Genomic DNA, 72089 nt, shown 5'->3' on the forward strand with positions numbered 1-72089 from the left:
GCAGTGAGCAGTTTCTAATCATGCAGCGCAGTGACTGATCTGTGTGTTTCTCCGGCTCTGCCCCTGACCTCATAGTGTTGTGATTGGTCCCGTATTTCCGTGAAACCCTTTATAAAGCATAAAATACGTCTTTACACGCTGTGACTGAGATGAGGCGGAGTTTATCAGAGTTATCACGCCGCGCGGGGAGGAGACAGACGTTAGGAGAGGAGCAGATATGACGCAGACCTGTGTGTGTTTGATGCTCATACCTGAATCAATAACGTTGCGTTACGTCCGTATTTCTGCGCACAGTTATATAGTAGAAGTAGAAGTATAAACTCCGTCTCCACAGGCTGTCACATGCCCATATGCTGTGTAGTTCATATATTTCACTGATAAACACAGAGCTTCAGAGGGGCATCAGGCTTCTTGGTCAAAGTTTCATGGGATGGGAAGCCGGGGTTGCCAGGTCCGCGTTTTTTCCAGCTGAATTGCGCAACTTTTGAAATGTCTTTAGAGGTTCGAGGCCCTGTGTGGTTGCACACTTCACACAGCCCATTCGACGGTTCAGTCTCCGCGAATGTTTGGAATGTCACAGACACCTATTGGGTTTCGCGGCCCGGTGCTGAACAACCTACGGCCCGCATGGGGGTTGGGAACCCCTGCACTAGGGTACAAACGAACTGGCAACAAGACAGGGGAAGACGGGGTAAAATACCTGAGGTAATGAGGGTGATGAGACACAGCTGGGGAGAGCACAATCAGGAGCAGGTGAGCACACGACGGGGGAGGGGCAGGACACAGACCTGAAACAGAGACAGGGGTGAGTGATTTCAAAATAAAACAGGAAGTACTAGATAAGACACATCAGGAAAAAATAGAAGAAAACTTAACCTAACGGGCAGGCATGACACTTCCTGGCTAACATAACCTTTAGCTAGGAATTTATTGTATCATATAACACTATCAAAGTGCAATGTTAGCATTTAGCCACTTTCCAGATCTAGGGAGGTGCTGAAAGCTAATGTAAGGTACTGTCTGAAAATAGCTAATGTGTTATGGAATAAATTGTTTAATTTTAAAATTTGCAGATTTGCAGATTTTCACTGTTGTCTTTTCGATTGCTGATCCTTAAGGAGGAAGTGAAAAATAAAGATTTGTCAGATTATTTACATTTATAAGACTTACGAAGTTACTCCACAGTACAACATGATGATGATTGTGTAGATGAAAGTCAGATGATCACTAAAGTGATTAATCAAATCCTATTCAAATCAGATCTCAAATCACAAGTCTCACTGTAAACCCGAATAAGTTAGCAGAACTCAAAAAATTTAAGGCAATCAATTGCCTTAATTTTTTTAAGTTTATCAACTTAAAAGTCATGTGTTTTCAGAGCTTAAATATTTGGATTACATGCTACACATACCTTTTGATTACAGTTAAATTAAAGTGCTTATTAAGCCAACTCAAATATTTTTAGTTCATGTGACTTAAAGTTTTTATTCACCTATCCCAAGGGATTAAGTTAACAGAACTTAAACAAAATGAGTACACAAACAAACTCTTTTTTGTTAACAAAACTCAATATTTATTAGTCTCTTTTGTCATTATTCTTAATTAATCTCAACACAAACACATTGGTTGTGAAACTTAAAACCATGTGACTCAAAACTTAAAAACTTTGTGGCAAGTGATTGCCTCAATTACATCGAGTAAAACCAACTTTAACAGTTTGAGTAAATGTCTTCTATTGAACAGTATTTTCTTGCCCACTCCCTTTTTACACACTGTTACGCCACAGTTAATAGGGATAAGACACAGAAAGACATTTTAGTAGAAAATGTGAGTACATTTTAGAGTAGATCTAGTCCTTGATCTTGGATAGGTGCGGTATAGTGCACAAATGAGTCCAAACATTACCAGGAGCAAGTCTGGTGAGGCTGACCACAATGTCTCTTTGTGACGACACAGATGACGACAGAGATTTTCACCACTTAGCAGTGAACTGGACTTGTTTCATTATCACTGATGACGGTATGGATGGCCACAGAAACATCTCCAAGCTCTGGCTCATCAGACTCGTCCTGAATGAAGGAAAGAGAGATTCTAATTACAAACTAGTCCAGCGAGTATGAAGGTAGTTTAAAAAGAAAAAAACAAAATATGCACACTTTACGACGCAGTACTTTTGGGGTGTTTCACATCAACAGATTTACTTTCACATTCAGACAGTTAGATTCTAAAAATTCATCAGTCAGTGTCCCAAAAAAAGTAGACCACAGTTTCCTTATTTGAGACTCATTAAGTTGTTAAAAAGGAGGTGTCCATTGAAGCCACTTGATTCCTTAAGGTGGGTCGTAGTGTAGAAAAAAAAAATCAAAAATGTTCATTCAAAAATGTTTGCTAAGCAAAAACAAAGCTCTACCCAACAACATCTTCCTATGTTGCTTTATTTTTTGACTCCAACTTTTGGAGTTATGTTTGTAAGTTATATTTTAGTTAAAAATGTTTTTGAGAGTTGTGTTGTGAGATGGACCGATGCTAAGCTCAGCATATATTTGGAAATGTTTTACCAGACCTCCGTATTGCTGTGAACAAAACAACACTTATCTCATTCATTAGTAATGGGAAGACCAAATATATGGACAGACAGACTGAACAAGGGTAAGTGAGAAAATGTGCATTTTGATGAACTGTTCACTTAATATAGAGTGGTATTGGTAATCATTCAAGGAGACTCACTGTGCAGGTTCTGAAAGACTTTCTCACACAGATACAGAGGCAGGGCATGGAGAAGGGTGGTACACCTTGTGTGGATGTCATGAAGTCCCTAAAACAATAGGGAGAATAGAATAGAAGTGAAGTTTACTGAATAAACCTCATTTTAAACAGTCCAATCAGAATATACATACACTAAAAACCTACTCACATATTTATCAGTCGGGGAAGATGGGGGTCAAGCTCAGCGTAGAATGTGCTGGGCAGGCTCTGGCTTGTGATGTTTAAATTCTGCATTCACCTAAATTTAAAAACAGAGCGGAAGGACAATACAGCAATATCAATAAGTCAGTTCAAGAGTAATATAACTAGGTTAATGTGATAGTTGTGGTTCTTCCCCAAACAGTGGTACTTGTTCCTCCATACAAGTGTAATAAATACTCCAAGTTTGACCTGTCAACTCTTTCCCTGTGGCGAGAACGAGAGCATCACCTGTACTGTCAAACTAACATGCAGCGCTTCTTAGTGATTCAGAGACAAAGCGGTTCCACCACTTTGAAAGCAAGAGGGCTGGAAAAGAGCATTGATAATGAATCCCAGACAAATGTGTATTATTGTGTATCCTCAAAAACATTTTTCAGCTCAAACTTGTGGTGGAGTCAAACATGGAGGATCTATCACACTCCTATAAAGTAGTAACTAGCCACTAAGTGAGTAAGAACCACAACTATCACTTTATCCTCCACAGAATGTGACATATGTTATCAACAAAGAAAAACAGGTAAAAGAGCTAATCCGTATTACCTCAGACTCCATTTTGAGAGCAGCCAAGAGGTCCATGAGCTCTGCGATGATTTTTTAAAATGCTTTCTGAAATGACAGAAGAGAACAGATTCAGAAAAATGTTGCTGAAATGTGCATTTAAAGGGCATATAAATGACAGGGCTGACCATGCTCTGCATCACTGATAAGAACAAATGATACTTACAACTCTGCCTGGGTAGTATCTTCTCTTTTTTTTGCATGTCACCGTAGTATATGGTACATGACGGGATTTGTGTAAAAACAACAACAACAACCACAACAACAAAAGGCTGAGCTGCTGCTGTCATTAAAATGAGAATAGCTGTTCCACCTTAAAGGTCAGTCCACCTTAAGTGAGACTGGCCTGAAGTTGTCGCTATCTTCGGAGCTAACCCCCTTCACTTTAAACGGAGTTATAGCATTTACTCACCGACAAATAGCCTAGACTGTACACACACTGACACTGCACCGCTGTTTACAGCTAACGTTACTGCTAACTTTATACTTAACGTCACCCGCGCTGTCTCTCTCTCGCTGACGTTACCCAGTGCGCATTTTTCCGTTGAAAATATGTCTAAAAATAGACGTTTAATTATCTTCAAATAGTCGATGAAAAACGTACGCTTTTCAACCAGTTTTGAAAGTCTTGAACGGAAAAATGCGCACTGGACAGGTTCATTACTGTCTGGTTTCAAAGCATCACCAACTGTGGCCCCGGTTTCCCTGAAGTTAGGAATACAATGCTACTTTATACGATCTTCTGCAAGCAGTCATAATTCCTTCCTCTAATGTTTCATTACTCTCAAACGAACATTTGAACGTATATTACAAGTTTACATTATACAGTACCTTTGTGCAAATAATTCAAGCATTAATGTGAATCTCCTGACTCAACTGCTGGCTAATGTTAGCTAGCAATTATCAACACTAGCTCAACATTATCGATCCCAAAATATCAACAAATGCTTTAAAATATAAAGACACTATTATTAGACAGATATTTAACACTTACGGTGAGACAAATGCTGATTACTGCCGAAGATAAGAGCGTAGTTCCACCTTACCTCAGGCATTTGTGGAGCTTTCTTGACTTCCGAGCCCCGCGTTCGCACAGCCTACCGTTACTGACGTTGATGACGTCAGAGGCACGCATTTAAATTGAAACAATAGAAATAAGTACAGTGAAATTATACTTTTAGAGTGGTGCTTCATTGATCCGCAAGATAATTAAAGTAAATCAAAAATGATGAGTTTAGCTAACTCAAAAAGGAAGAAAAAGTCACAGGAACTGAACATATTTAAGTTAGTAGAACTTTTTCCAATAATTAAGTTTACACTACTTAATGTATTTAATTAATTTGAACGTTTGGGTTTACAGTGCTGAATAAAAGCTGTAATGTTTATAAAAGCTGTCAAGTTTATAATGAGTCTGAATAAAAGCTGTAATGTTTATAATGAGTGTCAATTAAAGCTGTAATGTTTATAATGAGTCTGAATAAAAGCTGTAAAGTTTATAATGAGTCTCAATAAAAGCTCTAATGTTTATAATGAGTCTGACTAAAAGCTGTAAAGTTTATAATGAGTCTCAATAAAAGCTCTAATGTTTATAATGAGTCTGACTAAAAGCTGTAAAGTTTATAATGAGGCTCAATAAAAGCTGTAATGTTTATAATGAGTCTGAATAAAAGCTGTAAAGTTTATAATGAGGCTCAATAAAAGCTCTAATGTTTATAATGAGTGTCAATAAAAGCTCTAATGTTTATAATGAGTCTCAATAAAAGCTCTAATGTTTATAATGAGTCTGAATAAAAGCTGTAAAGTTTATAATGAGTGTCAATAAAAGCTGTAATGTTTATAATGAGTCTGAATTATAGCTGTAAAGTTTATAATGAGTCTCAATAAAAGCTGTAAAGTTTATAATGAGTGTCAATAAAAGCTCTAATGTTTATAATGAGTCTGAATTATAGCTGTAAAGTTTATAATGAGTGTCAATAAAAGCTGTAATGTTTATAATGAGTCTCAATAAAAGCTCTAATGTTTATAATGAGTCTCAATAAAAGCTGTAAAGTTTATAATGAGTGTCAATAAAAGCTGTAAAGTTTATAATGAGTCTGAATAAAAGCTGTAATGTTTATAATGAGTCTGAATTATAGCTGTAAAGTTTATAATGAGTGTCAATAAAAGCTGTAAAGTTTACACGGAGTCTGAAGGGGCGCTGGTTTGGCTCGGTGGGTGGAGCGGGCCCCCCATGTACAGAGGCTGCAGTCCTCGACACACTGATCGCAGGTTTGACTCGCGGTCTGCAGATCATTTGGTGCATGTCATCCCTTTCTCTCTACCCCCCACATTTCCTGTCTCTCTTCAGCTGTCCTATAAAACAAAAGCAAAAAGTAAAAAAAGTTAATTCAGCTCTGAGTGAGAATAAAAAACTGAGTTTGTAGTTAAAAAAAATCAGAAACAGAAAGACAAACATGTATAAAGTTGTTTGTTTCTTCAGCAGCACGTTTACAGACACTCCCTAAGTTTACCTCCCCAGACTTCATGTGATCATCATGTAACATCACCCGTGAACACCTGTAGACCTCACTCTGAAATCTGATGTAAACTGAAGGAGTCTCAATGTGAACCCCTGTGTTTTTGAGTATCATGAGAAGTTAGACTTCCTGTTCACACTGTTACCATGGAAACAGACAACAATCAAATGAATTACTGTTATACTGAAGAAAATGTCTGTGACTGTGAAGATTGTCTGTCATTCAGGAGTTTAATCCAAAAGAAACTCCAGCACTGAGTGCACATTAAGATAACCCACAGAGGCTTATGTTTCTGCTTATATTTATCTAATAATGCTAATAATGCTAACATTGTTAGCATACTAATGACCTACAGACACTTGTATTTCTAGCTTTGCCTACCAATCAGTTTAGAACTGACGAAGTCAAACATCTTCATGTTAACTTTAAGATTAAACGTCTGAATGATTTCAGTGTCTGTTCAGAGATTTATCATCTGTGATAAAAAACAGGATTTGGCATTGTCTCTTTTGCATTAATCCACACACTTTAAATATTACGTATTTTCACTTAAATTTGAGTTGTTTTTGTATTTCTCTATTTTGGACTGTATTTTTGAAGACACGATAATTTCCTTCAGAAATAATAAAGTTCCATCTTATCTTAAAAAGAGAAATAAAACAGATTAAACAGTAAATAAAAAAAAGTGTAAATATAGAATAAATGATTTCACATTTATTTGATGATAAAAGTCAAACAGAAAAGTTTCATGTTGTGAAACTTTTTGTTCAATTTAAAAAAACGTTTTTCAGTTTTATCAGAAAACATTTAAATAAGTTTTGAATGAATGAATGAATTAAATGAGTGTTAAACTTTTCCCCAAAATATAGACTTCATTAATCCTGAACCAGAAATCACTCTATTTAAAAACCACGTGACGGACTGGCTGCACTAATGACATCACCAGAAATAGCAGATGAGGTCACGTGGTTACAGGCAGACTGACAGAACTCCTCACAGAAGCTGCGGAAGAGCTGCAGCGTCACTATAATTAGCCGTGAGTTCAAACAGAGCGACGGTTCATCCGTTCATTCACTCACTTATATTAATTGAACCATGCATTCATTCAGTGTGTGTCTGTGGCTGCTCACGCGGAGCTGCAGCTTCCTTCTGGTACCGAACAATGTATTGATGAGTACAGACTCGAGCACGTGCATCTCCGTGGGAACAGGTACCGTGCGTGGTTCAGATCAACCCGCATGGGAGCCTTGCATGAATACGCTTTTAAGTCGAAAAAACTTTCTGGACGTTTTGCCAGAGACTCGCAGATTTAAACCCGCAGCTGTTCACTCGCACGTGCTCCTAAATCAGCTGAGCCATCAAATAACGAACTGACTGACAGATTTATAGACTCAACATGTGTCACTCTGCAGGGACACATCATGTGACCTCATTTAGTTAGTGTAATTGTATCTACTGAAAGCGTAAATGATCTCCTCGGGCTGCTGTGATCTTAATGATAAAACATTTTAAATAAAATGAAGACAAAAACAATCTGATATTTTCACTTTTCTTTAGAATAGATCTTCTTGATCTTTTTGATTTAATTTTAAAACAAAATGTTTGCTAATTTCTCTAATTATTGGGACCAAATAAATAATTTTATATTCTATTTGGTTTTTAAAAAGTCTTTTTATTAAACTCTGAACATTCCAGTGTGAGGTGGGAGTCGGAGCAGAGATCGATGGGGGAGTCTCGGCTCATCGTGGAGGAACTGCTCGCTCTTTGTCTCCAGAGGATCAACATGGAGGAGAACACCATCAACACTGAGCAGGGTAAGACCAAACACTGACCCAGGATCAGTTATCAGAGCGTCTGAACTCTACAGTCACACACAACCATTGGTGGACAAACTCAATGACTTGAGTCAAAGTACAGATCCTCCTGTTCAAATTTTACTCCATTACAAGTTACTCAGTCAAGTCATTACTTGAGTTAAAGCACTGAAGTACTTTTAAAAATACTTCAGTATTTAAAGCACTTTTTAAAAAGCTTAAAGCGTTTCACAATACATGTGTGCAGTCACGAATACATGGGTGTACATTCTGCTTCCTTATATTTACGTAGAAAACATAATTTCCAGATTTCCAGATCTGCAGCTCCAAAATAAAAGGAACAACATTAATAGGACGGCAAATTGTTGTAGGCCGTGATGAAGTTTGTGCGCGGTAAACAGAGCGAACATTTAAAACGATATAAATCATTCTTCATGTCAAACCTCAAACACGGTTTAAGTTATGGAGTTATGGCCATGGGTGCTCAGGTGGAGAACCGTCATCCCTCTCTGTCGTAGCCATCATTAGCACCACTACATGAACCGCCTGATCTGAGTGACGTTTGCGCTGCGTTGAAACATGGAGACGCGCGAGGTACAGGTACGGCCACACGCACGAACGCAGAACTACACGAACACAGTTTATTGTCTTTGGATTGAAGAAAAGAAACTTCATCAGCTGACTTCAGAGCAGAAGGAGCGAGTAACGAGAACATTCATAGACACGTAGTGGAGTACAAGTAAAATGTACTACAGTACAGTACTCAAGTAAATTTACTTTGTTACTGTCCACCCGTGAACACAACACGCATCATAACACTGACCCCGACACAGGTCACTTGTCAGTTTCACATGTTTATTTTCTGCAATTGTTCTGCTCATGCTCATTTCTAACAACGCAGAGTGAACAGATACTTCTTTTAATCATATTTAAATCAACGTTAAATCAGCTAACCCTAACCCAGCCTGGCGTCCTCGCTCAGGGGGGAGAATGAGGTGAGTGAGGCGCTATTGGCTGGTGGCTGCAGGCTGAGTTGGTCGGGCTCAGAGAACTGATTTCTGATGGAAACCTTCTTGGTAAAGAATGTGGCGAGCGTGTCTGGAGTGAGCAGCGTGGAGGCTGGGGAGGAGGACAGAGGATAGAGGAGCGAGTTAAAAGCATAAAACATTTTCTGTGCATCATTATCTCGTTTCGATAAGAAGTAGTCTTGGGAAAATGATGCTGTCGATGATGGTAGTCACTGAGGTCAGTGGGCTCTCTGGATTTACGCCACTTTCTCTCTGCTGCCCTGAGCCCTGCCCTTTGCTCTCTGATGACATGACCTCAGTGAGCCATGGACTGGGAGGATGTAACGAGCTGGTTTGGACACTAGAGGGCAGAGTTTGCTTGGAGAGGAGGCTAGTGAGGAGCCGAGTGTGTCTGTAGCCTGATGAGGAGGCATGGTAGCCAAGACCACATTAGAAAACTGGGTTGGTGTAAAGGATCGGATATTTCGTCAGTGTGAGACCATTTGTGGAGGAGTTCGGAGGAGTTACGGGGGAGAGACGGTGAATGGAGTGAAGAAGTGATCTGACAGATGTAGGGAGGCGACAGGAGAGGCTTTTCTGAGTGAGAAGAGGTTGTTGGGTTTGCATTGTCTGTGACACATGCGTTTGTTTCTATACCACTGAATGACAGGAATTTGTTTGTAGCACATGTTGCATCAGGCTGCTGTCTTTGCTCGGTGGACTCATGCAGGTAGACTCGCTGATCTTAGGGCTGGGCGGTATGACCTAAAATTCATCACGGTAACGGTATATATCGCGGTATAAATTTAAGGTTGAAAATTATAATAAAAAGCAAAGATATAATGTAATTTTTAGAGCATTTATTGTGCAGAAAGCAGAACTCAAAATTACCACAGAGCATCAGACATCTCTTCCAACAAAACATACGGTTATCTGATAACAGATTAAATAAATGAATCAGAATAATTTTACACCATGGAGGTGTGAAACTTAAAATGATCTTTATCAGTGTTTATTATCAGGCTATATGTAATTCCATTTCTTTAAACATCACTAAAAGCAGGTACAAAAAATAGTCCTGTAATAAAGTAATGTGAATCACCCTAGGAGGCGCACACACACGTTTTGGAAATGCAAATTATAGTTTATAATGTTACACCTTTAACCTACCAATGCAAGCACTGCAGTCTTCTCCAGTCGTTCAGCGTCACTGCCTTCACCACATTTGCGCCGTTGTCGGTGGTAATACACACTTGGGATTCTTCCCTGAGGCCTCATGACTCCAGCGCATCCTTTAATCCTTCTGCTATTGCCTCACCCGTATGGCCATCAGGGTACGAAGTCTGCAAGCACCTGCTGGCCAGTTTCCACTCATCAGTAATGTAATGAAGGTTGATATAAGGCTCCATGGTGCGACTTGACCACAAGTCCGTAGTAGTTGCGTAGTATTTTAATTCACGGAGGTCTTTCTCAACTTTCTCTCGGAGCTGGCCATACAGTTTGGGCATTTCTGTGTCGTTAAAATACCTGCGGCTCGGAGGTTCGTAACGTGGATGAAGGGTTTTAATCATCTCTTTAAACCCGCTGCGCTCCACTGTGTAGAAAGGGACCATGTCTTTGCACTTGCTCTTTCTCTCATAAGCCGAACTCTTTGAAAAAGCTTGAGCAGTGGAGGTCTGCTGTTGGGTAGCGGGGGAAACTTTTGCTTCCTCCCGTGTTGGTTGACGGAGCAGGTGTTTGAGCCGAGCGCAGCCTCTGGCTCTCTGCATACTCGAGCACATGCTTCGTCTTCAGATGGTAAAATAAATTGCTCGTATTACCTTTGTTTGCCGTCACAGTCACTCGGCACATCTTGCAAAGTATTGTTTTCTGTTCAACATCCGATCTTTTAAATCCGAACCAAGTCCAAATCACGGACGTAGCACCGATTTTTTTTGACCAACTCCTCCTGCTCAGCTGTCTCTGTGCTTGCAGCCATGTTGAGGCAGGTGCGATGACGTCATCGACGATAGGACGGTAGAGCGCAAATCTCTACCGTAGGCCAAATTTATATCATATCTACTGTCTACCGCATATACCGCGCAGCCCTAGCTGATCTTTACCCAATTTGGAATTAACAAAATGAGGACTGACGCTCAAGGGCTGGCGCTGATGCTACAGCTTAGCTTGTGTGTTTAGATACCAGGAAGAGCCACAGCTGAACCCACTGACGCTCAGAGAGTGGAACTCATGTGCTCAGCCCTAACAAAGCCTGACAAGGCCCCAAACCAGTCTCTACTTAAAGCAGGTTTGACTTACCAAAGCTGACGGTAACCTTCCTATCTCCCTCAGAGGTGGTGGAGGTGGTCTGAAGATGTATCTGATGTATGTTCTTCTCCCTGTTGTCCTCCCATAGAGGTGGTGAAGGTGGTGAAGAACTTAGAGGCAGTGAGGAAGCGCTGGCTGCACGCTGAGCTCGAGCTAAAGAAGTACAAAGAGCTGCTGGTGAAGTCAGACGTGGCCAAAGCTGCTCTGGAAGTGAAACTGAAACACGCCCGAAACCAGCTTGATGTCGAGATGAAGAAGCGTTACAAGATCGAAGGAGACTACCAGTACCTGGTTAGTACATGTAATACAAACTAGGGATGTGCGCTTTAACCGGTTAACCGGGGAGGCTGTGGCTCAGTGGTAGAGTTGGTCGTCTTTCGGAAGGTCGGAGGTTCGATCCCCAGCTCCCTCAGGCTACAAGATGAAGTGTCCTTGGGCAAGACACTGAACCCCAAATTGCCCCCGGTGGCATAGCCAACGGGTATGAATGTGATAACTGATTGACTGTTGGGCACTTTATGTAGCAGCCTCTGCCATCAGTGTGTGAATGTGAGAAAACTTTAACCAGTTAAACGGTTTAAGAAAACATGTTTGGTTGTGGTTAGCTGAGCTGAGCCTGACAGGAGAGCACAATGAAACTGAATGAAGCTTTCCCGCTACAGAGGGTCACTGCCCTACTGCCAACAGTACACAACCAGCACCTGGTTAGTACATGTAATACTGTACACACAGTGCAGCCTGCAGGGGGTGCTGACAGCTCCTTCTTCATCAGCTCTTCTCTGTTCTGACAGCAGAGGCAGATGCAGCTCATGTGCGACATCCTCGTCCATGACAGTAAATCGAGCGCCGCGCTGAACGACGAGCAGAAATCTCTGCTTGCCACGTTTGAGCACAAAGGAGGAAGCATGACGCTACACCGCAGCAGCAAACGGTAAGAAAACATTCAGCAAACAGGCACTGAAGGGTTAAAAATGATTAAAGTTACACATGAATCAGAATCAAGTTTGTTTTGGTTCACACATACAAGGACTTTGACTGGATGGTGCAGAACAAGTAGAATAACAATGAGTAAAAAGCTGTTTAACAGCAGTACTCCCACTGACAGGGACCTTCCGTAGACTTGGATACAAATAAACAAAAACAATACAATGGTGTTTATGTTGTCTCTAAAGCAGGTGTCACTAAACAGCTGTACAGACTTGCAGGTTTGTGCAGGATGATGGCCATGTAAATGTTTAACAGTATAAAATTAAAGGTGCAATGTAAACCTACATTATGTAGTCCATTGTGCGTTAATGTAGCGCATAAATCTGAATTAGAGACTTAACATTTATGTGACGTTAGAGAGTCTGTGTCGGCTGAGGATGAGGGTGAGGATGAGGATGAGGCTGAGGCTGAGGCTGAGGATGAGGATGAGGCTGGCAGCAGAGGGGAAGAACCTGTTCCTGTGTCGGGAGGTTCTGGTCCTGATGGAGCGCAGCCTCCTGCTGGAGGGGAAGGTCTCAAAGAGTCTCTGTCTGAGGTGAGAGAGGTCGGCCACAATCTTACCTGCACGCCTCAGGGTCCTGGAGGTAAATGTTACGGATTAAATGTTACAGATTTATGGCCGGTTTCACAGACGAGGCTTAAGCCTAGTCCCAGACTAAAATGCCTGTTTGAGCTGTCTTAACTTGACGCGACTTGCACAGGCTTCTCTTAGAGTAGTCATAGACTCAGCCTGTTCTGGATTAAACTAAGCTGATGGCAAGAGGAAAGCTTAGAGCTACTCTCTAAACTGAAGCTTAAATGAATCCTTCAAAGAGGCAGCTTTAACTTCTGCTTCGAACAGTTTGTGAAGAAGCATGGACTCTTCTGAATATCTGAAGGAAGACAGACATGCACCGGACATGCATCAGGATCAAGCAGGTGTGCCCATGGCTGAGGCCAGCGATGACCAACAAGGACTTCCGTACAGAGATGCTTTTACACTGAAGCACAACCAGAAGAGATTTAAATATGGAGCGTCTTCATTCTGGATTAGTTTACTTTTTAAAGTTGTGATAGTGTGCAGCAATATGAAACGAGTGAGGAAATGAAGGCCGTCTGAAGATGTAGTTTGTGTTGATTAAAATCCTCCATCAGAAGCAATAAACTCATTTGGTCCTCAGGATGAAAGAAGAATAACGACCGACACAGACAGCGAAATATATTTAACAAAAACAGTTCACTTTCTGTGGAGTATTTATCATGTGTGCTCAGGTCTGAGCTGAGCTGTCCGAACGTGTCATTGCGTGGTGTCTCGCTCTCTTCTGATCGCTGCATTCTCTGTTTGTTTAAGTTTAAGGTTCTTCAGAGTCTATGAAGAGAGATATCATTTAAGATGTACGTCACACAAATAGAAATCAAAGTCAAATACTGAAAACTCATAAGTTGAACTTTTCTTGTCATATTTTCATTTGTGTTGAATTTACTGCAAACTGCAGGCCCACCACTCTCCTCCCCTCGCTCAGTGAACGCTGTCTGGCTTTCACTCACTGGATGGTTTCACACAGTTGTGTTTTAGTTTGGTCAGACTCACTCCTGGCTCGGTCCAAGCCTCGTCTGTGAAACATTTACCTGATCCACGTATGGCCTTTTAGGGATTACCAAATCCAGATCGACCAGTGCTCTAAATTGGACTCGTCACTACATACTTTGACCACAGGGGGTGCCAGAATCCACACAATATAAAAGATCCTGACCGATGCTTTTATATGAATATTTTGTTTAATATTAAAAGCTATTTGGTGAAATATTTTAAGGGGATGGAATTCTTTATTAATCCACAACCCTAAAGTCTACCTCAACAACTGTCACTGAAGCGATCAAGCAATTAAAGAGCAAAATATCAGAAACGTGTATAAAGTCGCCAGCATTCGACACCATTGATGTCGGTCAAAGAATGAGACAAACAAAGTTTTATCACATGTAGTTAAAGTTAAAGTAGTGGAGCTTCTATTTGAATATAAGCCGTGATGTTGTCTTTGTTGTGTAGGACAGCTGAAGAGAGACAGGAAATGTGGGGAGTAGAGAGTTGGGGATAACATGCACCAAATGTCCAACCTGCGACTGGTGCATCGAGCGCTGTGGCCTCTGTATATGGGTGCCTGTTCTACCAACCGAGCTACGTGCTGACGATTACCTGATCTTACCTGATTGCGTAATCCTTTTTTTTTTCTGCTAGCTTTAATCCGGTAAGATTACCTTTGAACAACCGGGCCCAGAGTTCAGACGTCCTCTGAGCGATGACCGAAAGAGATCAGCAGCAGCCACATCTCATATATTGTTAATTTGATTATAATTATTGTTCTTATTTAATAAATAGAATTAAAACACTTTGGATGAATTAAACCCTCTCTCTGCTCACTCAGGTTGTCTGTGATCGATGAGTCGTCCTTCTTGTCTCACTCTGACATCAGCTACGACCGCACAGACGACGACGTGGTGCGTTCACATGATCATGTTGTTTGTGAACCAGAGGTCTTCACGGGTCCAAAGTTTTGCGCCCAAACCCAAAGAGACCCGGAAATGTGCGACCCGGAACCGAACGGGATCCATCTATTATTTGAAAGCTGGGACCCAGACCCGTGCAAAACCGAGAAATGTTGGACCCGACCCCGGCCGGGCGAAACAGACCAGATCAGCACCGACTGCAGTTACCGTTCGTCAGTTGTCAAAACAGAAGTTTTTGTCCTTCCTAACGTGACGCAGCCTTCTCCCCTGAGCCTGTCCGTGCACATCATCCGTCCTCCACCAGCAAAGCTCATGAAACACATCCAGGTTTTCTGCTATCCACGTCGTGTTGATAAAAACAGCTAATCCACGAGTTCCTTCACATTAACAGTCCATTTGCTGTCACGCGGACGGATGACAAATGCGTGGCTTGTTCAGAAGCTGCTGGTTTGACCTCTTTTTATTGATTTTCTTTGAGCTTATTTCACAGTGATGAAGGTATCCACGTTTACCGGCTCGGGCTTTACGCCTGCCGTCACATTACACGTCACTCAACTCGTTGTTGCTCTTTTTTTTCCCACTTTATTTCCCGCACGTTCTCATCCGAATGACACATTGTTGCACAAGTTTAAACACGCACGCACGCACACACACACGCACGCGCACGCACGCATGCACACACACACACACACACAGCACTTTCATCATGACGAGCGCTTTCTAATCACGGCCGGGTCTCCCCAGATCCACTTGTGTATTACACATAATGTTGAACAGACCCGAAACCCGGGGTTATAGAACAAGTCCCGACCCGGACCCGTTTGCCCACATAAACAGTTCCGGTGGACCCATGAGGACCTCTAGTGTGAACACCTGTTTGTTCCTCGTGTTCCGTGTGAACATGCGCGTGTTCCTCGCGTTCCGTGTGGACACGCGCGTGTTCCTCGCATTCCGTGTGGACACCTGTGTGTTATGTTCTTTGTTCTATGTTACATAAAAAAAGCAGTCTGATGTGTCCGGGTTCCCTTTTGTCAGGATCTGGACACGACGGTGATCAAACCTCTGAGATCTCGAGCCAGAGAGAAAAGAGTGAGTCACGCCTCCACCTTTACCTGTTTGTTTGTTTGACTGTCACTCTGTGATGCTGTGACGTACAGATGTTTTGATGGTGTGACTTTATGATTGATGTTCTGGTTCTCTGCAGCGCTCGTCGATGGGGCCGGCTCTCAGTGTTCCGGTTGGGAAGCGAGGGAGAAGTGGGAACGTTTCTGCAGAGCTGCTGGAGAGAAAAACTGTGGAGAAGGTGAACAGATCGTCTTCATCATTTCAACCTGTGTGTGTGTAGCAGCCGCACAGAGAACACGTTAATGATGTACGGTAATATGTGTTCAGGTGATTGATAGATACTTGTTACCTTTTTTTTATTGGCACACTTTACGATTAGATTTTTGCCTCTTTGTTATATTTGGATCATCGCTCATTGGTGGAGGTTGTTTGTGCTGCAGCAAATGAAACCTGCAGACACTGCTCAGGGCTAAAAAAACTGAAAAATCTGATTTTATTTGTTTATAAATGTGTTTATTTATTAATTTTGTAAAGATATTTTTTGGGGCATTTTGCCCTTATTATACAAAACAGCTGAAGAGAGACGGGAAATGTGGGCAGTAGAGAGCGGGGGAAGACGAGCACCAAATGATCGGCAGACCGGGAGTCGAGCCTGCGATCAGTGCGTCGAGGACTGTGGGCTCTATACACGGGGCGCCCGCTCTACCCACTGAGCTAAACCAGCGCCCCTATTTATATTTATTTATATAAGATTCTAGCATCAAACATAAAAAGAACTTTATCAAGGGCTGAGAATGTTTATAAAACATCAAACTCCCACTGATTGGACACGTGGAGAGAAAAATGCTGCTCGTATCCCTCCGCTGCTCGTATCCCCCCGCTGCTCGTATCGTATCCCCCCGCTGCTTGTATCGTATCCCTCCGCTGCTCGTATCGTATCCCTCCGCTGCTCGTATCCCCCCGCTGCTCGTATCGTATCCCTCCGCTGCTCGTATCCCTCCGCTGCTCGTATCCCCCCGCTGCTCGTATCCCTCCGCTGCTCGTATCGTATCCCTCCGCTGCTCGTATCCCCCCGCTGCTCGTATCCCTCCGCTGGCTCCCAGTCGCCGCTCACATCAAATTCAAACCCTGTCGCTCGCTTACAAACGGCAACAGAAACGTCTCCTGCCTACCTGAATGCCCTCGTCCAGGTGTACACTCCGTCCCGCCCACTACGCTCTGCCAATGAAAGGCGCCTGGTGCTCCCATCGCAACAGGGCCCTAAGTCTTTAACTAGACCCTTCTCCTCTGTCGCCCCCCGGTGGTGGAACGAGCTACCAAACTCCATTCGGTCCGCAGAGTCCCTTTCACCTTTTAAGAATAAGCTAAAGACCCAGCTCTTTATGACCTTTGACCTTAATGATGTTGATGATGATGACATCGAGGATATGGTTTATGCTGACTAGGATCTTGATGATGATGATGATGAATACACTGATCTTGATGTAGCTGATGATGATTATTATCAAACATAAATAAATAAAAAACACCCTACACACTGCCTGTCAGCACCTGTGTCCGATCACACCTGAAGCTGTGTGTTGGCTCTTCCTGACTCCGCCCCCTCCTACATGAAATCGTAACATTGTAACCTTTGAGTCATGTCGGGGATCTGATTCAGAAGGAGGTGGAGACGATAGTGAAAGCGTCCGTGACAACACCTGAGACTGGAGGTCAGATCCACATGGTGTTGGGAATCACGCAGGAGACCCCTGAGAAGCCGAGCCGGACCGTCACCCAGGAGTGTGCCGTTTCACTCGGAGGAGCAGGTGAGATGAAATCTACTTATCCTGCTCTTTGAACAATCCTGGATGTTTGTTTCATCATCAACAGCAGACACTCTTCGAACACGAGAAACTGTTTAAAAATCTTGTTTTGATCATTTGCTGCTCTTTTCTTGAGTTTAGGCTCCGCCCCCTGCTGTCTGCTCATCTCCCTAATTGTTCACTTCTACGTTTGACTCTTTAGCTTCCTCGTCTGTCTCACCCACTTGTTCCTCTCCCTCTGTGACTCTGAGAGAAATCATTTTTTTGAACGTTTCCTTTCATTCAGGAACAGTCTGTGTGAGTTAAACATGAACATGTTAAAGCTGATAGGGCTGCGTTTTCACATCACACTGTGACTCAGGTCTCCTGGTGGTATTTAAGGAGTAATGTGTTGGCTGCATTATCAAATAATTATTTGTTGACATACAAGAGCCAATGAAAGTTCTCCAAGTGATAAACACTGAAACAGAACATGCAGCTCAAAGCCCCGTTTTGTTCCTCAGACCAAACGTCCGTGTGGTTTCCTGCTGATGAGACGGCTGAGCCTGAAACCGAAGCCCGGCCAGAGGACAGATCAGCTGGATCGTCGTACATCTACAGAGCTGAGAAAACCCCCAAACACGTGTTTCTGTCTAAAACGGTAAAAACACTGAGCGAGGAACATTCAGTATCAGACAATAGAGATGAAACCACACAAAGACGGAAAGGAATCAATAAAACGATCAAATAAAAGATGATTACTGTCAGTAAAAAGGTAAAGTCTTTTAAACAGAAGTTATTCAATCAATCAATCAAATTGTATTTGTATAGCGCCAAATCATAACCAAAGTTATCTCAGACACTTCACAGACAGAGCAGGTCTCGACCGACTCTTTATTTAAAGAGAGGCTCAACATGAATCACCATGAGCAGCACTTAGCAACATTCGGCACATTGGCAGAAAAACTTCCTTTAACAGGCAGAAACCTCGAGCAGAACCAGACTCATGCTGAACATCTGAAGAGACTGGACGGGTCGAAAAGTGGGATAGAAGGAGATGCAGGATAGAGACAGGCAAAGAGAGCAACAACAACATATATTCTGGTTACAACAACAACAGGTAATACATACTTATGGTTACAATGCCAATAATAGTGGTATTGATGAAGAGTAATCACTGTGATAAAAAGAGCTGCTGCAGTGATGAACATATATCGCAACCAGTTTGACTGTAGAGACGACGTTTTATTCTACAAAGAGTTTAGTTTGATTTTAAAGGGATAGTTTGGGATTAATTTCAAGTGGGGTTGTATGAATGACCTAGATCAACATCAGAGACGAGCGCAGTCAGGGAAGAAGATTATATAAACCATAAAAGCAAACACTGAGGTTGTGATAAGAAAGTTATTCATGTATAATTAAGATAGGAATGGACCGAGAATAGAACCCTGTGGAACCCCATCACTGAGGTTTAGCTGAGCTGACTCACATTAGGCAAGACAAGTTTATTTATAAAGCTGTTCTTTACATGTTTAAAAACAGAGCATTCAGAACATTAAAGGTGCTATCTGTAACTTTCAGAAAATCCTGATCCCTCGCGACACGGTCAGCCGTTGAAGGAACTGCAGTCAACCTCCTTGTTTGGCTCGCACGGACACTCGCACACATGAACGAGCATCCGAAGCATTCGAAACTGAGCATGCTCAGTCTGGGAACTCACCAAGTCGAGTTCATTGAGCGGCATCATGTTGTCCAAAATCTACACTGTTTGTCATCATACCTCAGTTAGCATCATGTTGGGTAAAGTTATTTGTCAAGCTAGATAACTGACACACACTCGGATAGTTTATTTGTAGTCATAATGTTAGCGACTCCGGCATTGAGCTTCGTAACCAAACGCCAAATTACGCCGGCGAACCAGCAAATAATCACGAGCGTTGGCGAACATCAGCCAGGTGGGGCGGCTGCAGAGAGCTGGGATGAAGCTCTTGTGCTGTGAGAGAAAAAATGCTGCACGCGGTGAGAGAACGCTGCACGCGGGTTTTGTTTCTATGACAACAATAGGTTTTACTTCCTACAGAGGTGACAACAAGCTTACAACACGTAGCAAGAAAGCCAGTCGTGGGTCTGTTTTGATCCCCAAAGCAGTCGAAGGTCTCCATGATTCACATGCCCTGCCGATGTTGACTCCAGTTTCCCCCTGACGTCGGTCACTTCCTGTTTGTCAGACAGGCTTCACTAGATAAAACTTATTTTTGTTGTTTATTCTTGTGTGTAGTTTGTGTTGGTGTTGTTGTTTGTTAGCATTATCCGTCTCCATTTCACAGCCTGCGTTGTCTCGTGTTGCTCACTGTCGACTGTAGTGGTGTAGAATGAGCTCTCGGCAGAGGTTCTCGCGAACGTGCAGATACGTCACATCCTCACAGTTTGTTCGGGCCGATGGAGGAAGTTGGGGAAGGTCTCAATTTATCAGTTCCTCTACTGTCCCTTCACACATTGGCAATAAAAAATGATATTTGAATGCTTTTAAAGACCGTCTCTGTGTTTTTCACTTCCTCCCGGCAGGTGATCCGGCCTGAGACCTGCTCTCCGTGTGGTAAGAGGATCCGCTTCGGGAAGATGGCAGTTAAGTGCAGAAACTGCCGCGCAGTTGCTCATCCAGAGTGCAAACAGAAATTCATCCATGGGTGTTTGGTCTCCACTACGACAGGAAGTTCAGCTCAACAGGTACCTGAGTGACTGAACGCTTTCAGACGAGATGTTCCAGAAATAGTCAGAATATTAAGAGTTACATCTTCACTGTGCAAACAATAAGTAAAAAAACTCCAAGTTCTGAACAATATTTTAACTACAACGTGCGCTCCGCAAATCATGAACACCCAGCTGGAGAAAGACAGCGCCTCACATTCGGCTATGTGCTGCCCCCCTGTGGACACTTGTGGCAAAGATACTGAAGGAGGTGAATTATGCCAAATCCCACCATGGTTGTCCCTCGTGTGGAGGGACCTGGACTGGGAATTGTCCCTTCACAACAGAGATACAGGTGTAGGGGTTGGAACCTTAAATTAAAATAAACATGGAGAAATGCTCTCCGAAAATCATCATGTTTGTAGTTTTATCCATAATCAAAGAAATCCACCAATACTTGTATGTACGTCAATGTCACATGGCTAAAAAGAGCTGCTCACAGGAGCGGCCAACAGGTCATGAGCACACTGTTCATAGAGACAGTCTGAATGAAAGGAAGACGCACTGACCTGTGTCAGACTTTACAACACGTCATCTGTAAAAAGAGCAGCTCGCTGTGGCTGTAGTTCTCACTGAGGGTTAACACTCGGGATTAATGTCACTGAGCAGGTCATGTTAAAATCAGCCTTTAATTTAAATCAATCTTTTCCTCTGCAGAACTCGTTGGAGGGTTTTGCTCCGGTGAACCATCCCAGAGTTCCTCAGCTGGTGGTGGAGTGCGTGGCTGAGATTGAGAGGAGGGGGCTGGAGGAGGTGAGTTTAACACCTGTGTGGTTTAAACTCTTTGAATCAGACTCCTGACGGTTTTTTCCTCTCTGGACAATTTGATTGATCTGAACACCACATTTGTGAAAAAACTCCCCACTGAGACTGGTTGGGATCAGCCACATGACGTCTGGGGTTTGTTAGTATTTGTAGCAGCAGAGTTGGAGGAGTTATTAAAGTCGCCTCTGGCTTCAGACGTACATCTGCATTCATAGGCAGTAATATGCTAACTGTATGCTAGTGGGAGCTGTTCAGGAGAGGATACGTAACGGGTACAACTCACCGCTGACTGCAGATTTTAAAACACACATTGTTCAGAAAATGCTGAGCGTTCACGTCCGTCCGTGCTGCTGGAGTGAGAGGAAGTGACCTCCTGTAACCCACATATTTGAGCTTTGTCAGCTTGACTGACAGAGTTATACTTTCATATTATTTATTCATTATTTGCATTTATAATCGTATATATTATTGTCATATATGATTGTGAATTCAGAATTTTATAAACTCAAACACTCACACACAGTTTTTTTTTCACGAACACTAGAAGTTATTTTTTAGGCTCAAAGTTTCAGGGAAAATCGAAATCACTGATCGAACCCGACGCTCGTTAATGTAATGATGATCAGCCTCTCGTGTGAAGGAATGAAATAATCAATGTAAAAGAGTTACCTGCTGAGAGAGATCCTCTTTGGATTTAATTTCATTCATTCAAAAAGTTAACAGGTAAAATAATCATGAGGTTCATTAAATGAACACTTGTAGACTCTGTTGTGTTTGTTAAATAAACAGGTCGTCTGAAACACACTTCTTATGCAGACGTTTGTTTATAGTCTGCTTCAAGGCACCCTTTAGTGTCTTGTTTCCAGACTGATGATGCTGTGAAGTTTCCCATCAGTCTGATCAGCTGCAGCATCCAATCAATAATTGATAGCCTGTAAAAGCTTCTGTGAAGGCTGCTCTTGTGCATCCTCAGAGAGAGTTGGTGGGTCTGAAATAACTTTGCGTTCGTCCATGTCACACAGCTGTTTCTCCTGCTGATGTTCTGGGGATGTTGTTCTGAAGATAATCGACTGGTTTCTATTTATGTTCTGCTGGTGTTCTGTTTATGTTCTGTTTATGTTCTGCTGGTGTTCTGCCGTCTGCAGAGAGGACTCTACCGGGTTCCTGGAGGGGAACGTCTTGTGAAGGAGCTGAGAGATCGATTCATTCAGGGGAAAATTCCGCTCATGCTCAGTAAAGTCAATGACATTCATGTGGTTTGTGGACTTCTGAAGGACTTTCTGAGGAAACTAAAGGAACCTCTGATCACCTTCAGACTGCACAGAACCTTCATGGAGGCTTCAGGTATGAAGGGTGAAGCTGCTGAGTGACATGAGTCAAACTCACTATAATTTTAAAATAACTTGATCACATTTATTCCCACTTTGAGATTACTAAAAGAATCTTTTCGGGCTGTACCTACTTCTTACCCAGTTACTAACTGGACCTGCACGCGCTCACATCTCTCCTCTCGTCTCGTTGTCACTTGTGTCTTGAAGTGCGCTGTGAGTGAGTGGTTGAGCAAGTGAGAGAGAGAGAGCGCAGCAGTATAAAACTAAATACGAGCGGCGCAGAGAAGAAGTGAGGCTTATATTTAACATCGTACCGGAGCTTCATTCAAAATGTTTGTGGCTCAAGCCAGCGCTCCCCAGAACGTGGTGCCCGAGGAGACTACCTGTCTCACCTATGCCTATGCTGGACCTGGTTCCTACCCCTATATTAACAGCCAGCAATGAGCGACAAGATCTGTTAATGCATGCATGTAACTTTACTGTGCTCCAGTCGGATGGTCAAAATGATGGGAATCGGCTTGATGGCCTTTCAGTCTGTCTGACTTGACCAAAAGTTTTTCATTGACGACTCCGTCAGGAAGAAGTGGGCGCAGAGGGATTATGGTTCAGTGAAAGTGTGGATGTCGTAACACGCCGCCGCTCCCTCACTTTAGATGATCATGGGTGAGGTTTTTTAGCTGAAGTATCTTTCCTGGGGAAAGCCATGCTTCGACCGGGTGCAGCCATCTTGTCTTAGCGATGTATCGACACACGTTATAAAAATGGACGTGTTTCTGTAATTGATTATGTAGATTACGTCAATGAGTCACCACGGCCCTGGAATTATTTATCTCTTCTTTTCAAATATACTTATCTCTTTACTTTCTGAGTCGTTCTGTGATTATTGTGTGTTTTAGAACTGAATGATGAAGACAACAGCACTGCCATCATGTATCAGGCCATAGCAGAGCTGCCGAAGGCCAACAGAGACACCCTGGCCTTCCTCATGCTTCACTTACACAAGTAAGAGCTTTCAACCTCCTTGTTCTTCTGACAAAAAAGTTAGCAGTTTTAGCAGCTCCTTTTTATCGCAGCCAGGTGGTTCTATGTCTGTTTGTTCTACGTCCTCGTCTGATTGGTCTGTTTGGGGCAAGATGGCGACGCGCATGGTTGCAGCCGCTCACGGCTCTCCTTTTCAGTGCTCTCTTCTGTGTTTCTTTTATGTTGGTTTGAGTATGTTGGCTTCGGCGAACATATGTTACACTCACCAGGATCTTCTGGACATTGGTTACCAGCACAAGGTACCTGTCTCAAGCGACTTTTATCGTACTTACAATATACCAGTCGAAGTAGCGAGACCGCTGGGCTCTCCGTGGATTGTTGTCGGATCTGAAAGCGACGGAGACGGCGGAGAGAAAGGAAGCAGAAGCGGGGCTGCAGATCTGGTCTTCTGCTGAGGCTAAAGAAGCAGACACACAAGCCACCTCTACCGAGCCTGTATCTCTACAACGCCAGATCCGTGGTACACAAAATGGACGACCTAGAGTTACAACTTCCTGGAAATCGTTACGTTCACGACTGTTGTGTCCTGATGATTACGGAGACATGGCTTCAACCGAGGATCCCCCATGCTAGTGTGCAGCTAGCAGGCCGCACTCTGCTTCGCTGGGATAGAACTGAGGACTCCGGTAAGCGCAGAGAAGTGCAACAACAGCATGATCATAGACGAGCCTTGTTCCCTGACCTGGAGTATGTGTCTGTCAAAAACCGGCCTTTCTTTCTACCAAGAGAGCTAACGGTAACGATTGTCATGGCTGTTTACGTTCCACCCGATGCTAACGTTAGCACAGCACTCTCTCTCCTTTTGAGCACCATAAATGAACAACAGCGGGCCCAGCGAGATTTTAAGAAGGCAAACTTGAAGACTGTACTCCTGAACTTCCATCAACACGTAAAGTGTCCAGCTAGAGGAGGAAACACTCTTCATCATGAGCATCTGTTAGAGCTGACCTGAAGAGAGGAATTAAAGAAGCCAAAGCAGACTGTGAGGAGGTTTGAACGGGGGTGGAGTCATGGATATGAAGAAATTGATTTAGGTTCATTGGAATAATCGGGTGGGAGAGCAGCACTGACAGAGATCAAGGAGACGCTATGTGCTGGAGTAACCACAGGGAAGGCTGAATGGTTTACACAGCACCGGTTAAACCCATTAAAGTAAAAGGTTAAAAAGTCTTAGTGGGTCAAAAGGGGTAAAAGTCCAATTAAAAAAACGCGAGGAGAGCCAAGAGTCAATTAAAAGGAGGTTAAAAATAACCCTAACCCTAACCTCCTAAAACAAGGAGGATACGACCAGTTAGCCATCCTGTTAGTTGAGCACTGCATCACCGGCGAGTGTGTCGAGCAGGTTCACACCTTCAGGTTCCTTGGTGTTCTCATATCCGCCAACCTATCCTGGATGGAGAACATCACAGCAGTCCTGAGGGTCCTCAGGAGGAACAACCTCAGCGCCTACCGCTCGTCCATTGAGAGCCTGATGACGTACAGTGTGGTACGGCAGCTGCACTGAGGCAGACAGGAAGAGGCTTCAGAGGGTTAGGGTTAGTGGGCTGCCCTCTCCCCTCCCTGGTGGACGTTTACACCTCCCGCTGCCTGAATAAGGCACAAAACATCATCAAGGACAGCTCTCATGCTGGCCTCCAGATGTTTGACCTGTTGCCCTCTGGCAGGCGCTACAGGTGCATCAAAACAAAAACAGACTTGAGAACAGTTTCTTCCCCAAAGCCATCTGCGTCTGTTTGTGTGAACCGTGTCTCTTTCTGTTCTTACTTTTGTCCTCTATGGTCATAATGATGAGAGGAAAACAGTGTTTTTAGTATTTGATGCTTGTTGACAATCAGGTGTTTCATGTTTTTGTGTTTCAGGGTGATGAGGAGTCCTCATTGTCAGATGGATCAGAATAATTTGGCCCGGGTTTTTGGACCAACAATTGTGGGACACGGGATGTCTGAGCCGTCTCCAACAACCATCATGAGAGACACTAACACGCAGCCGAAGGTTCCCTCGTGTTATTTATCAGTATGAGACTAAAAAACTGGATTTTGTTCTTACGGAAAACATTTTCTATGTCAGCGTCAATGTTGAAATAATTTAAATCCTGATGGTTCTTTGTAATGTGGACTTGTCAATCCTTATCCTCATTGGTTAATTTAGTTTGTTATTCTCTTCTCAGGTGATTTGTCGAATGTTGTCCCTCCCTGAAGCCTACTGGAGACGTGTCCTTTCAATCCACTCGGATCAGATCTCGTCCACTGCAACCTACAACCAAGATGGTGGACACGGTGAGTTTACAGACTCTGGAGCAGGGGTCTCAAACTCATGGCCCACGGGCCCCTTAAATTTGAACTGCTCAGTAATCCGTTTGGAGTTGACGTGGAAAGAGCACCTGTAAACATCCAAATGGAGCTGATAGAACTCTGAAACGATGCCCCAAGCTCCGCCTACAAGCTGCTTGAATGCTCCGATGTATGTTTGGAAGCACATACCTGTGTGAGCAACTGATTGACACCTTTACTCCATCCTGAGAGCGTCCACAGCTCAGAACCAGACCCCGAATATGAATGAATCTGCAGCCAAGAAAAGATGCCAAGCACCTGGCTCTGGCATGAGAGCAGAGTGCACCTTTTCCTGTAGTCACAGGTAGACTGTTAATGGATGAAATATTTGCACATTTTCACCAGATTGATCACATTTTTTGTGATTAAAAAAAAAAATTAGATTTTTCTTGACAATTTTTTTTTTCTGGTTTTATTTTTAGATGCCTGAGTTAAACTTTTTGGGGAATTACTCTGATAGAGAAGGAGACATAAACAGATTAATAATGCTGTTAGATTAATAATAATGTGTCTTTAATTTGAATTAGAGCTCATTTCTTCTTTTCCATACCCTTGGTTTGCTCTGAATTCTATAAGATGTCTTGGGAGCAGTTAAGTTCATTTCTGTATGACTCATTTGTCACAATACAAAATGTGATTTATTTAAGTCTGTTCGAAACATGTTGACCCCGTTTGGCCCTCATCTTAGACCAGTTTGAATTTTGGTTCCCTCTCTGATTGACTTTGAGACTTCTCTATCTAGAGGATGTTTCATTGAACGTCACTTTCACCTCGTTTGTTTCTCACGTCACTTTCAGTTCGTTTCTTCCTCCAAATCTAATCCAAATTTATTTATAAAAACCATTAAATCAACAACACAAAGACTAATTTAGACAATAGGACAATTAAACAGTAAAAAGCGTTAAGACCGATGGTAAAGGAAAAGAAATAAAAAGGCAACTCTCATGCAGAGCCAAAAGCAGGAATAAAACTGCATTTTGAGGTTTGATTCAAAAACAGGCAGCGTGGGGGACAGCCAGACATGTGGAGGCAGATCGTTCCAGAGCTTTGGAGCTGTGACTGAAAAGCCTCGGTCACCCCTGTGCTTCAACTTAGATCTACAGACCAGTTGCTTCTGGTTGTCCCAAGGACTGAGTGTCCTTGATATAATTTGTGGTATTAAGAGGTCTGAGAGGTAGGTTGGAGTAAGCCCATTTAACGATTTATAAATTGATAATAAAATCCTAAAACGCGCAGCGAGCCAATGAAGGGAAGCCAGAAAAGAGGAGGTGTGCTCCTGTTTCTGAATACCAGTTAAAGATGAGCTGCAGCGTTCTGAATCCGCTGCAGGCAAGACAGAGAGGCTCGGCTAACACCAACGTACATTACAGTAGTCAAGATGAGAGGTGATGAAATCATGCATAACTTTTTCCAAATCATGAAAAGAGAAAAACGGACTTGACCTTGGATAAAAGCTGCGGTTGGAAAAAGCTTGATTTCACTACTGAGTTTTTGCCTTTTACTGTGTGCTGCCTTTTTAGTATATCCAGAGATGTAGTACAGTTCAAACAACAATACACGTACACACACCTACATGTCTGGTTTTTTGAGCACCAGGTGTTTCATTACATCTGTCATAAGGTTTGAATGAGTTGGGGCAATTTTATGTTTCCAATTGAGTAAAATCAATCTACGAGCCAGTAGGCAGATAAATGATATCATGTGACGTTCCAGGCAGTTTTTTATTATATCTGAGTCTATCATTTTTTATTCTAGAATTGCCATGAAAGGGTCTAAATTAATAGATTTATGCAAATTATTTGACAAGGTCTGGAAAATATTGTTGCAGTAATTTACTATCCAGAGGGACAGCTCCATATGACCTGATGAAGTTTTTGTTTCGACCAATGCAAACCATGGATTACTTTAAACTGTAGGAGGCCATGCCTTGCACTTACTGAAGTGAATCTGTGACAGGGCTGTCTGCCACTGCTCCCCCGTCATCTCCTCGCTCAGGTCATCCTGCCAAGCAGATTTCAGGTGTTCCAATTGGGATATGATTGATTATTCTGCCTAACAAAGTTCTGTAACTGTAAATATTGAAAGAATTGTGACTGCGGTGTGTTGTATTTTTCAGCTCATTTGTTCCTCACATAAGACTTCACTTTCAGGCCCCAGCATCAGTTTGTCTGAAACAAAACCTGCAGGTGGTTCAACCTCACGACCTGTTTTAAAGGTTTTTCCAGAATCCTCAGCGTCTCTAAAAAATATCTGTATAGATAATTGTTCTCATATTTTATAATTATAATATTTAGTGTTTTTGCAACATGAACAGGAGATTGAACTTGTTTCTTTAGTTTGACTTTAATTCTTTTTTCTCTTTGATGGGAGTAGAAAGTCTTCGGTCCAAAGCATGAAAATTTGTTTTTACTAGGGCTGTCAAAGTTAGTAACGTGTTAACGCACATTCCCTTTAACGACACTAATTATTTTAATGCGCGATTAACACAAATATATTGAACTTTTGTGACTTAATGAAACAGACTGCTGATGAAGACAGTCAACACAGCAGACAGACAGACAGACAGACAGAGAGAGGGGGCGGGGCCAGCAGCTGTGCAGAGAGCAGAGGTGCAGGTGTGTTGGGGGACTGAAGCAAAGCAAAGTGATCAGATTAAAGTAGTTTGTGAATTAAAACGTGAGTTAAGGTGAAACAGAGAGAACAATGAAACTGTGGAAGGAAGAAATCAGCATCTAGAAAGAGTTTAATCCAGACTGAGTCAGTCTGCATGTGACGTGCGTCTCACAGGAATCACTGATATGTGCGATGATCGCCATGTTCTGCTTTCAGCAGATGTTTTGAGCGTGCAGAACCCATTCTCATGTTGATAAGAGGATTAAACACTTAAAAAATATCTCTTTAAGGTACATTTACAACAGTTAAAAAATGTGCCGTTAATTTGCGATTAATCTCGATTAAACATTTTAATTGATTGACGGCCCTAATTTTTACATATTTATTTTAAAAAATCTGTTGACCATTAAAGGGTTAATTCACTCTGTTTCTTTCCTGTTTTTTTTGTTGACAGGTCGGTTGTTTAAACCGTTAACGTCTCCGGAGTTGAACAGCTACTATAAAACTCCCACTTATGAATCGCTGAGAGGCCGGACCAGGAATCTGGGCAACGCTCCCAGTAGCACGTAAGACCCCCACAGAACGGGTCCACCTTCCAATACATGTCCAACATTTATTGAATACCAGCAATGCCGTGAGCCACGGATGGTCAGTCAGTCAAAAACCGTTTAAGAGAAGGGTCATCAGTTAAAACAGTTTCTACTGATCTGAGACCTGCTATGAGCAGAGCTGAAATATTCAACAACTAAACATACTGAGAATCTTTAACTATGAAGGTCTCAGTTTAATACTAATGTCTCTATGTATAGCACATAAATCTGGGCCATCAGGATGAAGATAGAATTTCAATATAGTTATTTTTAACATTTCCACTCAAAGTTTTACAGTGAGGGATGCGTTTGACAGGTAAAGGGAGGTAAGAGGACACTCAAAGATTAATCCAAAGGTCAACTGGACTTGGTTGAAGTTCTTGAAGACATTTCACCTCTCATCTGAAAGGCCTCTTCAGTTCTAAACTGACAGGTGGATGGAGCTAGATATACAGTACAAGCCTCTGTAGGTCATTAGCATGCTAATAGATGTGTAATCAAGGGTGAGTTGTTAGCCTGAGCTGTGAAGCCAGTATCCCTGAGAGACGTTAGTACCCTCTGGTGTTGATGGGTCGTTAGGCTCACATGGTCCTGAGTGTGAGTGTGAGCTCAGCTGTTTGGGCACAGAGTTCAACACTGCATTGTCAGTGGGTGATAGGTGGTGTCTTAGGCCACCACCTCTGTTAAAGGGATGGTTCGGTTTGTTTGAAGTGGGGTTGTATGAGATACTTTTCAATATTAAGTGTACTACATACAGTGGATGCCGGTCAGCACAGCCCATGGATTGAGAAATCGTCCGGAGTGCTGGCACAGAAGCTAGGCTATATACTGCTGCAGATGGGGTTCTTGGAGCCCAATGCGCCACGTTACCGCCACCAACTGGACACATGTAGGATTTATCTAGAATTTTTTAATTTGTCCATTTGTTCCCAACAAAGAAAGTGTTTCCTCTTTCCTTTGCTGACAGTTTATGTACGGTATTGCTGCTTAGAACGTGCATGTGCACAAACTTATCCATCCATCCATCCCAGGTGTCATCCACATATCTAAACCAATGGCTTTGGGTAGCTCCTGTGAAGGAAGTTGGAGCTTTCCTCTCTACGTCCTCCATGTAGAGATTAGCCACTATAGGAGACATGGGTGAGCCCATGGCACAGCCATGCTTCTGTCTGTAGAAGCCTTGATTGTACTGAAAATATGTGGTGTTCAAACAGAAGTCCAGCATGGCGCAGATGTGGTCCAGTGTGAGAGTGGTTCCGTTAGGTAGGGTTGTTTCCTGTAGCAGACGTTTCTTGATGTCAGAATCAAGTTTATTGCCAAATACTGTATGTTTACACATACAAGGAATTTGACTTGTTCTTTAGGTGCAGAACAATAAACACAGAATTAGAATAAAAATAAGTAACAGTAGTACTCCTACTGTCAAGTAGAATAAGATAAATATAGACCATAAGAATAAGATATAAAAAAGCAATATAATACAAAATATGACCACCAGGTGTAATTAAAGAGCTGTACAGACGTGCAAGATGATGGTAGTGCAGATGTTTAACAGTATAAAATTAAATAAAAACAGTGCAACGGAAACGTACAGTATGTAGTCCAGTGTGTGTTTATGTAGCACATAAATGTGAATTAAAGACTTAGCATGAATGTGATAAGTGAGAGTTGAGTCTCGACTGCCTTCGTGGTGGGAAGTAAAAAGGGAGGTTATAGGATAAGAGACTAAGGTTTGTCGGAATCTACTTTTTAGTCCCTGTCCTTGTTTGTAAAATCCTGGGAGTTCTTAACGTTCTAGTTCGGTCCACCTGTCAGTTTAGAACTGACGAAGCCTTTCAGATGAGAGGTGAAATGTCTTTAAGAACTTCATCCGAGTCCAGTTGACCTTTGGATTATGCTTAAAATTACCAACACTTAGATGACTGTGACCCTTCACAGACGTGTAAGCAGACTGAAAGACTGAAACGCATCCTGAATTGATCCCAATTATTCTGTCTGTAATTGTAAAACAGCAGGATTGTAACATTCATGATGTTGGAGAGCTTTATCTGCTGTTATCACATTATTGTGAAGACAAGCTGCAGGGTTTAATGTTTATAACTTTAAGTGACTGTTACAGAGCTGCTGACTCTGTTTGCTAAACAAGGTGTTTAAATAACCCTTACTCTCAGTTGTCATTAGTCGTTAAGCTTACATAAATACGTTTAGATACATGACCAGATCCCTATCAAACAGCTGTTGATTAGTATTAGTGCAAACACTTACAGATCAACAGCAGGCGTACCGCTTCTGTCCACAGGGGGCGCGAGAAGTGACACAACAGGAGACGTCCTCACAGCTGCTTTAATGAAACATAGATTCAAGATGTTTATTGTCACTCCGGTTAAACAAGTACAACTGTATGAAATTCTTATGCTGGGCGGCTCCAATTACAAAGGTTAATATTAGATATAAACTGAAACACATTAACATAAAAGTATGCAGTAATAAAACAAAACATAAAATAAGGATATTTAAGAAATATGTACATTTTTCTGAATGTGTATATTTTGCCTACGTTGTATATATTTAGAAAGATGTACACATTGAAGGCAGAGGCAGAAACATACAGTCACTGGTAGATTTTGCACATTCACAAATAGAAACACACAAAGAAGAAAAAAATGACAGACACCAGTTTGATCATCGATTATTGGTGTATTTATTGATTCATCAATACCACTGAGACTGCCCATGTTTTTCTTCATTGATCTTTTTGTATTACCTGAACTCAGATCAGTGAATCACTTCATTTGTAGTCTTTGGTTACCATGGTAACACAGCGAGCTGTTGGGCTGAGAGGCTTCAGGTGACTTTACTTTAAATGTACAAATCTGTTAAATGTTTGCGTTTCCTGTTGGAGACATGATTCAGCCCCTGTGCATGATGGATAATTGAGTCCTGATGAATGCAGCTCTGGGTGGTGATTTTTTTTTTTTCTCCTCAGTCAAGCAGTTCGAGGGAGCCGGTTCTTCACGTCACCGAGCTGATCCTGATACGCACGTACACTACCAACTGCACACTCTGTACTACACAGTACAGATGATATACAAAAACAGACTTTATACCAACAGATGAGATACATCAAGCTGTGGTTCTTTAAGGAAACTAAACCCAACTGTTAGTTATCTGTAACTGTGATTTTTGTTATAAACTGTTTCTTGAAAGAGTTACTTAATCTGTAAATACAACTTTAAACCCCCAAACAAATTCCGTAACACAATGATATAAATGTCACTAATAATGATTGTGAACATTTTAGGGTTTAAACCAGACTCGCTCGGGCACTTCGGGGTTGGACTCACTTGGTGTTTCAGGGTTAAAATCAACAGTATAAGGAAAATAAAATAAAATATTTGTATGATGCTGATTGTTTATTTCCTGTCTGTAGCACTTAGGATATATATTATGAAATATTTTTTACACAGTGGACAAACACTGAAAATAATATGGGCTCAGTGTCATGTTCTCTGTTTTCTGTTTAACGCCGGGGACACACCGGAAGAGGAAACGCTGCGAAGCGCCGTGCAACGAAAATCGTGCGCGAGCCGGAGCACTTCCGTTCACACCGGACGCGCATTTCTCCGCGCCGGTCGACAAGCGCCTCTGCTCCTCAGCTGTCGTTTACTCACATTTGGAGCTGTTTTTTAATCATGGGTAAGAAAATAACCTCATAGAATTATAACGCCTTGTTGTCCTGACAACTGTGCATGTTTGTCCACTTAGTAATGAGTATTTATTCGTGAATGAATAGGCTATAGTACACACAGACAAACAGACACAAGGAGTGTGTGTTACTACGTTGTGTAGTTGTAGTTGTGGTCTGTAGATATACAGTTGAAATACTGAAATCTTAAATATATGTGCTACGCGCTCCCCCTTCTGCTTTCTTTTCCCTCAGGTGGCTTGATTGCGATTGGCTCTGCCCCTTGCTGTTGGCTCTGCCCCTCCTATATAAGGGAGGCGGGAGCAGGAGCTCAGGCTCTCTCCCTGATCCTGCAAGCCTGCACACCATGTTAGTTTAGAACCTAAGTTACTTTGGGTTTTTCTTTTCCTTTTGATGCTGGAGGTCTGGTAGTCTAGTTTTCGCGGCTTCCTTTCCAGTTTAGTTTACTTGGAACTTTTACTAGGTTAGGGGGGGAAGAGCTGGGTCCTACGGCCCATTGTGTGGTTGGCCCAGACTTCCTCACTCCCTTTGTTCTTTTTGGCCGGACCTCCAGACTCCCATAGTTTTGGTAATTATCACAGCATTGTTTCTTCGTAAATAAAAACTCCTGATCTTTTTGAAACTTGTACTCGGTTATGGTGTCCTTCGTATTTTACTGGTCACATGGTGAGCAAAACATTTCCTTTGTTGTGGCCGTAACACGTTTGTTTATCTAGTCTTAATTTTTATTAATTCTTCATCTCTCTCGCGCTCTGTTTAGATACTGACAAATGTATAAAAGCACACAAATATAACATCCCAATTATCAATCGCGGTGTTTTATTTTGAAAATTGTTTTAATTTTGAAAATTGACCGTATTCTCTCGTTGTTTCATGTGTGACTTCCTGCCAGGATTGACGCGATCGCTCGTGGCTCGCGCAAAAAATAGACCAGATGCCGAAACGATCGCTGCAGGGCGCGAGCCGGCCGCAGAGACGCGCGAGCCGGCCGTGGAGGTGCGCGCCGCGGCGCGTCTGGTCTGAACGACACAATTGGTTAACATGGACGCCGAAAGGAAACGGGCTCCGCTTCGCGGCTTTTCGCGGTACTTCCTTGTCCGGTGTGTCCCCGGCGTAATAGTTTCTGTGAAAGTGAAACAGTAATCGAAACATGTAACATCTATATGAACACTTAACTTAGCATTAATCTAAAAATGATCAACGGGACACTTTTTTCATTTCTGTATTCCTGATTTAATGACCTTTACACAAAGAGCAGGTCTCCAAGTGTGTATATACTTAGATACACATATCAATAACGTCATCAATATTTCCCTATATATTTATTGATATTAAGGGATATATGAGACAGCAAGAGAGGCTTCACTTCCTGTTCTGTTCGACGAGGAGAGTCTTTGTTTCATTCTGCCAATCCAACACCCCATCCAGAGGACGACGTCCCTCCTGACAGACAGAAATGAAAAATGTTCATTAATATTCATGTGAATATTCAGACATGTCGACATTTGTACTATTTATTGTGTGTCTGTAGATACAGGTAATAGAATTGAATATATATTTTACATCTGACATGAGGTAATCATGTTTGATACCATGAAATTAAAGTCCAGGTTTCTTACATGGAAAAGTAGAACAGAAAAGAGAACTTGAAATGCTGATAAGTCTGGAAAGGGGCAAAGAGTAAAGAGGCAGCATGATGGTAAAAGAAGTCTCAGAACCCCAAAAATTCATCTCGATAACTCTGCAACTGCTGATTTCAAAGTGCACGTCGTCGAGACAAATTCAGTATAAGAAGGACCAACAGTGTCTGAATCAATAAATGACTCGACAAGGATTGAGACTTCTGACTTGCTCTGATCAAAGATTTATTTAGTCAGAGTTCAAGTAATCATGGTGGGTTCAAACTAAAAGCAGAATCTCAGAAGAAAAGTTCAAATCAGCTGCTAAAACTTAGCTGGAAATATTGACTCCATGAAATGTTAGAGCTATAAGTGAAATCTATCGAAGCAGACAACAGGACTCCATCTGTCTCAGTGTTGGATCTTTCTCCAGCCTAAAGATAAACATGTAAATCTACCAGAGAGTAGCGCAGAAAGAAGAGTAACGTTTTCATCAAACATTTCAATCACACTTTAATGTTGTGGAGGATTTAAAATGTTCTGAACAAGGAAACTCGAAGACAGTTTCTTTCGAAGCTGAGGATTCTGCAGGAACGACCGAACACTTATCGATGTCACAAAGTGGACCACATTAAAAACACATTAACATGAATTAACATAGAGAATGCTACAGGCCCCCGGAGGCTCCTGGAGGCCCCCAGAGACTGCTACAGGCCCCCGGACGCTCCTGGAGGCCCCCAGAGACTGCTACAGGCCCCCGGACGCTCCTGGAGGCCCCCAGAGACTGCTACAGGCCCCCGGACGCTCCTGGAGGCCCCCAGAGACTGCTACAGGCCCCCGGACGCTCCTGGAGGCCCCCAGAGACTCATGGAGGCTCCTAAGTCAGCTGTTACCTGGTTGGTGATGTGTGTGTCGGCACCGTGCATCAACAACAGCTGAATGATTTTACATCTGTTTAGACGAACAGCGTCATGGAGAGGAGAGTCTCCCTCCTGAAACACACACACACACACACACACACACACGGTTCACGTCTACAGTTACAGAAAGAGAAAATACTTTTTAGAAGAATAAATTTGACAAAATAATTAAAATGGTCATAACAGCAATAACCATATGAAGTCAAATATATTCAGCATTTATATTTTTCTTTGGAAATCAGAGAACTGTAGTTACTGTGTGTGTGTGTGTGTGTGTGTGTGTGTGTGTGTGTGTGTACAAACTCTGTCCTGTGTGTTCACTTCAGCTCCACAGTGAATCAGATATTCAACACAGTCCTGATGTCCAGTCCTCACAGAGACATGAAGAGGAGTGCTGTCCAGCTACACACACACACACACACACACACATATATTTTTGAGTTTAACAAAATGTCTTTGTGACTCGAATCGTTAGTTTAAATTTTTAGTCGTAGCACTACAACTATTAAAGGTAGCAGATGAACTTCGAGTATTAACCATAGTAGTCTGTGATGTAATGTCTGGTAGTAGTAGTACATGAATTTGTAGTAGTAGTAATATTAGTACTTTTGTGTGTAGTAGTACCTTCTTGTCTGTTGCAGTAATGTCTGTTGCAGTAATAGCAGTAGTAGCAGCAGTAGTACCTTGTCTGTTGCTGTTATGTCTGTTGTCTGTTGCAGTAGTAGCAGTAGCAGTAGCAGTAGACTTAGACTTAGACTTAGACTCAACTTTATTGATCCCTTTGGGATGACTCCCTCTGGGAAATTCAGTCAGTAGCATTAGTAGCAGCAGTAGCAGTAGTAGCAGCAGTAGCAGTAGTAGTAGTACCTTGTCTGTCGCAGTAATGTCTGTTGCAGTAGTAGCAGCAGTAGCATTAGTAGCAGCAGTAGCATTAGTAGCATTAGTAGCAGCAGTAGTACCTTGTCTGTCGCAGTGATGTCGGCTCCGTGGTTCAGCAGCAGTTTCAGGACACTCACATTTCCATGTCGACACGCAGAGTGAAGACAGGTGGACCAAAGCTGGACAGAAGCAGAACTGTTTCTTTAACTGGATCAAACTGGTTCTGAATCTAAAAACAAAAATGTTTTTGACTGAATCCTGCTAGCATAGTGTTAGCTTTCTGGCTAAGCTGAGCAGAGTACAAATATCTCTCGTTTCCAAGTCGTATGTAGAATACTATGGGATGGAAATGATTGTTTCAGGTGTCCGTCAGACCATCAGATACCAGGGAAACAGATTTACAGCTAACAGCTATATATACATATATCCACCTTATCTCTGTGGTGGACGTTCACTCCGGCTTCAATCAGTTTAGTGACGACCTCTGTGTATCCTTTGGAAGCGGCTCTGTGCAGACCTGTACGCTCAAACTGAACTCACACACACACACACACACACACACACACACACACACACACACACACACACACACACACACACACTTAATTCATTGAAAACTAGTTAACTGGTGGACTGTTCTTGGTGTCTTCTCGATTTGTTCAGTGAATTAAAAAATCTCTGATCCTATAGAATCATTGAGTGTTGCTGACTTACCGTGTCACAGGCGTTGACGTCTCCACCTGTCGACAGGTACCTGTCAATCAGCAGCAGCTGATTCTGATCACAGGCTTTGAAGAAGTCCTCCTCGTCCACATAATACGGCTGAAAAACAACAACACGGGTCACGTGACTCATTAACACAAGCTACTGCTCTTTATTATTAAGATTTTAATTAGAATTTAAACATTTTATTTCAAGAATATTTGAACAATAACAGATCAAGTTAAACTTCTACTGTAACACACTTTAATATCTCAGCAATGAAATTATCTTTTCTCACATTTTTTCCTTTTGTGAAGAAAATGATAATTGATGAATGTTTGTTTTTATTATTAGCTTTTATGAATTCAAGTTTAATTAATCTCTGTTCTATTTAATGTATCTGCTAATTAAATTCAGTTTATTTTCTTGTTGCAGGTGAAGTTAAAGACTTTGTGTTATCTTACCACCATCTGAACTGTAGGGGAGGCAGCCGGTTTCCTCACAGCAGCTTTCTGCTCTTTCTTCGTCTTCCTCAACAGAAGAAGATTCTGAAGGTCTGCAGGAGTCTCAACGAGGAGACGGCCAGATTTATCCGTCTGAAGAAAGGAAGCAAGACAGGAAGAGGACAGACAGGCAGACAGGATCAAAGGATTCTTCGTAACTTTGTTTGGTTCCAGGTTCTGCTTTGTGTTTACATTTTTATATACCAACATGTCGATGTTGATGTTGTTAAGATTACTCTTAGACGTTGTGTCTTAACTTTATCTCCATTCTCACTTCTAAAGTTTCTAGTGGGACTGTAAACCATGCAGCGCACACAAAAGGAAGTCTTGGCTGGAAGTCCTTTATCTCTAACTGCTGGCTACACCGAAAGCACAGAAAAGATGGTCGACATTCCCAGAGCATATATCATCGTCAGAGGATAGACATCAAACCGGTTTCACAGCAGCTGGTTGAAGAAGCTCAACCGAAAACCTGGTTCAGGTAAGGATGTGGTTTAGTAAACACCTGCAGGGTTCTTTAATCAGCTAATCACTGACAGTTTCTTTGCTCTGACCTTGATGCTGATTGGACGATCTGAGTCTTTTTTCTCCTGACAGACAGATGACTCGTAGCCGATGTTCTCCATCTGCTGAACACAGATGAAACATTGGGTTACTTATTTGTCCTTAGAAATGACATTATAGGGGCGCTGTTTAGCTCAGTCGGTAGAGCAGGCGCCCCATGTACAGAGGCTACAGCCCTCGTCGCACTGATCGCAGGCTCGACTCCCGGTCTGCCGATCATTTGTGCATGTCATCCCCCACTCTCTACTCCCAACACTTCCTGTCTATCTTCAGCTGTCCTATAAAAATAAAGCCAAAAAGGCCAAAAAAATAATCTTAAAAAAAAAGAAAAAAAAGAAATGACATTATAATATTAAAGGATTATCTTCTCTTCCTCACTTTGTTTTCTGAAAATCTTCAAATTGTGATTCACACGATGTTCGTGTTCAGGTTTTCTTTCATAAATATGTGTTCTTAATTCATCACTCAAACTAGTGACAGTTAGTTACAGCACAGCATGAGATTACACACCATCACTGACTAAACTTGTTGATGGTTCTGTGACACAGACTTTGAATCATAAAACTTTATTTAAAGTCTTCCAGCTGACACTCTGCTGAGTGACTCCAATAACCAGAACAGAAATAACAATAACGAGGACCTGACGTTTGACCTCTCTCTTACAGAATTTTATCAGCAGCTTAAAGAGGAACAGACGCCTAAGTTTATGTGTCTATGTGTGTCAGACTTGACCTTCTCTAGTGTCATTCTATATCTCACATCAGATATTAAACTGTTTGTTTTAAATGTTTTTTTAGATCACATGACACAAACAGAACAAACAATATAAACAAAAGTGATTCCTAACTGATGAAAGGGGAACATAATCAGTTCAATCAAAAGCTTTATTATTGACTCAAGCTCCAAACCAGACAACACAGAATGTCGATGAATTGAATTGTTTTTGATTGAATGTCTGTCTGTCTGTCTATGTGTATATAAACACTCACTGGCCACTTTATTAGGTACACCTCAAAAATCTAATGTAATGCAACACACCAGCTCAGCCATAAGATCTGCTTTCATGTTGCCTGTCATGTGCAGGCTCTTTTCTAAGCTGTCGTAGGGGTGTTAGTTCATCATTGGTGGTGCGGCTGTACTGAGCTGCATTATCTTCGGAGGTGTTTCTAATACTCTGGCCCTCTCATGTATTCAAATAGTGAGGATGAAAATTAGAGACACACCTCAATATGATGTAGTTCAGCACAACAGCACCTTTAACTGTGGCCTCAGTAATAAACATCATTGAATTTACACACTTCAGACTCGCAACAAAACAAAAGTCAACCAACACTAAACTTCAGAAAAGCAGAATCCCTGGCAGTGCTGGAGTCTTGAACTGCATTACATTGTACAGGTGTACAGCGAGTGTATATATATACTGTATATATACATACACTATTAAATGTCTTATAAGTAGACGGCTGTACCAGAGTCTGCAGAGCTGGGATCTCAGGTGGAACAACATAAACATGACTTCTTTCTCTGAGGCATCGAGCCGGAAATACAGTTATGCTTAAGTATGAGAACATTCACACACCATGTAGATCGCTGCAAAGGTTTTCTCATACCATCATGATGTAAATCTGCTCTCAGGTAGTTTGTCCACAGGTGTGCAGAGAAAACAAAGGTGTATGATAAGTCTTTACACACAAACTAAACCTTCAGGAAATATGAAACCTTTATTATTAACTTTTAAATCAGCGATTAATTAAAAACAGATGATTCCTGATAAAGAATACGACAAATTCAACAAGAAGACAGATGACAGCTGACAGTTACCATGACGACAGACTGACAGTTACCATGATAGCGACAGATGGACTGCTGCTGATGTTACTTTATTATCCACCAATCACATGTCAGAGGTCGGAGGTCAGGCAGTTCACACACACACACACTTTCTTTGAACCCAGGAAACATTCTGTGGTTTCATGTTTATATTGTAAAATCTTTCTATATATCATCTGTAATATTTATAAAATATATTTAACATATTTGGAAATATAAAAAAAAATTTAAAACAAAAAATTAAACAAAATGTTTGATTCTGAACAAATTAATCAAAGAAAGAAAACAAACATTTTGTCTTACCATCTTCATCTTCGCCGCTTCCTCCTCCCAGCTGATCACATCAGATCTGAAGAAAAAATGTTTTCATGAAATCCTGAACAACTTTAAAATTTGAATCTGATTGAAGACATTTTCACGTTTGGTGAGTTGGTCAGATTTGACCCCGATTGTCACGATGAAACGAGCTTCAGCAGTTATTTAATCTATAATTATCCAATAGCCACTTTAACTTGTTTGTTAACACTTGACGTGTTATGTATTACAGGCAGGAACACGTTAACATACTTTTAGTGAATCCTTGCAGCGGATTAAACATTTAAAGAACCGTTATTATTAAAGAAGAGCCTGTTTATCAGTAATTAATAATAGAACTTTACTTGTTTACATGAATCATTGCAAACTGTAACAGGACCGATGATAGAAATCTTTGTATTAAAAACAAAATGTCTGGTGTGCTGTTTGGCTCAGTCGGTAGAGCAGGCGCCCCGTGTACAGAGGCTGCAGTCCTCGTCGCACTGACCACAGGTTAGACTCCCGGTCTGCCGATCATTTGGTGCATGTCACCCCCCACTCTCTACTCCCAAGGTTTCCTGTCTATCTTCAGCTGTCCTATCAATAAAGCCAAAGGCCAAAAAAAAAATCTTTAAAAAAACTAAACAAAACTAAACAAATGTCTCATCACATCTGAACCACAATGTCTCGACACATTATCAAACACAAACTGGGATGCTTTTATTTTCACATTAAACTAGTCCTGCTGCACGTATTCAACAAAAAACAACTTTATACTTTTTTTTTTACTTGTCAGGGTCATTGATATTATATAGAAGTCATTATTAAGACAATGTGATTTATTATGAATTGATCATATTATCAAAGATCAGTGCAGACACTGTTAACCTTTGTTAGACCAACAGCTCTGAACTTTAATCACTTTATAGTGACTGAACACAATGGAAACGTGTTAGAATTATTATTATTATTATATTATCATATGTTCTTACTGTGACAACAGAAAACCACAAGCTTCAACACAAAATAGCACCCAACAGAGGTATCAATCAAAGGAATCAAAGTATTTCTGAATAATCAGCTTTAAATTATAATCAATAGTGATATCTACTCACCTCTGCAGCTCCATGTCAGCCCTCACACCAGCAGAAGATTGGGAACTGTTTCCTGTTTGGTGACCAGGTTCTCATCCGTCCTCCTAATATAGACACACACACACACACACACACTTCTTTGTGTTTGACCTCTGACCCTGCAGGTTGAACTTGCAGGAGACGATATTTGACCCTGTCTGGCATCCATGTAACCAGAGAAGAAGAAGAAGAACTTTAGTTTTACTGGTGGCAGTAATCAGGTTACAGACAGAAGACATTTATTTTTAAAAGTTTTACTGAGGGAAAAATGTTTTCATCGAGCTTTAAAGGGAATATGTAATTCACCTTTTATAAATAAAGCAATGTAACTTTATTTAAATCTCTTGGGTACATTGAAAATAATAATTCAACATTTCTTTTAAACTGTAATGATGGAAATCATCAGAGTTTGTGAATACTTATTGGCTGGGAGTTGGGTGCACTGGCCTGGGGGTGTGTCGAAAGTCAAGCCCCCCACCTGGATGCTGAGATGGAGGTGAGTGATATACATGATTAGGTTTTACATGTGGGATATGACAGGCAGATGGATTGATATACATTTATTGTTGTTATAATGGAGAGGCAAAACCCCCAAAAAGGGAATGGTTTTGCATGTGGTGGCCACAGACAGTTGCTCTCTCCTGATACTTTCTGACTGGGTTAGAAGGGTTAGGGTTAGGATAGGGGAAGGGAACCTGTCTCCCAGCTGGGAAGACAGGAAAGGCTCGGGCCATCCCTCTATCATCCCCTCTCTCTCGCCCCCAGGATGACCCTGCAGGGTTTGGTGGTCGTGGGTCGTTGGTGCGGTAGCGGGGGCGACCATCCCTCCTCCTGTACCGCACTGTGGTCCAGCCGTCATCATGAGCCCAGCTCATGGTGACTGGCAATTTTAATTTCTCTTTTTTTTTTTTTAAATATGTCAAATCAAATTATTTTTAAATAAAATCTATAAATAAAAAAACTCCCTAAGTGAATTAAATGAAATAAAATCAAAAGTGCCCTCGCAACGTTTCGACCTGTGAAGGTCTTCTTCAGGCTCGGGCACAAATGATTAGAGAGGCTGCAGGCACTGTTGTCTCTTCCAAAGCCAGAGCAAGAATAAAGGCAAGCTTCCCTTTCCCCTGTATTTATAACCCCTGAAAAAATAATGCAGTGTGCAAAATGAATTCACTTTTTTACTTGGTGTTTTAGCTATCTTGTTTTTAACCCCTTTTATGCCAACCTGTTTTTAATCCCGCCATGAATTTAACTCTATAATTAGTATGAATATGAATATATATAATTGATTTTAATGAATTCTTTTTATAATATGGGTTTATCATTTTAGTTTTATATATTTTAAAATTATTGTTGGCTTTTTGAATTGTGAATATGAATTCACAATCTATAGAGTCTATAAATTTTGGATAAATGTAATGAATTGTTTTTATGTTTACAGATAGTGTAGGTGTTTAGACTAAGGGGATAAATGCAAAATCGCAAAATGTGCGATCCTCAGGGAAGTGAGATAGAGCGATGGGACCTTGACCTACCCTCCCATTTGTGTGTACCCCGAGTCCAACGGTCGCACTCTTGAGTCTCTACGACGTACGGTTGAAAAGTTATGGCCAAAACAAAATGGCAAAATGGGGGATCCTCAGGGAAGTGAGATAGCGAGATGGGACCTTGACCTACCCCCCCATTTGTGGCACCTGCGAGTCCTCTGAGTGTCTACGACTTATGGTTCTCGAGTTATGGCCAACTAAAAATAACCCTACCCCTAACCCTGGTATTACACATTACCATATCCAATCGACTCCAAATGGCCTGAAACGTGCTCCTAGCAACTTTCTTGGGGACACTTTTTGGGTGTTACACACTGTCCCATTGACTTATATGGGGACAGGGTTAGGGTTAGGGTTAGGTTCGGGACAACGGATCCTGCTTTCTAGAGCTGTCAGTTTTAACTGACTTGTGCTTCTAAAAAAGACAGGGAATGCATAGGCCATCTGTGGATTCCCTGATTCAAACCTCACTCTGATACTCGGCAGGTCGGGCTGAGAAAGCATGTCAAATTTATTTAATGTTCAGTCCAGTGGGATATCTGGTGTCGAGTTGACGAATCCAGTATCTCTCTGTCTGCTGCCGTTGTGCAGCTGTCCAATTAATGTTGTGTTCGAGTCCGCTCACTTCTAGTGATTGAAGGCCGTGTTCCAGAAAATGTGGGACTAATTTAGTGTGCATTTCTTTCTGGTTCTTAATGTTATATCTGTGTTGTGCCAGTCGGATTCGGATGGAATTCCCTGTTTCTCCTATGTACTGGCTCCCGCATTTGTTGCATGTGATGATGTACACGCAGTTTCTTGTGTCCAGATTGATTTTCTGGAGGATGGGAAATACCTGTTTGGTTCCACTGTTCTTTACAGATTTTTTCTCTTTAAAGAACTGCGGTTTGTTTTTGTGTGGTTGTCCCGGTTTTGGTTTTAGTTTACTTTTGACTAAGATGTCCTGTAAGTTTTTGTTTTTCCTATATGCTGATATGATCCTAAATTCCTGCATCACAGAATTGTTCCTTTGAGTGTCTTCAAAGTTCCTTTTGATTCTGTTGTTAATGTGGATACTTAGGCTCGAGTAAGTTGTTAGGTTCGGTGTTGGACTTATTCTTGTTTTACCCTTTCGGTCTTAGGTGCGCGGGCCTGGGGGTGTGCCGAAGGTCGAGCCCCCCCACCTGGAAACTGAAATGCAGGTAGGTGAGATCTGATGTTAGACTTTACAGGTAGGTTATGGCAGGTAAGTGAATAATTATACATTAATGGCTGTAAAAGATGTACATGAAACCAGAGTCCAGTGTTGTGGTTTAAATTTTATTGCAGATGTTTAACAGTTTTGTTTTCGTAGACCCCCCTGGGCGAGGGGAGAGAAGGAGGGAGAAATCAAGTTATTGTTTTTTTCAAGTGAAATTTAAATGTCGAATCTGTAACCAGTACCTCTCTGCTCTCCTCCTTGTGGTCTCCAGGGGGAGCTGCCGGCCTCCGTCCTACTAACTGTATTTCTGATATTTGTTAGTGAGGGGTTCAGTGGAGGTTCCAGAGTACGTCACTTTGACTTTCTGTGAGAGCCCACTCATCATTACCTTACTCACAGTGTGTGATTGGTTGATCTTCTGTTTGTGAAGGTTTGCAGGTGAGGTGGGCTCAAAAAATAAGGACCCCCTAGGGACTGAATCGGGGAGACCGGGGTATCAAATACTGATGTTCGTGGTTGTCGGTGGTAAAACTGGGCCTCTTTCGGTGTTTTCTCGTTTCCTGTAGGCCGACAGCTCCCGGTGGATGTTGTTATGTTCTGTGGGGGGGACCTGCAGACACAGGGGACGTGAGAGATGGAATGGAAGGGTTGGATAAATGCACCTTTCTGTGGGGAGGAGCCAGAAAACGAGCTGGGGGGAGACGATGTTGGTCGAGGGTGTCGTTTCTCCGCCTCTGCCCGAGCTGTCTGGGGGGGTGAGATGCTTCTTTGCATGGGTGGGTTTGATGCTTGAGTGGCTCTGTGGGCCCGTTTAGGCTTCACTGAGGACTCCGGGCTAGGAGTAATGTTAGAGGTTATTGGTGTTTGTAATGATATTGTTGGTCCCGGATACTGGGGGTTACCTGCATCACCCCCTGCTTCGGGCAGGGCGGGCGGTTGTCCCCCCTCGCTCGAGTCCGACTCCTCCCAATACTGCTCCTCTGGGGGATTGTCCAATTCTCCATGTTCTGTGGGTTGGGGGAGATGGGGACCAGGGGGGAGAGAAAAGTGCTGGGGAGAGACATGGAGAGGGGGGGAGGGGGGAGGGGAGGGAGTGGGAGGGGGTGAAGGAGGGGGTGAAAGTGAATCCTGCTCTGTGGGATAAAATATATGTGAATGTGCAGTGATGAAGGCCTGAGGGTGTAGCCTAGCCCCGTAGCGTCGGTTAGCCCAACCTTTTGCTACCTCCAGGGCTAGGCTTTCCCCCCAGACCTCTGTGAGGGTGGGAATGTTGTTTTGATAGTGGTCCAGTAGTAAGTGTATGTTAGAGTCCATCCATTCACGTGTGTTTTCTTGAATAAAAGCGCTGATTGTTGAATTTGGTGATGACGGTTTTATGAGCTGACTGACTTTAGTGACCTGTCTCATCATGCCTGTGGGAAAATGACCTGTAGCTATTGCATCTTTCATGATGTGGGAATGGTGAACTGCCTGAATGACCTTGAAGTACTGCTTAGCTGTTGTCCGTGTATATTCGTCCAGTGGCTGTCTAGGTGGTGAAAGTGAGTGACTGTAAAAGTGCCTGTCTCTGTGTTTCTGTCTGGTGGGTGCATGTATATGCCTTGTAGTGTGGTGTTGGGTGCTAATGTCTGTTGTGTGGTGTATTCTGGACCCTTCATCCCTCCTCTGCCCCTGGCTGCGCTGGTGCCCTGTCCCTGACACCATAAAACCATTTTGTGCACCCACCTGAGTGTCCTGCGTCGACTGGTCTTGGATGTAGAGCCGATGTTGAGGCCTGTAATCTCTGGCTGTCCTCTTCCCATGTTGTATGGCGGCCATTTTGGTTCTGTTGAGGAGACTTAGAGATTCCAGGCAGGTGAATAAAGTTCACTTTTTTGTGGACGGTTCAGGATGGTTAGGTTGCCCCCGGCTGGGGGGAAGGTTAGGAGTCCTCAGGGGGTGCCGCTCTGGTTATGCTAAAACTTAACTTTTAATAGTCTTAGATTAAAACAATGGTGTGGGATAAAAACAGTGCCCGTATTTTTTCAATATTTAACCATAAAATTTCAAAAGAAAAGACAGGGTGTCTCGCTCCAGCGCAGACAGGAGTCCCTGACGTTTCGCAGCAGGTGCTGCTTCCTCAGAGGGGAGTCGAGGAGAGATGAAGTCTGGAGGAGAGAGGCTCACTTAAAATGGTAGATTTTCCCTCCAGTTCAGGCCTCCCCCCTCCAGATTGGTCCAGAAGAGTGGGTGTGGTCCTGTAAAAGAAATGTGCCTATCCTAAGTGAGGGGTAACAGGTGGGGGCAGGTGGGGGAGGGGAATAGTGTTCTTCTGGTGGCTCATTGGTAGAGCTGTGGTTGAGGGGCTGGGAGATTGTCCAGGTTGCAGGATGCTGTTTTGTCCAGCAGATGGTGGCAAAGTTGATGACCATAGGGTTTATTGTGTGTGATCTGAGGAGAGCAGAGAGGAGCCAAACTGTGGCATGACTGAGGTTCAGATGAGGGCCCAGGGGGGATATTTTCCATCCAGATTGGGGCCCAGAGAGGGGAGAGGTTAAGGTTAGGGTCCAGGGGAGGGGAAAGGTTAAGGTTAGAGACCAGGAGGGGGACAGGTTAAGGTTAGGGATCATATTGGGAAAGGTTAAGGTTAGGAAACAATAAATCAAGTTAAATAAATGGCAATGAGAGTAATGTTAACCTAAAAAGTGATAATAATAATCCTAAAGATAATAATAATAATAATGATAATAATAATAATGATAATGGGGATGAAACAATAATAAAGACTGATAATAATAATCCTGACAGTATGCGATGACCTTGGCGTGATAATTAATCTTTCCTGTTGTGTTGCAGGTGGGGGGGGGCGAGATCAGCACACACACACGTTAAATGAAGATGAAATCAGTTAAAGATGAAATCAGTTACAGATGAAATCAGTTACAGATGAAATCAGTTAAATGTAGATGAAATCAGTTAAATGAAGATGAAATCAGTTAAAGATGAAATCAGTTACAGATGAAATCAGTTACAGATGAAATCAGTTAAATGAAGATGAAATCAGTTAACGATGAAATCAGTTAAATGAAGATGAAATCAGTTAACGATGAAATCAGTTAAATGAAGAATGAAAATGAAATCAGTTAAATGAAGATGAAATCAGTTAACGATGAAATCAGTTAAAGATGAAATCAGTTAAATGAAGATGAAATCAGTTAACGATGAAATCAGTTAAAGATGAAATCAGTTAAATGAAGATGAAATCAGTTAACGATGAAATCAGTTAAAGATGAAATCAGTTAAATGAAGATGAAATCAGTTAAAGATGAAATCAGTTAACGATGAAATCAGTTACATGAAGATGAAATCAGTTACAGATGAAATCAGTTAAAGATGAAATCAGTTAAATGAAGATGAAATCAGTTAACGATGAAATCAGTTAAATGAAAATGAAATCAGTTAAAGATGAAATCAGTTAAATGAAGAATGAAAATGAAATCAGTTAAATGAAGATGAAATCAGTTAACGATGAAATCAGTTAAAGATGAAATCAGTTAAATGAAGATGAAATCAGTTACAGATGAAATCAGTTAAATGAAGAATGAAAATGAAATCAGTTAAATGAAGATGAAATCAGTTAACGATGAAATCAGTTAAAGATGAAATCAGTTAAATGAAGATGAAATCAGTTAACGATGAAATCAGTTAAAGATGAAATCAGTTAAATGAAGATGAAATCAGTTAACGATGAAATCAGTTAAAGATGAAATCAGTTAAATGAAGATGAAATCAGTTAAAGATGAAATCAGTTAACGATGAAATCAGTTACATGAAGATGAAATCAGTTACAGATGAAATCAGTTAAAGATGAAATCAGTTAAATGAAGATGAAATCAGTTAACGATGAAATCAGTTAAATGAAAATGAAATCAGTTAAAGATGAAATCAGTTAAATGAAAATGAAATCAGTTAAAGATGAAATCAGTTAAATGAAGATGAAATCAGTTAAAGATGAAATCAGTTAACGATGAAATCAGTTACATGAAGATGAAATCAGTTACAGATGAAATCAGTTAAAGATGAAATCAGTTAAATGAAGATGAAATCAGTTAACGATGAAATCAGTTAAAGATGAAATCAGTTAAATGAAGATGAAATCAGTTACAGATGAAATCAGTTACATGAAGATGAAATCAGTTAAAGATGAAATCAGTTAAATGAAGATGAAATCAGTTACAGATGAAATCAGTTAAAGATGAAATCAGTTACAGATGAAATCAGTTACAGATGAAATCAGTTACATGAAGATGAAATCAGTTAAAGATGAAATCAGTTACAGATGAAATCAGTTAAATGAAGATTAAATCAGTTAAAGATAAAATCAGTTAAATGAAGATGAAATCAGTTAAAGATGAAATCAGTTAAATGAAGAATGAAAATGAAATCAGTTAAATGAAGATGAAATCAGTTAAAGATGAAATCAGTTAAATGAAGATGAAATCAGTTACAGATGAAATCAGTTAAATGAAGATTAAATCAGTTAAAGATGAAATCAGTTACATGAAGATGAAATCAGTTAAAGATGAAATCAGTTAAATGAAGAATGAAAATGAAATCAGTTAAATGAAGATGAAATCAGTTAACGATGAAATCAGTTAAATGAAGATGAAATCAGTTACAGATGAAATCAGTTAAATGAAGATTAAATCAGTTAACGATGAAATCAGTTAAAGATGAAATCAGTTACATGAAGATGAAATCAGTTAAAGATGAAATCAGTTAAATGAAGAATGAAAATGAAATCAGTTAAATGAAGATGAAATCAGTTAACGATGAAATCAGTTAAATGAAGATGAAATCAGTTAAAGATGAAATCAGTTACATGAAGATGAAATCAGTTAAAGATGAAATCAGTTAAATGAAGAATGAAAATGAAATCAGTTACATGAAGATTAAATCAGTTAAAGATAAAATCAGTTAAATGTAGATGAAATCAGTTAAATGAAGATGAAATCAGTTAAAGATGAAATCAGTTAAATGAAGAATGAAAATGAAATCAGTTAAATGAAGATGAAATCAGTTAAAGATGAAATCAGTTAAATGAAGATGAAATCAGTTACAGATGAAATCAGTTAAATGAAGATTAAATCAGTTAACGATGAAATCAGTTAAAGATGAAATCAGTTACATGAAGATGAAATCAGTTAAAGATGAAATCAGTTAAATGAAGAATGAAAATGAAATCAGTTAAATGAAGATGAAATCAGTTAACGATGAAATCAGTTAAATGAAGATGAAATCAGTTAAAGATGAAATCAGTTAAAGATGAAATCAGTTAAATGAAGATGAAATCAGTTAAATGAAGATGAAATCAGTTAAAGATGAAATCAGTTAACGATGAAATCAGTTAAATGAAGATGAAATCAGTTAAAGATGAAATCAGTTAAATGAAGATGAAATCAGTTAAATGAAGATGAAATCAGTTAACGATGAAATCAGTTAAATGAAGATGAAATCAGTTAACGATGAAATCAGTTAAAGATGAAATCAGTTAAATGAAGATGAAATCAGTTAAATGAAGATGAAATCAGTTAACGATGAAATCAGTTAAATGAAGATGAAATCAGTTACAGATGAAATCAGTTACATGAAGAATGAAAATGAAATCAGTTAAATGAAGATGAAATCAGTTAAAGATTAAATCAGTTAAATGAAGATGAAATCAGTTAAAGATGAAATCAGTTAAATGAAGAATGAAAATGAAATCAGTTAAATGAAGATGAAATCAGTTAAAGATGAAATCAGTTAAATGAAGATGAAATCAGTTAACGATGAAATCAGTTAAAGATGAAGTCAGTTAAATGAAGATGAAATCAGTTAACGATGAAATCAGTTAAAGATGAAATCAGTTAAATGAAGATGAAATCAGTTAACGATGAAATCAGTTAAATGAAGATGAAATCAGTTAACGATGAAATCAGTTAAATGAAGATGAAATCAGTTACATGAAGATGAAATCAGTTAACGATGAAATCAGTTAAATGAAGATGAAATCAGTTACAGATGAAATCAGTTACATGAAGATTAAATCAGTTAAAGATGAAATCAGTTACATGAAGATTAAATCAGTTAAAGATGAAATCAGTTAAATGAAGAATGAAAATGAAATCAGTTAAATGAAGATGAAATCAGTTAACGATGAAATCAGTTAAAGATGAAATCAGTTACAGATGAAATCAGTTACATGAAGATGAAATCAGTTAAAGATTAAATCAGTTAAATGTAGATGAAATCCGTTAAATGAAGATGAAATCAGTTAACGATGAAATCAGTTACAGATGAAATCAGTTACATGAAGATTAAATCAGTTAAAGATGAAATCAGTTAAAGATGAAATCAGTTAACGATGAAATCAGTTAAATGAAGATGAAATCAGTTAAAGATGAAATCAGTTACAGATGAAATCAGTTAAATGAAGATGAAATCAGTTAAATGAAGATGAAATCAGTTAACGATGAAATCAGTTAAATGAAGATGAAATCAGTTAACGATGAAATCAGTTACAGATGAAATCAGTTAAATGAAGATGAAATCAGTTACAGATGAAATCAGTTACATGAAGAATGAAAATGAAATCAGTTAAATGAAGATGAAATCAGTTAAAGATGAAATCAGTTAAATGAAGATGAAATCAGTTAAAGATGAAATCAGTTAAATGAAGAATGAAAATGAAATCAGTTAAATGAAGATGAAATCAGTTAAAGATGAAATCAGTTAAATGAAGATGAAATCAGTTAACGATGAAATCAGTTAAAGATGAAGTCAGTTAAATGAAGATGAAATCAGTTAACGATGAAATCAGTTAAAGATGAAATCAGTTAAATGAAGATGAAATCAGTTAACGATGAAATCAGTTAAATGAAGATGAAATCAGTTACATGAAGATGAAATCAGTTAACGATGAAATCAGTTAAATGAAGATGAAATCAGTTACAGATGAAATCAGTTACATGAAGATTAAATCAGTTAAAGATGAAATCAGTTACATGAAGATTAAATCAGTTAAAGATGAAATCAGTTAAATGAAGAATGAAAATGAAATCAGTTAAATGAAGATGAAATCAGTTAACGATGAAATCAGTTAAAGATGAAATCAGTTACAGATGAAATCAGTTACATGAAGATGAAATCAGTTAAAGATTAAATCAGTTAAATGTAGATGAAATCCGTTAAATGAAGATGAAATCAGTTAACGATGAAATCAGTTACAGATGAAATCAGTTACATGAAGATTAAATCAGTTAAAGATGAAATCAGTTAAATGAAGAATGAAAATGAAATCAGTTAAATGAAGATGAAATCAGTTAAATGAAGAATGAAAATGAAATCAGTTAAATGAAGATGAAATCAGTTAACGATGAAGTCAGTTAAATGAAGATGAAATCAGTTAACGATGAAACCCTAACCACAACCCTAACCCTAACCACATCCACCCCTGCCTTGAATATTCACAACAGTTGGACTCTGCGTATTGTTACGCTTGCAGACATTTTAGCCCTCCCAATAGCCCAGACACAGTCTTTGACTCGCCAGTTGGTTTCAAAAACTGGAAGAAAGCATCTTACAAAGTGGGGGAGTTTGCATTGCATTCAAGGTCTGAGCGGCACAAACAAGCCATGGTTACATGGAGGGACTATCAGAGAGCTGCAGCAGCTAATGCAACACTGGTCCATATCTTAAACAAGGAGCACAACAGACAGGTCAAAGAAAATCGGGAATACATAAAAACAATATTGGAAGTGCTTTTACTTACTGCCACTCAAAACATGGCTCAAAGAGGTCACGATGAGGCTGCAGACTCAGATAATAAAGGGAACTTCAAGGCAATTCTCGACACAATCGCTAACCACGACGAAGCTGTTAAAAAAAGGTTGACTTCCATTAATAATGCAAAGTACACAAGCAAAATCATTCAGAATGAGGTTCTGGATTGTTTAGCAGACATAGTTTGAACTGAAATTACAGAAGAAGTGAAAAACAGTGAAGTCTCCAGCATCATAGCAGACGAAACAAAAGATGTAAAGAAAAAGGAACAGATCTCTCTCGTACTAAGGTACTACTACATTGTAGCTATCCAGGAAAGTTTTCTCCGTTTTGAATCCACAGAGAAGCTCGATGCAGCAGGGCTTAGTGTGAAAATAATCCACATACTGGAAAATCATGGTCTAGAGTACAAAAAGAACCTCGTAGGCCAAGCTTATGATGGGGCTTCTGTCATGAGGGGTAAGCATTCCGGGGTACAGGCGAGAATCAAAGAGGAAGCAAAATATGCCTTTTACATCCATTGCACCGCCCACTGTCTAAATCTAGTTTTAGTAGATACAGTCAAAGCTGTCCCGGAGGTAGAGGTGTTCTTCTACTTACTAGAAAAACTATATGTGTTCACATCTGGATCAGCTGTCCATCCTAAATGGCTAGCTATACAAAGAGAGATGTACGAAGGTGCACCAAGAGAGCTCCAGCGTTTAAGTGACACTCGTTGGGCATGTCGATTTATAGCTCTACGTAACATCATGGATCGACTGCCTGCCCTTAAGCGACTACTGCAAGAGATAGTCCAAGAATGTAAAGGTGAAAGATCTGTTGAGGCTCGAGGCTCTTGAGGTCTGCTGGCACAGATCGATTTTGAATTCATAGTGTATCTTGTTACACTCCATAAAGTGTTTGGAGAAACAAAACTTCTCTCTGATATGCTACAGTCTTCAACACTTGACATTTCAAAAGCTGTAGATTTAGTTGAAGCTTTAGTTCAGACATTGAACGATTTCAGGCAGGAGTCGTTTTTTGATGATGTGTGGGATGAAGTGTTGAATGTTTTTGGGCAGTGTGATCCAACACCACCAGCTGCAAAACGACAAAAAACGCTAAGCTCTAAACTCAGCGAGCACTGTGTACTGACCACTGTTGGGCAGAGAGAGTCAGAACGAGATAAAGACGGGTTTCGTACAAACTTTTTCTACCCTGTCATTGATCTAATGCTCAGTGAGCTTGAAAGACGATTTTCTAGGAGAAACTGTGACATAATGAATCGCATCCAGGCTCTAAATCCCCAAAAAGATGCATTCCTGAAAGAGACAGCTCTGTTTTCATTTGCTCGATTGCATGATTCAAATATTGATGACCTGGGGCATGAACTACATCAGTTCAGAAGGATCTTAGACAGGAAAATACAGACTGGGATGCAGAGACCCTCCAGTACAGTAGAGCTAGTACAGTTCATTGAGCCATATAAAGAAGTGTTTTTTGACCCCACAGACTCTGTAAAATAGCAGTTGCGATCCCAGTGAGTACTGCTTCTTGTGAACAGAGTTTTTCTACTTTAAAGCTTGTGAAAGCATACCTCAGATCCACCATGAACGACGAGAGATTAAGCAATCTGGGTGTACTGAGCATCGAGTCTAGGAGGGCAAAGGCATTGAGTCTTAACTCATTTGTTGATCGGTTCGCCAGAAATCACCAAAACCGCAGAATACAGTTGCTGTAATAGTAGGGCAGCCAATGTATGTATATAATTTTGGACTGAGAAACTGAACCAAGGCTGCACCTAACAGTTATTTTCATTATCAATTCATCTGCTGATTATTTTCTCCAGTCAATACAGTCTGTAAAATCATTTTTTAAATATTTGTGTCTCAAATGTGATATTTTGAACCATTCACTTTGGTTACAATGGTTTATCACTAGTTTTATGAAAATAAAAATAAATCAAATAAGATTTCGAATCTTTGTCTTTTTTGCCCCGGGTTGAATGTGCCCCTCTGACAAAACCCCTGGCCCCAGCCAGGCCCCCTCATTAAAATTGGTCTAGAACCGCCACTGATGTGCAGGCTAGGGGGGCTCAGCCTTTCTTAGATACAAGCAGGGGGACTCCAAGGAAAAAACATTGGGAACCACTGCTATAATACACCACAGTGTCCCTTAGGAAAGCTAACAGTACCCTGAGCTGTGCCCTTTCACTAATAGTACGTAGTCCCTTTAATGTTAGTTTCTGCATCTCTAATTCCCTCAAATTGTCCCCCATCTTCTCTCTCTCTGTTCTATAACACCTACAGCTAAGCAACACACGTTCCACTGACTGCTATTCCTGACACTCCTCACACAGCCCTGTCTGGTGTTTCCCTATCATTTTCATTGTTTTGTTTAGTGCACAGTGCCCCTACCTTACCTTTCTTGCCATATTTGTGTGATTTTCCATCTGATTAAAACTTTTGACCTCTGTTTTACTTATACTTATTTGCATTTCTATATTAGTTTTCTTTAAAGAACTCTTCAGTAACTGGTCAATTTAGCTATTTTCATTCATTTAAAGTTGTTTAATTTGCATTAGTTCAACATCATCAGAGGGCAACACCAGGTGTGAGTAAGGCTCCCATGAGGGAGAACCAGCCAGTATACACTCCAACAAAACAGTCTAGCAAAGTTTCCATTCGTTACCTGTGTGGACAGGAAGGTCACACTAAACCAAGGTGCCCAAAGAACCCTCTTGAGCTCACACAAATGTGTTTTGTGCCTCGTCAGAATGACCATACATCTAAAAATCAATCCATAAATGACAACTGTTAAAATTAATGGTAAAGCTCTGAAGGCTCTTATTGACACTAGTAGTGATCAGACCCTGGTGCACAGGCAGTACGTACCAGCTAATGTTATCTATACTCTAGAGACTATTCCCATCTGCTGTGTGCACGGGGATCGGAAGCCTTACCCCACTGCTGATATATACATTGAAGTCCAAGGGCAACCCTACCTTGTGAACATTGGAGTTGCTGACAATCTTCCTTTTCCAGTGGTGTTGGGTAGTGATCTGCCAGTTTTGTTTGATTTGCTACACCAACCTCAAAGCTGTAATGTTGCAGTAACGAGAGCCCAAGCTAAGCTAGTGAATGAGCCCTCTGTAACCCTCAGTGCCCTGCCTTTTAATGACACAGACCGAGACATCCAGCCAGGGAAGTCTCAGAAGTCACGCAGACAAAGGAGGCAGGAGAAATTCCAGCACACAGTTGTAAAACCAGCAAGTGAAGAGGCTCCAGATTTGCCACTGGGTTTCAAGGTACCTTCAAACGTGCATCAGATGCAACAAGATGACCGCAGTTTAGTCACCTTTTTGCAGACGGCTAAAGAGAGAGAGATGGAGAGCGAGCTTGAGTACAGTTCAGGAGAGGAGTATTTCATGCAGAAGGGTATTCTCTTCCATCAGCATGGACCAGTGAAGCAGCTAGTGGTTCCCAAGAGTGCCTGAGACACAGTACTTCTTTTGGGCCACTCTGTTCCCTGGGCTGGCCACTTGGGGAAACACAAAACCCTAGCCCGCATTGGACGCCACGTTCACTGGCTTAGGTTACAGGCAGATGTTGCCCAGTTTTGTAGGACTTGCCCTCAGTGCCAGAAGACATCAGTGCTCCCTTGTCTTGTAGGCTCCTGGGGATTGTTGCTGCAGACCACCTGCTGCTGTGGACCTGCTCGACTGCAACAACTACTAACATCAGTCTTCCCCATAGTATCATTATTGTTGCTGCTAATGCTAATAGTAGACCTGTTGACTTCAACTGTTACAATAACGATTACTACAGCCTTTATCATTACTCTGCTTCTCTCGCTAATTTATTTTTTTGCTAATCTTCACCCTAGTGTACCACTATTATTGGCATTGTAACCATAAGTATGTATTACCTGTTGTTGTTGATGTAACAAGGACATATGTTGTTGTTGCTCTCTTTGCCTGTCTCTATCCTGCATCTCCTTCTCTCCCATGTTCGGCCCATCCAGTCTCTTCAGATGGCTGTTCAACATGAGTCTGGTTCTGCTCAAGGTTTCTGCCTGTTAAAGGAAGTTTTTCTTCCAATGTGCCGAATATTGTTAAGTGCTACTCATGGTGATTCATGTTATGCCTCTCTTTAAAGAACTGAAGATTAAATCAGTTAAAGATTAAATCAGTTAAATGAAGATGAAATCAGTTAAAGATGAAATCAGTTAAATGAAGAATGAAAATGAAATCAGTTAAATGAAGATGAAATCAGTTAAATGAAGAATGAAAATGAAATCAGTTAAATGAAGATGAAATCAGTTAAATGAAGATGAAATCAGTTAAAGATGAAATCAGTTAAATGAAGATGAAATCAGTTAAAGATGAAATCAGTTAAATGAAGATGAAATCAGTTAAATGAAGATGAAATCAGTTAAAGATGAAATCAGTTAAATGAAGATGAAATCAGTTAACGATGAAATCAGTTAAATGAAGATGAAATCAGTTAACGATGAAATCAGTTAAAGATGAAGTCAGTTACATGAAGATGAAATCAGTTAACGATGAAATCAGTTAAAGATGAAATCAGTTAAATGAAGATGAAATCAGTTAAAGATGAAATCAGTTACAGATGAAATCAGTTACAGATGAAATCAGTTAAATGAAGATGAAATCAGTTACAGATGAAATCAGTTACATGAAGATTAAATCAGTTAAAGATTAAATCAGTTAAATGAAGATGAAATCAGTTAAAGATGAAATCAGTTAAATGAAGAATGAAAATGAAATCAGTTAAATGAAGATGAAATCAATTAACGATGAAATCAGTTAAAGATGAAATCAGTTAAATGAAGATGAAATCAGTTAACGATGAAATCAGTTAAATGAAGATGAAATCAGTTAACGATGAAATAAGTTAAAGATGAAGTCAGTTAAATGAAGATGAAATCAGTTAACAATGAAATCAGTTAAAGATGAAATCAGTTACATGAAGATGAAATCAGTTACAGATGAAATCAGTTACATGAAGATTAAATCAGTTAAAGATGAAATCAGTTAAATGAAGAATGAAAATGAAATCAGTTAAATGAAGATGAAATCAGTTAACGATGAAATCAGTTAAATGAAGAATGAAAATGAAATCAGTTAAATGAAGATGAAATCAGTTAACGATGAAATCAGTTACAGATGAAATCAGTTAAATGAAGATGAAATCAGTTAACGATGAAATCAGTTAAATGAAGATGAAATCAGTTAACGATGAAATCAGTTAAAGATGAAATCAGTTAAATGAAGATGAAATCAGTTACATGAAGATGAAATCAGTTAAATGAAGATGAAATCAGTTACATGAAGATTAAATCAGTTAAAGATGAAATCAGTTAAATGAAGATGAAATCAGTTAACGATGAAATCAGTTAAATGAAGATTAAATCAGTTAAAGATGAAATCAGTTACAGATGAAATCAGTTACAGATGAAATCAGTTACATGAAGATGAAATCAGTTACAGATGAAATCAGTTACATGAAGATTAAATCAGTTAAAGATTAAATCAGTTAAATGTAGATGAAATCAGTTAAATGAAGATGAAATCAGTTAAAGAAGAAATCAGTTAAATGAAGAATGAAAATGAAATCAGTTAAATGAAGATGAAATCAGTTAACGATGAAGTCAGTTAACGATGAAATCAGTTAAATGAAGATGAAATCAGTTAACGATGAAATCAGTTAAATGAAGATGAAATCAGTTAACGATGAAATCAGTTAAAGATGAAATCAGTTAAATGTCATCTTCATTTAACTGACTTCATCTGTAACTGATTTCATCTGTAACTGATTTCATCTTTAACTGATTTCATCTTCATTTAACTGATTTCATCGTTAACTGATTTCATCTTCATTTAACTGATTTCATTTTCATTCTTCATTTAAATGATTTCATCTTTAACTGATTTCATCTTCATTTAACTGATTTCATCTACATTTAACTGATTTCATTTTCATTCTTCATTTAACTGATTTAATCTTTAACTGATTTCATCTTCATTTAACTGATTTAATCGTTAACTGATTTCATCTTCATTTAACTGATTTCATCTGTAACTGATTTCATCGTTAACTGATTTCATCTTCATTTAACTGATTTCATCTTTAACTGATTTCATCGTTAACTGATTTCATCTTCATTTAACTGATTTCATCTTTAACTGATTTCATCGTTAACTGATTTCATCTTCATTTAACTGACTTCATCTTTAACTGATTTCATCGTTAACTGATTTCATCTTCATTTAACTGATTTCATCGTTAACTGATTTAATCTTCATTTAACTGATTTCATCTGTAACTGATTTCATCTTCATGTAACTGATTTCATCTTCATTTAACTGATTTCATCTTTAACTGATTTCATCGTTAACTGATTTAATCTTCATTTAACTGATTTCATTGTTAACTGATTTCATCTTCATTTAACTGATTTCATCTTCATTTAACTGATTTCATCTTTAACTGATTTCATCGTTAACTGATTTAATCTTCATGTAACTGATTTCATCTGTAACTGATTTCATCTTTAACTGATTTCATCGTTAACTGATTTCATCTTCATTTAACTGATTTCATCTTCATTTAACTGATTTCATCTTTAACTGATTTCATCGTTAACTGATTTCATCGTTAACTGATTTCATCTTTAACTGATTTCATCTTCATTTAACTGATTTCATTCTTCATTTAACTGATTTCATCTTTAACTGATTTCATCTTCATGTAACTGATTTCACCTGTAACTGATTTCATCGTTAACTGATTTCATCTTCATTTAACTGATTTCATCTTTAACTGATTTCATCGTTAACTGATTTCATCTTCATTTAACTGATTTCATCGTTAACTGATTTCATCTTCATTTAACTGATTTCATCTTTAACTGATTTCATCGTTAACTGATTTCATCTTCATTTAACTGATTTCATCTTCATTTAACTGATTTCATCATTAACTGATTTCATCTTCATTTAACTGATTTCATCTTTAACTGATTTCATCGTTAACTGATTTCATCTTCATTTAACTGATTTCATCGTTAACTGATTTCATCTGTAACTGATTTCATCTGTAACTGATTTCATCTTTAACTGATTTCATCTTCATTTAACTGATTTCATCGTTAACTGATTTCATCTTCATTTAACTGATTTCATATTTAACTGATTTCATCGTTAACTGATTTCATCTTCATTTAACTGATTTCATCGTTAACTGATTTCATCGTTAACTGATTTCATCTTCATTTAACTGATTTCATCTTCATTTAACTGATTTCATCTTTAACTGATTTCATCGTTAACTGATTTCATCTTCATTTAACTGATTTCATCGTTAACTGATTTCATCTTCATTTAACTGATTTCATCTTTAACTGATTTCATCGTTAACTGATTTCATCTTCATTTAACTGATTTCATCGTTAACTGATTTCATCTTCATTTAACTGATTTCATCTTTAACTGATTTCATCGTTAACTGATTTCATCTTCATTTAACTGATTTCATTTTCATTCTTCATTTAACTGATTTCATCTTTAACTGATTTCATCTTCATTTAACTGATTTAATCTTTAACTGATTTAATCTTCATGTAACTGATTTCATCTGTAACTGATTTCATCTTCATGTAACTGATTTCATCTAACTGATTTCATCTTCATGTAACTGATTTCATCTGTAACTGATTTCATCTTTAACTGATTTCATCTTCATTTAACTGATTTCATCGTCAACTGATTTCATCTTCATTTAACTGATTTCATCTGTAACTGATTTCATCGTTAACTGATTTCATCTTCATTTAACTGATTTCATCGTTAACTGATTTCATCTGTAACTGATTTCATCTGTAACTGATTTCATCTTTAACTGATTTCATCGTTAACTGATTTCATCTTCATTTAACTGATTTCATTTTCATTCTTCATTTAACTGATTTCATCTTTAACTGATTTCATCTTCATTTAACTGATTTAATCTTTAACTGATTTAATCTTCATGTAACTGATTTCATCTGTAACTGATTTCATCTTCATGTAACTGATTTCATCTGTAACTGATTTCATCTTTAACTGATTTCATCTTCATTTAACTGATTTCATCGTCAACTGATTTCATCTTCATTTAACTGATTTCATCTGTAACTGATTTCATCGTTAACTGATTTCATCTTCATTTAACTGATTTCATCTTTAACTGATTTCATCGTTAACTGATTTCATCTTCATTTAACTGATTTCATCGTTAACTGATTTCATCTTCATTTAACTGATTTCATCTTTAACTGATTTCATCGTTAACTGATTTCATCTTCATTTAACTGATTTCATCGTTAACTGATTTCATCTTCATTTAACTGATTTCATCTTTAACTGATTTCATCGTTAACTGATTTCATCTTCATTTAACTGATTTCATTTTCATTCTTCATTTAACTGATTTCATCTTTAACTGATTTCATCTTCATTTAACTGATTTAATCTTTAACTGATTTAATCTTCATGTAACTGATTTCATCTGTAACTGATTTCATCTTCATGTAACTGATTTCATCTGTAACTGATTTCATCTTCATGTAACTGATTTCATCTGTAACTGATTTCATCTTTAACTGATTTCATCTTCATTTAACTGATTTCATCGTCAACTGATTTCATCTTCATTTAACTGATTTCATCTGTAACTGATTTCATCGTTAACTGATTTCATCTTCATTTAACTGATTTCATCGTTAACTGATTTCATCTGTAACTGATTTCATCTGTAACTGATTTCATCTTTAACTGATTTCATCGTTAACTGATTTCATCTTCATTTAACTGATTTCATTTTCATTCTTCATTTAACTGATTTCATCTTTAACTGATTTCATCTTCATTTAACTGATTTAATCTTTAACTGATTTAATCTTCATGTAACTGATTTCATCTGTAACTGATTTCATCTTCATGTAACTGATTTCATCTGTAACTGATTTCATCTTTAACTGAATTCATCTTCATTTAACTGATTTCATCGTCAACTGATTTCATCTTCATTTAACTGATTTCATCTGTAACTGATTTCATCGTTAACTGATTTCATCTTCATTTAACTGATTTCATCGTTAACTGATTTCATCTGTAACTGATTTCATCTGTAACTGATTTCATCTTCATTTAACTGATTTCATCGTTAACTGATTTCATCTTCATTTAACTGATTTCATCTTTAACTGATTTCATCGTTAACTGATTTCATCTTCATTTAACTGATTTCATTTTCATTCTTCATTTAACTGATTTCATCTTTAACTGATTTCATCTACATTGAACTGATTTCATCGTTAACTGATTTCATCTTCATTTAACTGATTTCATTTTCATTCTTCATTTAACTGATTTCATCGTTAACTGATTTCATCTTTAACTGATTTCATCGTTAACTGATTTCATCTTCATTTAACTGATTTCATCGTTAACTGATTTCATCGTTAACTGATTTCATCTTCATTTAACTAATTTCATCTTTAACTGATTTCATCGTTAACTGATTTCATCTTCATTTAATTGATTTCATCGTTAACTGATTTCATCTTCATTTAACTGATTTCATCGTTAACTGATTTCATCTTCATTTAACTGATTTCATCTTCATTTAACTGATTTCATCTTTAACTGATTTCATCGTTAACTGATTTCATCTTCATTTAACTGATTTCATTTTCATTCTTCATTTAACTGATTTCATCTTTAACTGATTTCATCTTCATTTAACTGATTTAATCTTTAACTGATTTAATCTTCATGTAACTGATTTCATCTGTAACTGATTTCATCTTCATGTAACTGATTTCATCTGTAACTGATTTCATCTTTAACAGATTTCATCTTCATTTAACTGATTTCATCGTCAACTGATTTCATCTTCATTTAACTGATTTCATCTTTAACAGATTTCATCTTCATTTAACTGATTTCATCGTTAATTGATTTCATCTTCATTTAACTGATTTCATCGTTAACTGATTTCATCTGTAACTGATTTCATCTGTAACTGATTTCATCTTCATTTAACTGATTTCATCGTTGACTGATTTCATCTTCATTTAACTGATTTCATTTTCATTCTTCATTTAACTGATTTCATCTTTAACTGATTTCATCTACATTTAACTGATTTCATCGTTAACTGATTTCATCTTCATTTAACTGATTTCATTTTCATTCTTCATTTAACTGATTTCATCGTTAACTGATTTCATCTTTAACTGATTTCATCGTTAACTGATTTCATCTTCATTTAACTGATTTCATCTTTAACTGATTTCATCGTTAACTGATTTCATCTTCATTTAACTGATTTCATCGTTAACTGATTTCATCTTCATTTAACTGATTTCATCTTTAACTGATTTCATCGTTAACTGATTTCATCTTCATTTAACTGATTTCATTTTCATTCTTCATTTAATTGATTTCATCTTTAACTGATTTCATCTTCATTTAACTGATTTAATCTTTAACTGATTTAATCTTCATGTAACTGATTTCATCTGTAACTGATTTCATCTTCATGTAACTGATTTCATCTGTAACTGATTTCATCTTCATGTAACTGATTTCATCTGTAACTGATTTCATCTTTAACTGATTTCATCTTCATTTAACTGATTTCATCGTCAACTGATTTCATCTTCATTTAACTGATTTCATCTGTAACTGATTTCATCGTTAACTGATTTCATCTTCATTTAACTGATTTCATCGTTAACTGATTTCATCTGTAACTGATTTCATCTGTAACTGATTTCATCTTTAACTGATTTCATCGTTAACTGATTTCATCTTCATTTAACTGATTTCATTTTCATTCTTCATTTAAATGATTTCATCTTTAACTGATTTCATCTTCATTTAACTGATTTAATCTTTAACTGATTTAATCTTCATGTAACTGATTTCATCTGTAACTGATTTCATCTTCATGTAACTGATTTCATCTGTAACTGATTTCATCTTTAACTGATTTCATCTTCATTTAACTGATTTCATCGTCAACTGATTTCATCTTCATTTAACTGATTTCATCTGTAACTGATTTCATCGTTAACTGATTTCATCTTCATTTAACTGATTTCATCGTTAACTGATTTCATCTGTAACTGATTTCATCTGTAACTGATTTCATCTTCATTTAACTGATTTCATCGTTAACTGATTTCATCTTCATTTAACTGATTTCATCTTTAACTGATTTCATCGTTAACTGATTTCATCTTCATTTAACTGATTTCATTTTCATTCTTCATGTAACTGATTTCATCTTTAACTGATTTCATCTACATTGAACTGATTTCATCGTTAACTGATTTCATCTTCATTTAACTGATTTCATTTTCATTCTTCATTTAACTGATTTCATCGTTAACTGATTTCATCTTTAACTGATTTCATCGTTAACTGATTTCATCTTCATTTAACTGATTTCATCGTTAACTGATTTCATCGTTAACTGATTTCATCTTCATTTAACTAATTTCATCTTTAACTGATTTCATCGTTAACTGATTTCATCTTCATTTAATTGATTTCATCGTTAACTGATTTCATCTTCATTTAACTGATTTCATCGTTAACTGATTTCATCTTCATTTAACTGATTTCATCTTCATTTAACTGATTTCATCTTTAACTGATTTCATCGTTAACTGATTTCATCTTCATTTAACTGATTTCATTTTCATTCTTCATTTAACTGATTTCATCTTTAACTGATTTCATCTTCATTTAACTGATTTAATCTTTAACTGATTTAATCTTCATGTAACTGATTTCATCTGTAACTGATTTCATCTTCATGTAACTGATTTCATCTGTAACTGATTTCATCTTTAACAGATTTCATCTTCATTTAACTGATTTCATCGTCAACTGATTTCATCTTCATTTAACTGATTTCATCTGTAACTGATTTCATCGTTAATTGATTTCATCTTCATTTAACTGATTTCATCGTTAACTGATTTCATCTGTAACTGATTTCATCTGTAACTGATTTCATCTTCATTTAACTGATTTCATCGTTGACTGATTTCATCTTCATTTAACTGATTTCATTTTCATTCTTCATTTAACTGATTTCATCTTTAACTGATTTCATCTACATTTAACTGATTTCATCGTTAACTGATTTCATCTTCATTTAACTGATTTCATTTTCATTCTTCATTTAACTGATTTCATCGTTAACTGATTTCATCTTTAACTGATTTCATCGTTAACTGATTTCAACTTCATTTAACTGATTTCATCTGTAACTGATTTCATCGTTAACTGATTTCATCTTCATTTAACTGATTTCATCTTCATTTAACTGATTTCATCGTTAACTGATTTCATCTTCATTTAACTGATTTCATCTTTAACTGATTTCATCGTTAACTGATTTCATCGTTAACTGATTTCATCTTCATTTAACTGATTTCATCTTTAACTGATTTCATCGTTAACTGATTTCATCTTCATTTAACTGATTTCATCTTTAACTGATTTCATCGTTAACTGATTTCATCTTCATTTAACTGATTTCATTTTCATTCTTCATTTAACTGATTTCATCGTTAACTGATTTCATCGTTAACTGATTTCATCTTCATTTAACTGATTTCATCGTTAACTGATTTCATCTTCATTTAACTGATTTCATCTTCATTTAACTGATTTCATCGTTAACTGATTTCATCTTCATTTAACTGATTTCATTTTCATTCTTCATTTAACTGATTTCATCGTTAACTGATTTCATCGTTAACTGATTTCATCTTCATTTAACTGATTTCATCGTTAACTGATTTCATCTTCATTTAACTGATTTCATCGTTAACTGATTTCATCTTCATTTAACTGATTTCATTTTCATTCTTCATTTAACTGATTTCATCGTTAACTGATTTCATCTTTAACTGATTTCATCGTTAACTGATTTAATCTTCATGTAACTGATTTCGTCTGTAACTGATTTCATCTTTAACTGATTTCATCGTTAACTGATTTCATCTTCATTTAACTGATTTCATCTTCATTTAACTGATTTCATTTTCATTCTTCATTTAATTGATTTCATCTTTAACTGATTTCATCTTCATTTAACTGATTTAATCTTTAACTGATTTAATCTTCATGTAACTGATTTCATCTGTAACTGATTTCATCTTCATGTAACTGATTTCATCTGTAACTGATTTCATCTTCATGTAACTGATTTCATCTGTAACTGATTTCATCTTTAACTGATTTCATCTTCATTTAACTGATTTCATCGTCAACTGATTTCATCTTCATTTAACTGATTTCATCTGTAACTGATTTCATCGTTAACTGATTTCATCTTCATTTAACTGATTTCATCGTTAACTGATTTCATCTGTAACTGATTTCATCTGTAACTGATTTCATCTTTAACTGATTTCATCGTTAACTGATTTCATCTTCATTTAACTGATTTCATTTTCATTCTTCATTTAAATGATTTCATCTTTAACTGATTTCATCTTCATTTAACTGATTTAATCTTTAACTGATTTAATCTTCATGTAACTGATTTCATCTGTAACTGATTTCATCTTCATGTAACTGATTTCATCTGTAACTGATTTCATCTTTAACTGATTTCATCTTCATTTAACTGATTTCATCGTCAACTGATTTCATCTTCATTTAACTGATTTCATCTGTAACTGATTTCATCGTTAACTGATTTCATCTTCATTTAACTGATTTCATCGTTAACTGATTTCATCTGTAACTGATTTCATCTGTAACTGATTTCATCTTCATTTAACTGATTTCATCGTTAACTGATTTCATCTTCATTTAACTGATTTCATCTTTAACTGATTTCATCGTTAACTGATTTCATCTTCATTTAACTGATTTCATTTTCATTCTTCATGTAACTGATTTCATCTTTAACTGATTTCATCTACATTGAACTGATTTCATCGTTAACTGATTTCATCTTCATTTAACTGATTTCATTTTCATTCTTCATTTAACTGATTTCATCGTTAACTGATTTCATCTTTAACTGATTTCATCGTTAACTGATTTCATCTTCATTTAACTGATTTCATCGTTAACTGATTTCATCGTTAACTGATTTCATCTTCATTTAACTAATTTCATCTTTAACTGATTTCATCGTTAACTGATTTCATCTTCATTTAATTGATTTCATCGTTAACTGATTTCATCTTCATTTAACTGATTTCATCGTTAACTGATTTCATCTTCATTTAACTGATTTCATCTTCATTTAACTGATTTCATCTTTAACTGATTTCATCGTTAACTGATTTCATCTTCATTTAACTGATTTCATTTTCATTCTTCATTTAACTGATTTCATCTTTAACTGATTTCATCTTCATTTAACTGATTTAATCTTTAACTGATTTAATCTTCATGTAACTGATTTCATCTGTAACTGATTTCATCTTCATGTAACTGATTTCATCTGTAACTGATTTCATCTTTAACAGATTTCATCTTCATTTAACTGATTTCATCGTCAACTGATTTCATCTTCATTTAACTGATTTCATCTGTAACTGATTTCATCGTTAATTGATTTCATCTTCATTTAACTGATTTCATCGTTAACTGATTTCATCTGTAACTGATTTCATCTGTAACTGATTTCATCTTCATTTAACTGATTTCATCGTTGACTGATTTCATCTTCATTTAACTGATTTCATTTTCATTCTTCATTTAACTGATTTCATCTTTAACTGATTTCATCTACATTTAACTGATTTCATCGTTAACTGATTTCATCTTCATTTAACTGATTTCATTTTCATTCTTCATTTAACTGATTTCATCGTTAACTGATTTCATCTTTAACTGATTTCATCGTTAACTGATTTCAACTTCATTTAACTGATTTCATCTGTAACTGATTTCATCGTTAACTGATTTCATCTTCATTTAACTGATTTCATCTTCATTTAACTGATTTCATCGTTAACTGATTTCATCTTCATTTAACTGATTTCATCTTTAACTGATTTCATCGTTAACTGATTTCATCGTTAACTGATTTCATCTTCATTTAACTGATTTCATCTTTAACTGATTTCATCGTTAACTGATTTCATCTTCATTTAACTGATTTCATCTTTAACTGATTTCATCGTTAACTGATTTCATCTTCATTTAACTGATTTCATTTTCATTCTTCATTTAACTGATTTCATCGTTAACTGATTTCATCGTTAACTGATTTCATCTTCATTTAACTGATTTCATCGTTAACTGATTTCATCTTCATTTAACTGATTTCATCTTCATTTAACTGATTTCATCGTTAACTGATTTCATCTTCATTTAACTGATTTCATTTTCATTCTTCATTTAACTGATTTCATCGTTAACTGATTTCATCGTTAACTGATTTCATCTTCATTTAACTGATTTCATCGTTAACTGATTTCATCTTCATTTAACTGATTTCATCGTTAACTGATTTCATCTTCATTTAACTGATTTCATTTTCATTCTTCATTTAACTGATTTCATCGTTAACTGATTTCATCTTTAACTGATTTCATCGTTAACTGATTTAATCTTCATGTAACTGATTTCGTCTGTAACTGATTTCATCTTTAACTGATTTCATCGTTAACTGATTTCATCTTCATTTAACTGATTTCATCTTCATTTAACTGATTTCATCTTTAACTGATTTCATCGTTAACTGATTTCATCTTCATTTAACTGATTTCATCGTTAACTGGTTTCATCTTCATTTAACTGATTTCATCTTTAACTGATTTCATCGTTAACTGATTTCATCTTCATTTAACTGATTTCATTTTCATTCTTCATTTAACTGATTTCATCTTTAACTGATTTCATCTTCATTTAACTGATTTCATCTTTAACTGATTTAATCTTCATGTAACTGATTTCATCTGTAACTGATTTCATCGTTAACTGATTTCATCTTCATTTAACTGATTTCATCGTTAACTGATTTCATCGTTAACTGATTTCATCTTCATTTAACTGATTTCATCTTCATTTAACTGATTTCATCTTTAACTGATTTCATCGTAAACTGATTTCATCTTCATTTAACTGATTTCATCTTTAACTGATTTCATCGTTAACTGATTTCATCTTCATTTAACTGATTTCATTTTCATTCTTCATTTAACTGATTTCATCTTTAACTGATTTCATCGTTAACTGATTTAATCTTCATGTAACTGATTTCATCGTTAACTGATTTCATCTTCATTTAACTGATTTCATCGTTAACTGATTTCATCTTCATTTAACTGATTTCATCGTTGACTGATTTCATCTTCATTTAACTGATTTCATTTTCATTCTTCATTTAACTGATTTCATCTTTAACTGATTTCATCTACATTTAACTGATTTCATCGTTAACTGATTTCATCTTCATTTAACTGATTTCATTTTCATTCTTCATTTAACTGATTTCATCGTTAACTGATTTCATCTTTAACTGATTTCATCGTTAACTGATTTCAACTTCATTTAACTGATTTCATCTGTAACTGATTTCATCGTTAACTGATTTCATCTTCATTTAACTGATTTCATCTTCATTTAACTGATTTCATCGTTAACTGATTTCATCTTCATTTAACTGATTTCATCTTTAACTGATTTCATCGTTAACTGATTTCATCGTTAACTGATTTCATCTTCATTTAACTGATTTCATCTTTAACTGATTTCATCTTTAACTGATTTCATCGTTAACTGATTTCATCTTCATTTAACTGATTTCATCTTTAACTGATTTCATCGTTAACTGATTTCATCTTCATTTAACTGATTTCATTTTCATTCTTCATTTAACTGATTTCATCGTTAACTGATTTCATCGTTAACTGATTTCATCTTCATTTAACTGATTTCATCGTTAACTGATTTCATCTTCATTTAACTGATTTCATCTTTAACTGATTTCATCTTCATTTAACTGATTTCATTTTCATTCTTCATTTAACTGATTTCATCGTTAACTGATTTCATCTTCATTTAACTGATTTCATCTTCATTTAACTGATTTCATCGTTAACTGATTTCATCGTTAACTGATTTCATCTTCATTTAACTGATTTCATCGTTAACTGATTTCATCTTCATTTAACTGATTTCATCGTTAACTGATTTCATCTTCATTTAACTGATTTCATTTTCATTCTTCATTTAACTGATTTCATCGTTAACTGATTTCATCTTTAACTGATTTCATCGTTAACTGATTTAATCTTCATGTAACTGATTTCATCTGTAACTGATTTCATCTTTAACTGATTTCATCGTTAACTGATTTCATCTTCATTTAACTGATTTCATCTTCATTTAACTGATTTCATCTTTAACTGATTTCATCGTTAACTGATTTCATCTTCATTTAACTGATTTCATCGTTAACTGGTTTCATCTTCATTTAACTGATTTCATCTTTAACTGATTTCATCGTTAACTGATTTCATCTTCATTTAACTGATTTCATTTTCATTCTTCATTTAACTGATTTCATCTTTAACTGATTTCATCTTCATTTAACTGATTTCATCTTTAACTGATTTAATCTTCATGTAACTGATTTCATCTGTAACTGATTTCATCGTTAACTGATTTCATCTTCATTTAACTGATTTCATCGTTAACTGATTTCATCGTTAACTGATTTCATCTTCATTTAACTGATTTCATCTTCATTTAACTGATTTCATCTTTAACTGATTTCATCGTAAACTGATTTCATCTTCATTTAACTGATTTCATCTTTAACTGATTTCATCGTTAACTGATTTCATCTTCATTTAACTGATTTCATTTTCATTCTTCATTTAACTGATTTCATCTTTAACTGATTTCATCGTTAACTGATTTAATCTTCATGTAACTGATTTCATCGTTAACTGATTTCATCTTCATTTAACTGATTTCATCGTTAACTGATTTCATCTTCATTTAACTGATTTCATCTTTAACTGATTTCATCGTAAACTGATTTCATCTTCATTTAACTGATTTCATCTTTAACTGATTTCATCGTTAACTGATTTCATCTTCATTTAACTGATTTCATTTTCATTCTTCATTTAACTGATTTCATCTTTAACTGATTTCATCGTTAACTGATTTAATCTTCATGTAACTGATTTCATCGTTAACTGATTTCATCTTCATTTAACTGATTTCATCGTTAACTGATTTCATCTTCATTTAACTGATTTCATCGTTAACTGATTTCATCTTCATTTAACTGATTTCATCTTCATTTAACTGATTTCATCGTTAACTGATTTCATCTTTAACTGATTTCATCGTTAACTGATTTAATCTTCATGTAACTGATTTCATCTTTAACTGATTTCATCGTTAACTGATTTCATCTTCATTTAACTGATTTCATTTTCATTCTTCATTTAACTGATTTCATCTTTAACTGATTTCATCGTTAACTGATTCCATCTTCATTTAACTGATTTCATCTTTAACTGATTTCATCGTTAACTGATTTCATCTTCATTTAACTGATTTCATTTTCATTCTTCATTTAACTGATTTCATCTTTAACTGATTTCATCGTTAACTGATTTAATCTTCATGTAACTGATTTCATCGTTAACTGATTTCATCATCATTTAACTGATTTCATCGTTAACTGATTTCATCTTCATTTAACTGATTTCATCTTTAACTGATTTCATCGTTAACTGATTTCATCTTCATTTAACTGATTTCATCGTTAACTGATTTCATCTTCATTTAACTGATTTCATCGTTAACTGATTTCATCTTCATTTAACTGATTTCATCTTTAACTGATTTCATCGTTAACTGATTTCATCTTCATTTAACTGATTTCATCTTTAACTGATTTAATCTGCATGTAACTGATTTCATCTGTAACTGATTTCATCTTCATGTAACTGATTTCATCTGTAACTGATTTCATCTTTAACTGATTTCATCTTCATTTAACTGATTTCATCGTTAACTGATTTCATCTTCATTTAACTGATTTCATCTTCATTTAACTGATTTCATCTTTAACTGATTTCATCTTCATTTAACTGATTTCATTTTCATTCTTCATTTAACTGATTTCATCTTTAACTGATTTCATCTACATTTAACTGATTTCATCGTTAACTGATTTCATCTTCATTTAACTGATTTCATCTTTAACTGATTTCATCGTTAACTGATTTCATCTTCATTTAACTGATTTCATCGTTAACTGATTTCATCTTCATTTAACTGATTTCATCTTCATTTAACTGATTTCATCTTTAACTGATTTCATCGTTAACTGATTTCATCTTCATTTAACTGATTTCATTTTCATTCTTCATTTAACTGATTTCATCTTTAACTGATTTCATCTTCATTTAACAGATTTAATCTTTAACTGATTTAATCTTCATGTAACTGATTTCATCTGTAACTGATTTCATCTTCATGTAACTGATTTCATCTGTAACTGATTTCATCTTTAACAGATTTCATCTTCATTTAACTGATTTCATCGTCAACTGATTTCATCTTCATTTAACTGATTTCATCTGTAACTGATTTCATCGTTAATTGATTTCATCTTCATTTAACTGATTTCATCGTTAACTGATTTCATCTGTAACTGATTTCATCTGTAACTGATTTCATCTTCATTTAACTGATTTCATCGTTGACTGATTTCATCTTCATTTAACTGATTTCATTTTCATTCTTCATTTAACTGATTTCATCTTTAACTGATTTCATCTACATTTAACTGATTTCATCGTTAACTGATTTCATCTTCATTTAACTGATTTCATTTTCATTCTTCATTTAACTGATTTCATCGTTAACTGATTTCATCTTTAACTGATTTCATCGTTAACTGATTTCAACTTCATTTAACTGATTTCATCTGTAACTGATTTCATCGTTAACTGATTTCATCTTCATTTAACTGATTTCATCTTCATTTAACTGATTTCATCGTTAACTGATTTCATCTTCATTTAACTGATTTCATCTTTAACTGATTTCATCGTTAACTGATTTCATCGTTAACTGATTTCATCTTCATTTAACTGATTTCATCTTTAACTGATTTCATCTTTAACTGATTTCATCGTTAACTGATTTCATCTTCATTTAACTGATTTCATCTTTAACTGATTTCATCGTTAACTGATTTCATCTTCATTTAACTGATTTCATTTTCATTCTTCATTTAACTGATTTCATCGTTAACTGATTTCATCGTTAACTGATTTCATCGCTAACTGATTTCATCTTCATTTAACTGATTTCATCGTTAACTGATTTCATCTTTAACTGATTTCATCTTCATTTAACTGATTTCATCTTCATTTAACTGATTTCATCGTTAACTGATTTCATCTTCATTTAACTGATTTCATCGTTAACTGATTTCA

General features: G+C 37.9%; 2 protein-coding genes across 2 annotated transcripts; one reads left to right on the forward strand and one right to left on the reverse strand.

Annotated features, from left to right (window-relative positions):
- The first annotated feature begins 7764 nt into the window (after window positions 1–7764).
- LOC138593834 (rac GTPase-activating protein 1) lies at window positions 7765–31974 on the forward strand. Its single transcript, XM_069664917.1, has 16 exons — window positions 7765–7855; window positions 11258–11460; window positions 11961–12100; window positions 14559–14631; window positions 15676–15729; window positions 15845–15943; window positions 17369–17518; window positions 18016–18150; window positions 20055–20216; window positions 20895–20990; window positions 22148–22346; window positions 23230–23335; window positions 25234–25366; window positions 25542–25650; window positions 28772–28883; window positions 31894–31974. Exons 1-16 carry the CDS (start codon window positions 7765–7767, stop codon window positions 31934–31936), a joined length of 1905 nt encoding a protein of 634 aa, XP_069521018.1. The 3' UTR covers window positions 31937–31974.
- A 2001-nt stretch (window positions 31975–33975) lies between these two features.
- Window positions 33976–41932, reverse strand: LOC138593097 (ankyrin repeat domain-containing protein 1-like). Its single transcript, XM_069663935.1, has 9 exons — window positions 41687–41932; window positions 37791–37865; window positions 37198–37329; window positions 36746–36853; window positions 36463–36561; window positions 36112–36210; window positions 35456–35554; window positions 35126–35224; window positions 33976–34056 (listed from the first exon to the last, which is right to left on the reverse strand). Exons 1-9 carry the CDS (start codon window positions 41930–41932, stop codon window positions 33976–33978), a joined length of 1038 nt encoding a protein of 345 aa, XP_069520036.1.
- Window positions 41933–72089: the final 30157 nt, after the last annotated feature.

This window comes from Semicossyphus pulcher, unplaced genomic scaffold, assembly GCF_022749685.1.
Source record: "Semicossyphus pulcher isolate SPU_LCO1_2020_fin unplaced genomic scaffold, fSemPul1.0.p SCAF_16, whole genome shotgun sequence".
NCBI lineage: Eukaryota > Metazoa > Chordata > Actinopteri > Labriformes > Labridae > Semicossyphus > Semicossyphus pulcher.

Coding starts and splice junctions, on each gene's coding strand:
- LOC138593834 (XM_069664917.1), top strand. CDS start 7,765: ATGGGGGAGTCTCGGCTCATCGTGGAGGAACTGCTCGCTCTTTGTCTC. Junction 15,944..17,368: donor AGAGAAAAACTGTGGAGAAG/GTGAACAGATCG, acceptor CTGATTCAGAAG/GAGGTGGAGACGATAGTGAA. Junction 25,651..28,771: donor CAACCAAGATGGTGGACACG/GTGAGTTTACAG, acceptor TTTTGTTGACAG/GTCGGTTGTTTAAACCGTTA.
- LOC138593097 (XM_069663935.1), bottom strand. CDS start 41,932: ATGAGCTGGGCTCATGATGACGGCTGGACCACAGTGCGGTACAGGAGG. Junction 37,866..41,686: donor AGTATCAGGAGAGAGCAACT/GTCTGTGGCCAC, acceptor ATCTGTGTTCAG/CAGATGGAGAACATCGGCTA. Junction 36,854..37,197: donor CCCCTACAGTTCAGATGGTG/GTAAGATAACAC, acceptor GTTGTTTTTCAG/CCGTATTATGTGGACGAGGA.